Source organism: Ceratotherium simum, chromosome 9, assembly GCF_057802395.1.
Source record: "Ceratotherium simum simum isolate JZ-2026a chromosome 9, ASM5780239v1, whole genome shotgun sequence".
NCBI classification, from domain to species: Eukaryota; Metazoa; Chordata; class Mammalia; order Perissodactyla; family Rhinocerotidae; genus Ceratotherium; species Ceratotherium simum.
Genome location: NC_141908.1, coordinates 21,353,066 through 21,425,154, shown reverse-complemented (window position 1 = coordinate 21,425,154; position 72,089 = coordinate 21,353,066). Strand labels below are relative to the sequence as shown.

Here is a 72,089-nt window from a genome sequence, read left to right as displayed (position 1 = left end):
GCTTAATGGATGCCAGACTGAGAAAGTTGCCAACAAACGTTTATGCTTTACATATGGTACCTTATTTTGTTTTCACAATAAACTTTAAGTCACATATCCTTCTAACACACTTCTAGCATCTCCTTGGAGCCTGATTGCTCAGATCTGTATCCTGGTTCTACCCAGTGCCTCTGATGGTTGCCCATATGGCAAACTTGTGCAGATTTGAAAAAAGTGTACTTTTCTCAAAATGCTTTACTCCTATCTGTCAATACACAGATTTTGTTAGAATAAAACACTTTACTGCCATCTTCCGGAAAATTAACCTGTTCAATATACAAGTCTACCATGACTATAATGGAGGTGGTGGGTCTTAGATAGGACACCTTTTGTGATGTACAATATGCAAAACCACCTTAGTTCTGCTGCTTTTTAGCCATGTGAGCTTGTGCAGTTATTTAACTTCTCTCTGCTTCTGTAAAATGAAGCCAATAATAGAGTTCTGGGGATTAAATTAGTTAATACAGATAAAGTACTTAGGTACTTGACAAGTAGGAAACATTCAGTAAATAAGTTATAATCATCATTACTGATGAAGAAATAGACTTTGATTAAGCAGCTTCCCCAAGGATATCCAGGTGGTAAAGGAGAAGCTGGGATATGAATTGGCTCAGGTTTCTCTCACCCAATGTTCATCTTCTTGCCCCCTCTTAATGCCAACTCCTGTGTTGGAGATGTGGTCTGTGATCAAACATCAAAGCTTTGTTTCATCAACACTAAGTTTTAACTGAATGGAAAGTAGCTGTGTAATAATCGGTTACTAGAAGGAATGGTATAGACATACATTCTATTGTTTGCATTTAAGTTTTTAAAAAGTGAGCGGTTGCCTCCAGGAAATCATGTGGTTCTGCTCAGTTTGCAGTTCCTTTCTGTTATCTAACTTCTTGTAAAGAGAGTTTCCCATATCTACTACCAATTTGGGACCTACTGTAATTATCGTCTTTATAATATGATCTTTTAGAACTATGCTTAATAGCCCTTTTGAGAATTTATGGATTCTTGAAAATCAAAGCTCCAGTCATGGAAAGGAAGTTTGCAAACAGCTATGAACCCTGGGAGGGGATGGGAAACAGGTCCAGAGCAGAACTCTCGCCTGATGTGCCCCTGAGATGCAGAGGAGATGGCCCCTGTGGGACCTGAAGCAGCTTGAGAGCACCGGAGGCTCTTCTCCTCTCACTCCTCCTCCTCCTTACTGTCCTAAGTTCCTGCCAGCTGCCCCTCTGACAGAAGCCCCCTACCTCACCCCAACCTGTTAAGAGTAAGCTTGGCTGTACTATATGTCCTAAAAGTCCCCATATGCACCTTCAGATCTTCTGGGGCAATTAACTTCTGACAGCTAGAAATGAGCAAAATCCCATCTTGTGTGCCTTTTTTTGGAGCTGTTTTCCCTCAGATTTATTTTTCTGCTGTCCCCCTGCTATGCTCTGTATCACAAAGGGTGGGGAGGCAGTGAAGGGGAAAACCTGCAGGTGGTTTTCCAAGGTCCTGTGCTACATCCACTGGCACATGCTTATGGTTGGGTTTGGCCAAGGAAGGCACTGAGGGAAGATTGGAGGTCAGTGGGAAGAGGGAGATACTGCCACTTCTCTGTCAATGGCAGGATTTCCAACGGCAGCTGCTTTTCCTGTGTCTCCAGCAAACCCTGCAGTGACCTACCTTGGCTCCAGCTTACACCAGGTGACCCCCTCCCCAGGGCTCCAGTGACAATACTCCTCTCTTGTCCCCTCAAACCTGGGATTGTAGAGGCCTCCTGCTCTTGCTCATCTCTGGATTGCTTCCCTCTGTACTGGGTGGCTTTGCAGCATCCTCCCTTTACTCTGTATAACTTTGGAACCAATTCCCTGTGTTTGTTTTCAATACTCAGAGTGGTTCCTGTTTTCCTGGTTGGTCCCTGACTGATAGAGGCTGGCTTTAGAAAAGGTGGTTGTGGGGTAGGGGCAGGGGGTAGAGATGAGCATAAACTCATGAATATAGTTTGTAGAAAGAAAGAGTATGCTGTGAGGAATGGATGTGTTGTAGAAAATAATGCATATTAAAAATAAGATGTTGTTGGCTCCTAAATGCTGCATTTCAGGAAGGAAGGAGGGTAGTACTTATCAACCTAAAACTGGGCAACCATCACACCCAGGGCCTTACCACGTCAAAACCACAGACTTCTTTCACACAAGAATACAGTACTGGGCTCCCCTCTGAAAATTGCTTTGTGTTCAGCAAGGAAGGAATGGTATTCTGCACTAAGGTAGCAGGCAAGAGACCTTGTGATACTCAAGATGGGTGGTAGGGGGTGCAAACTTCAAGTTAGTTACGTGAAAGGGGTATTCCTAAAACGTATTTCAGAGGGCCACAGTGTATCCAGTAAAACATTAAGGATAAGCTATTTTGTTCAGTCATTCCATAACTATTAGTGAATGTCCCATGCTACTATGTCCCATGCTATTTTAGATACTGGAAATAGAGAAGTGAGCAAATAAAAAATACCCTATCTTCACAAAGTTTATAATGTAGGGGTGAGTGACAGAGGAGACAGACCACAAGCAAAATATATAAGTAATGTATATATTAAAATGGTGATATATATTATAGAGAAAAACAATGCGGGGAAGTGAATGGTAAGTGTTGGAAACAGAGGGTTACAATACCAGATAGGAAGGTCAGGGAAGGCCTCCCTTAGAGTGGTATTTAAAGACCGGAAGGAGATGAAAGAGAGAGTCCTGGGTCTTCTGAGTAAAGAGCATTTGGGCAAAGAGTTGGAAAGGGCTGACAGTGTCATATTGGGGTGGGGTATGGGAAAGAGAGAGGACTCAGGGAGGAGTACAAGCTTTCTGGCCAGAGTTTCTGGAAGAATGGCATTCTTATTAATTGAAATGGAGCAAAGGTGAGATGCAGGAAGTTTGCTTTGGGGTTGGGGAGATTAGGAGCTTAATATTTAAACATATTAAATTTGATAAGCCTATTAGACATTTAAGAAGAGATGTCACATGGACAGTTGCTTCTATGAATCTATAATTCAAAAAGAAGTCTTGGAGTTGTTAGTATACAAGAATACTTAAATAAATTAAAGCCCCAAGGGAATGAGAATAAACATAGAAAGGAAAATAAAAGGCCAAAGATTGAATGCTTGGAACTCCAAAATTAATAGGTCAGGAAGATGAGGAGGAACTTGAAAAGAAGCTGTATTAGTCAGGTTTATCCAGAGAAACAGAACCAATAGGATTTATATAGAGATATATAGAGAGATTTATTGTGAGTGATTGGTTCATGCAATTATGGAGGCTGAGACGTCCCGTGATATGCCATCTACAAGCTAGAGGCCCAGGAAAGCCAGTTGTATAGTTCTAGTCCAAACCCAGAGGCCTGAGAACCAGGGGAGCCAATGGTGTAAGTCTCAGTCTGAGTCTGAAGGCCCAAGAACCAAGGCAAGAGAAGATGGATGTCCTAGCTCAAGCAGAGAGCAAATTCGCCCTTCTTGTACCTTTTTGTTCTATTCAGGCCCTCCATGGATTGGATGATGCCCGTCGGCATTGGTGAAGGAGATCTTCTTTACTCAGCCTACCAATTCAAATGCTAATCTTTTCCAAAAACACACCTAGAAATAATATTTTACCATCTATCTATGCATCCCCTTAGGCCAACCAAGTTGACACACAAAATTAACCATCACAAAAGCCTTAGAAGTAGTGGCAAATGAGGTGTGGGGCAAAACATGAGGGAGAGGGTATCCTGAAAGTCAAGTGAAGAATGCGTTTCAAGATGGGATGTGTCAAATGCTGCTAATAGATGGAATAAGGTGAGGACTAAGGGCTTACCTTTGGATGTAGTCATCTGGAGGACACTGGTGTTGCTGAAAAGAGCGGTATCAGTGGAGTAGTATGGATAAAACACAGAATGGGCTTACAGGAAAATGAAATGACATGAAAATGAATGAGAGTGAGTGTAGAAAACTCTTTCCAGGAGAGTTTCTGTAAAGGGAAAGACACAAAAATAATGGTAGCTAGAGAAGGAAGTAGAATTAGTTTAGTAGAAATTTTTTAGGTAGGAGAATAAACAGTAAGTTATTATGCTAATATGAAAGATCTAACAGAGAAAAGAAAATCATGGTTCAAGAAAAAGAGGGGGTAATTGCTGCTGCAATGTCTTTGAGCAGACTGGAAGAGTTGGCACCTAGGACACAAGTAGAGGCATTGGCCTCTTAGCTAAGAGCTAAGAGCATGGACAGTGTATCCATGTATTGGGAGAGAAGGCAGAGTATACGGACACAGACGCAGGTAGGGGAATAGATGTGGAGGGAGTTTGCAGAAGTTCTCTTCTGGTTGCTTTTATTTTCTCAGGAAAATATGAAGCTGAGGAGGAGGAACCAAATCATCAACTAAGAAAGAAGGATGGAGGAAGAGGTATTGGAGATTTCAAGGATGAAATAGTTCACTGGTAAAGTCGGAGAGAAATGGATGTGGAGATATAATTTCCAGTTAGCATTAAGAGCTCACTTGAGATTAATGGTCATGAATTTAGAGTGAAGCCATTTATCATGGGGTTGTGCTTTTCTTTAGTCATGTTCGGTGGCATAGTTGCAGGCATGGAGTAGACAGAGAATTGGATTTAACTAGGGCTGTGTTTTTGCCTATGATGAAGCTAGAGAGGGTCAAAAAAGTCATGCATATATGCAAAGGAGGGATTATAATTATTGATTACAAAATAAAGGCTGGATAAGAAGGGGAGTGAATCCAAAATGGGTCAGGAAAAGTGAAACATTGATATCATTGATAGATTTTAGGTCCTGATGGGGTCAAAAGGAGGTTGGAGAGAGGATACCAGAAGGAGTGGGCTGGAAAGATAGCAGGTGGTAGTTAGAGTGTGATGCTGGAAATAGAGAATAGGGAAAGGATGTAGTTCAGGTAATGACAAAGTATATAGTATAGTCATGGGAGCAAATGACTGAGGAACATAGAGGAGAGGATCATAGGAAGAGAGGAACTCAGGGCCTGAGAAGCCAGGGTATTGGAAAGATCATATTATATTAGAAGGACATTGAAATCACCAAGAAGCAGGTGTGGTATAAGAGAAAGTAACAGTGAATCAGGATCAAAGTCTTCAAAAATTACCTAGTGGCCTCTTCTGCACAGTAAAAGAGACCATCAGTGAAATGAAAAGGCAACATACTGAATTGGAGAAAATATTTGCAAGTCATATATCTGATAAAAGATTAATATCCAAAATATATAAAGAACTTATACAGGTCAACAGTGAAAAAGCAAAAATGCGATTAAAAAATGGGCAGAGGATCTGAATAGACATTTTTCCAAAGAAGACATACAGATGGCCAATAGGTACATGAAGAGGTGCTCAACATCACTAAGCATCAGGGAAATGCAAATCAAAACCAAAAGGAGGTATCACCTCACACCTGTTAGAATGCTTATTGTCAAAAAGACGAGAGATAAATGTTGGCAAGGATGTGGAGAAAAAGGAACCCTTGTGCACTGTTGGTGAGAATGTAAATTGGTGCAGCCACTATGGAAAACAGTATGAAGATTCCTCAAAAAATTAAAACTAGAACTATCATATGATCCCACAATTCTATTTCTGGGTATTTATCTGAAGAAAATTGGAACAATAACTTGAAAAGATACCTGTACCCCCATGTTCATTGCAGCATTATTTACAATAGCCAAGATATGGAAACAACCTAAGTATCCATCAATGGATGAATGGGTAAAGAAAATGTCAGATATATATACAATGGAATATTATTCAGCCATAAAAAGAAGAAAATCTGCCATTTTCAACAACATGGATGGACCTTGTGGGCGTTATGCTAAGTGAAATAAGGGGGAAAAAAAATGAGCTCGTAGATACAGAGATCAGATTGGTGGTTGCCAGAGGCATGGGATGGGGGGAGGGCGAAATGAGTGAAGGTGGTCAAAAGGTACAAACTTCCAGTTATAGAATAAATGTCATGGGAATGTCATGTACAGCATTCTGACTGTAGTTAATAATACTGTATTGTATATTAGAAATTTGCTAGGCAAATGGATCTTAAAAGTTCTCATCACAAGAAAAATAATTCTATAACTATGTATGGTGATGGATGTTAACTAGACTTATTGTGGTGATCATTTTGCAATTTATACGAATATCGAATCATTATGCTGTATGCCTGAAACTAAATATAATGTTATATGTCAATAATGTCTCAATGAAAAAGAAGTGGCCTGAGCATGAGTTGATAAATACAGCAAGGAGGCCTGTTTGTGGAATAGCCTGGTCATTTGAGATTCAAAGCAGAGTGTTTTCATGGAGAAAGAAGAGTAAATAGGAAAGAAGGAGCAATGAAGGGGTAAGGGGACACTCATCCCTCTTGCATACCCAGTGTGTGAGACTGCAGAAGAGCTAACAGCTATCATTTGAAAGGGCCATGGGGGAAGAGGTATCCACAAGAGAGAGTCAAGGTCTAGAAGATAATGTATCTAATTACAATGGACCAGGAATTTTATAAGTCACAGAGGAAGAGTTTTAGGACTTGCATACAGTTAGAAGATGTGACCAGAAGAGGATTTCATGGGGTTTCAAGTATGGAGAATGAAGAATAGCCTGGAGATCAGGACTTTTTGTGTGGCTTTCTTTTGTTGAAACTCTGACTTTCTTTAACTACTGACTTATAGCTTTGTCTAATTATGGAGAGACAAATTTATTCTCATGGGGCAAGGTGCACAGGCACATATGTACTGGGTTGTATTTAAGAGATAGTCTTACCTGGGCTGTGATGCACTATACCTAAGAGATAATGTATGGAAATTGGGTGGAAAGCAGAGTTTGGCTCAAGATGGCGAGATCTCTACAGATTGAGAGAAATGTGCATGAGGTCGGAAGAAGGGGTTATTACAATGTAAAGTACCAGATGTGAAATCTAGCCTGTCTTACTGTTATGGGAATGCTCCTTGCACTGTCATGCCAAGGACAATATGTCATACCCTGGTGTGGGTAATATAGATTTCAAGGATGGGAGGAGAAAGAAACTGACTCATATAGATTTTGAGTCCTTACATGAGTGATAGATACATATTTTGAAAATCACAAAAGCAAAATTTTTATTTATTTTTTCACAAATTGGACTTCCTTTCTGTCACTTTTCAACCTCATTTCCACCTAAGCGTGGAAAATTTATGATCCAGTCACTTTTAGACAAGTTCAGATGATAGCGGATTACTTAGTCATTTCAAGTAAAAGCTCAAATTCAGAAACTTTTTCTCTATCCATCCTTCTCTCTAGTGTCAATACTATAAGTTTGGGGTAGGAGAGGATTCAACTTCATTCTGAGAGAAAGCCAGTGCTTACATTTGATCTGTGTAGTTAAAGTGATGTGAACAAACATGGTACCATAGTCTCTGTCAGCAATGCACTGTGCTCTCACTGGCTTCCAGTCCCCCTACCCAAGCAGCCCTGTATGGTTTCATCTCTTTATCATAAGTATGAGATCTGTTGAGGACTAGTGGCCATCTCTCAGCCCTTGCACCCATTTGGGTGGTAGTGAGCGGAGTGGATAGGGATCTTGGGAATGCCTGCCCATGCCACTCTTGAGCCTATGGGAACACATATTGGGGTGTGGTGTCCTCTGTTGCCTTCTCTTGCCCTTACAGACTTAGTCACTAGAAGTGACAGTTTTACTCTGCAGTAGCTGCCCGTGATTGCAGAAAGATTTCTCCATGATGTTTGCTGTCTCCCTGGGCTTGACTGAGAGTGGAAAACCCAGATACACTATATTATCAGATCCCCAATTTAAAATGGATTTTTTGTGTTACCTCACATATCTGACACACAGTTGGGCATATATGTTTCACCCCTAAACCCCAACAACAAGAATTCTCTCTTATATTTAACATTCTTAATTTTCTGATAACCGTACTCCCTATTCTGAGTTCAAATCATCTTTAGCTCATGAAGACGTGGGGACTTGGCCAGGGCAGGAGAGGAAATCATTACTTACTGAAGTCATATGCTTTATCCCTGGAGTAAGACATTTGATGTCCTTGTTCTTTGGTTCCCTATGAGGACAAACTTCTGGGGATAGTGTTGGATAAGACACATAGTAGGTTTTTATTTTCTCCTGAATTATCTATTTTATTTTAGTCAAAAGCTTGAGTTGATAAATCAAATAACAGACATGGCAATTGACAAACTCTTTGAAAGAAAGGTGCTATAGGAATGGAAATAATTGTTTTAAATTCTTGAGAATGAGAAAGAGAGAATGAGCAGATGGCTCGTCATGCTTTCATTGGCTTTCAGCTTGGTTCCAAATGGTGAACTATTGCCTGGGCAAATATTTGGAATCAAAATGACCCTACTCCATTTGTTCAGAATATTTTAGTACTCTGTGTACTATGCAAGTCATGTTTGCCATTATAAAAGGACATAAAACTTGCTAGGAAAAAAATCTGTGATTTATTAGAACACTAGGATGGAGTTTGAAAAAAAAAGCAAGTGAGGGAACAGATATCCATCACCAAATGGCAAAGAGGCTAACAGAGGAAGAAATGAGTCTGAGCACATTGTGGAATTTGAAGTTAAGGTGGCAGAACTTTTATCTAGGGAGGCTTCACTGCTTCATTGTTCTAGCGACTAGAACTATTTTCAAATGAAAGGTGGATCTTGAATTATGGATTTTGTTCTAAATAAGTCAAAGATAATATCACGTAATTTTGATAGAACCAATTATCTTTATGAGTAAATAATATTTACTTTTTTTTTTTTTTTGCTTTTAGTTAAACGTGAAATAACTGTATTTTGAATAGCTCTTGAGAATAAAAGTAAAGCAGAATGATACATAACTGAAAAGCATCAGTCATATTACTTGGACCTAAAAAGAAAGAAAGAAAAAAATTGAAGCATAGTTAATTAGTAATATGAACTAAATTTTGGAGAGTGGGAACTGGCTCTCTCAATGCTCCACTTTATTACTTGAGATTAATTTAAAAACAAAAATAGGGGTGTATAAAGGCTAGAGTGTGGCACAGCCTGTGCAATCCGATAGGCCTGAGTCTGAATTCCCACTGTACCACTTAGCAGCTGTTTGATATTAGGCAAATCTTAACTTGTCTTAGGTTCCACAACTTACCCCAGTATCAGTTTCTCCCTCTGTAAAATGGAAGTATTAAAACCTACTTCGTGATTTGTAGGAATGCAATGAAATACATATTATATTGCTTAGCATAGTGTCTGGGATGTAGATTTAGAGTTGTGCAGCTAGCCCCTCCCAGTAAATTTGCTATGCGAAGGATTGCACTGCTATCTCCTGAACTATGTGAATTTTCTTTCAAAGATGTTTGGGAATAAATTCACTAAAAGAACTCATTTGCTCTGCTTTTTCCCACTTAATCATTGGGTAAAACTGAAGGCCCAGTGTCCTGTTGGAAGAAGGCTAGAAAGACCTAGATATTAGAGTTTCCCTCAAAGAAAAAGCCGATTTATTCCTGGCTATGCTTTGGTTGCTCTCTCTCTCTAAGCAATTGGTACATTCTGGCTGTGATTTTGTATTTGTCATTGTTAGAAGTTGGGCAAATATAAATTAGTCCACCCCAATCCCCTACTGGTCATTCCTGAAATAGGAATCTATTATTCCCCTTATGTTGTGATGGACCCCAGAAAAGGGCATTGCACTGGGGAGTGAATGGGAGGAGGAGGAGTCGGTAAAGAAAACAAACAAAAAAAAGACAATGGAATTGCTTCCAGATCCTGCCCGAATATGTCCTGTCCATGAAATCTGTTTCTTTAATCCTCTACTAAGAATTAATTGCTTTACATTCCCTCAAGTAGTTTCTACAGCTTAATTTTGCATTTATGTCTCACTTTATCTTGTATTATGTTTGTTTTCTTACTTGTCAGTCTCCCTTAGCCATCAGTAACTGCTGTGAGAACCAGCCCAAGTCTTCTCCTTTGCTGCCTGCTTTCCCCTTGTCCCCAGCTGCTGTCAGTCAGTCCCTCTCTGCAGAACCCAAGACTTGAGAGTCTTGGTTACTATGATTGTGTCCGTGGAAATGCATGTTTTTAATTGGGGAATTGGGAAGATTTTTCACGTAACCGTAATTATCTAAAACCGCATTTTAAGGTAAGAAAGATCGAAGCTTGTGGAACCTGTCATGCAGAAAGCCCTTTCTGGTGCTGCTGCCTTCCAGCTCCTCAGTTGGGAAATGTCACAGACTGGTAAAGCTCGCCTCCAAGCCAAAGGCACATCTATTTACACAGTTGTGGCTATTTCTGTTGCAATATTACATTTGCTTCTCCAGTGCTCCTCTCCCTTCTCAGTAATGTTTTCTCAGTGCTCCATGTAAATTCTTCTATTTTTCAAATTATTGATCTGAAGGGGCAGAAGTGGGGGCTCTTTCATGAAAGGAAAAATCACTTGGCGTATGTAGTTGCCTTGAATGCCTGACATTTGAGTTTAGTTTTTACCCTCCTAAAAATAAAATAATGTCTTTTTAAGGCACAAAACTAGGACTGTTAGAAACTCTGATTTTACATAGCCATAGGTATCTGGGCAGGATCTAAACATATTTTTCTTGGTGGGAAATGATTATGTCTTACAGATTCCTTTAATACTGTTGTGCAGAAGCCAGCAGACCTCTGTTCTTTTTGATTGGAAAATGTAAATCATACTTAGGAATTTTTCCAAAAAGAGTCTTGAGGTTAGTCCTTGGATGCAAAGTTGCAGCTCACTGCAGATTCTGATAGTTGAGTTACAACTCACTGAAAATCAGGGGTTTAAAATGGAAGCGCTGACAAACCTTCAAGCCAGGGCAGCACAAATGGTGCCTTGATAATTTATAGTCTACAGGCAGCTCTTGGGTTTATTATCACAATGACAAATGCACTGTCATTGTTAATAGGATATTTCCCAGCAAGGACTTCTTGTTATGCAAGCCAGGTTCGGTATGTCATGCAGCATGATAGCAATAAAGTCTACAAGAATTTGTAATGAACTTCAATTACTAATAGATTATGGTTAATGGGAAATATGTGCAGTAAAGATATGGGTTTTTATATGCGCCTTCTGGTATTCTACAAGGCAATGATTTATGCTACAATTTATGTTAACATTTTCTACTATGAAAAGGCCCAACTTGGTAGAAAGCCACTTCATCTATAACAAATATTTAAGATAATTTTGCACGTAATATAAATGAAGGTATAAAATTAGATATTAATGTATTTGATTTTAGCATTTTTATTTTTATTAAAAATGGAGACTTCTGAGTAGTACTGTTGGTTAAAAATTCTTGCTATAAAACAAAAGCATGCAATATATTGATGTCTTTGAGTTAAATGTAACATTTTGTATGTTAATTTCTTTCTTTTTTTTTCTTTTTTTTTTTTTTTTTAGTGTGAGGAAGATCAGCCCTGAGCTAAGATCCATTCTAATTATCCTCTTTTTGCTGAGGAAGACCGGCTCTGAGCTAACATCTATTGCCAATCCTCCTCCTTTTTTTTTTCCTCCCCAAAGCACCAGTAGATAGTTGTATGTCATAGTTGCACATCCTTCTAGTTGCTGTATGTGGGACGCGACCTCAGCATGGCCGGAGAAGCGGTGCGTCGGTGCGCACCCGGGATCCGAACCCAGGCCGCCAGTAGCAGAGCGCGCACACTTAACCGCTAAGCTATAAGGCCGCCCCCTGTTAATTTCTTTGTTTAGCTTCCTCCTGTAATTAAGGACCCAGTTAAGATTTGACATATACTAGTGTCTTGCTTATTTATTATTTTAAATTAAGAAAACCCACAGCTATTCATGTTAAATTAACATGAATTTGTAATCCACATCACGATTCCTCTCACTATAGAGATTGACAGCTGTGATATAAATGTGGGAGTGCGTATATAAATGACTTAGATTTATATGGAGTGTGTGTGTGTGGCATATACTCAGACACACACACAGGTATGGTCTATATACATATATACACATTGATAAAAACTGACAAAATTGAAAAATGGTAACCACAGCTTAGCCAAGTATACACCCAAAAAAAAAAAAATTCAATAAAAGTAAACTACACAAAAATGAAACAATTCACCAAAAGATTTTGAGTTAAATGATAGTGAATTTTAAATTATGAAAATAGAGTAGGCACAATCTTGGGAACCCATTTGAAAGCATTTATCAAAGCATTTGTGTGTGTGTGTGTTTGTAACAGCTAAGATTTATAAAAAGCTTGGTCTTTAAACTCAGAAAACATATTTGTAATATTCTTCCTTTTCTTCTAATCCCTGAATTCATTTTTTTCATAAGTCCTATATGATATCTTGTAAAAGGCAGGTGTGGACCTGTGAACACCTATACATTCATTACTGTCCTTACTTGAATAACCTTTGAACCATGGTTTTTCTCTCTGATGGTGATGGGGCTAAGAATGAATGAGAGGCCTTAGCATCTAAGAGTAAGGCTCTTGGTCTTTGGAGAAAAAACTGAGCTCTGCCACTTCTTAGCTTAGACTGTGTACAAATCCATCAAAACCTATCAAAACTCAGAGTTTTCATCTGAAAAATGAGAATAATTAGTAAAGAATGCCTTTGTATTTTGAAAATTAAATGTAATTACATGTCAAAATTTTGTACAGCGCCTGACACATAAGTGCTCAGTTCATTTCAGATATTTTATTATTTTCAGCTTTTAGAGAAATACTGGTGTGGATATGTCAGTGAATGATTTAATATTTCTATAATTATTACTATTATTATTATCAATATTCCTTACAAGCTTCTATACCTTGTAGGTTTTGAGGCTCTGGTAAGCCAGAGAATCATCTGGTTGATTTAGAAAAAGATGGATTCCTGGGCCTCACACATGGTTCAGATCTAAGGTAGAGCCAAGAAATCTGCATATCTAATTAGCCTCCCAGGTGATTCTTCTACCTACTGAAATTTTAAAAGCAGTGTATGGCTATGATTTACAGAATTTGTTGATATTCATGTCTCTGTAACTTGTTGAAACAAAACTAAATACTGTGATGAATAACTAAGTCATCTGCTAGGTGAGTATTTGACATCATGCAGATTAAACATCTAGAATTCAGGTGATTGATGAAATAGGTATACTTCTTATCTTGATATTTTCGCCCTATTTGGGGAAAAAAAGTTTTTTCCTCAAAAATAGTCTCCTATGCTTCTAGACCCAATATAACATGTGTTGTATTTTTCAAAGTGTTTTTTCTTATTTTCTTAATGTTCCTTTTGGCCTGCTTTGTAGATTAGAAAAAAGATTCTGAAAAAGATGGGAAAGACTTGGGTCATTAACCTGCTTGTGGTAGTTAGGGCATTATCTTTCTCCAAATAAACTAACATTGTACATAAATGGTAGAATATTGTGTCTCTCTCATGTAACAGTATGAGGGTAGGCAGTCCACCTTGATGTGGCAACTGTGCTCTATCAAGTCTGGGGATCCACCTTCTTCTACCTGTTGATCTGCATTGCCTATGGCATTGCTCCTCTTTTCTGCATGGTCTGTGATAGCCCACTATCACATCCACATTCCAGTCATCTAGGAGGAGGAAAAGCAGAAGAGGAGAACATACCTCTTCTTTTGTCAGCATAATCCACAAATTGTCTTACTTCTTCTCACACCCCATTGGCCAGAAGTTAGTCATATGACTATATGTAGCTCAAAGGGAGTATGGGAAATGTAGTCTTCATCTGGGCAGCCATGTACCCAATTTAAAATTAGATATTATGTTATCAGAGAAGAAAGGGAGAATTGCTATTAGGAAACAGTCTCCTAACTGTCACCTTACAACTCTCTGGCCAGCTGGAGCTACACAGGCCTTATCATTTGCCATTATACAGTCTCTTTTGTTATGGATACTCAGTGACTGAGAATATGTTTACACAAGATCAAAATAATAGATCAGTTCACTGGGATTGTCCTCCCCTGCCCAAGAGGGCAGGTCACAGCCATATAGGAGCTGCCTTGTGAAGGTAACATATTGTTGGATCAAAGTTGATTAAGTTAAAGAGGTGCTCTCTTTGGACCAGAGTCCGCAGGTAAGATCAGTCCCCAGGAAGCAGAATGAAAATTCAGAATCTAGGAGGTTATTCCTATAATGAAGCTTGGAGAGTCAGGAGATGAAGGAGCAGAGAATCAACAAGGATCAATGTTAGAGGCAGCCAAGATGTGGTGGTTAAGAACATGGTCTCTGGGGTTCATCTGTGTGGGTTGGAATTCTGGTTCTTCTACCAGCTGTGAGAATGTGGGTGAAGTTATATAAACAACTTAAACCTTAGTTTCCTTCTTTGTGAAATTGGGATAAAAATAGTAAATCATAAGCTTATTATGAAGATTAGACTAAATAATGTAACGGTGCCTAACACATCATAAGCCCTCAATAAATATTAACTATTGTTAATGTGGAGTCCTTGAAATTCTTTACAGTCTGTTTTATTTCGCAAAGAACTTTCCTCCATGATCAACTGTTTTTCAAGCTGGAAATCTATAAATTAGAGAGACCAAAGCAAACAAAGGGAAGCAGCTAAGCCTGGGAGCCAATGTTTCCTCCAACATTCCTAGGACACACAGATGGGAAACCCATGGGTTGCCAACTTTGCCCAAACAAATCCATCCCTTGAGAGTTCTTCTGAAGCAGTAAGCCTTGGCTAATTTCCTTGTCCCATTTTCTGGATATCTTTTATAAAATGAGAAAGAAGTCCAAATTCTTCTCCCAATCAGACCTGGAGAAATTAAAAACCTAATAAAAATAATAATAAACAAAGCACAAAGACTGTAAAGGACCTCCCATTAAAAGCTATTGTGGAGTAGATTAAGCCTCTTGGAAAACGTGCAGAACAGTAGCAATATCTTCACAAATAAGCCAAGGCTGCAGTGTGCTGTGCTGATAATAAAGTAGCATAGAACAACTGCCTCTTCTATACAACCCTGGGATTTATGTCCAGTCTGCCTGCATCAGAAACTAGAGAATTAACTCATGAAGCCCATCCATCAACACATATAGAAAAAGAAATCACAGTATAGAAATGAAATTAGCATGAAACTAGTTAGCTGTAAGACATAAATAGAGATAGTGACATTTTCCTGCATCTTCTGTATCAAATGTCTTTGGAGAACTCACCAAGCTTGGACTGTAGTTGATGGCCCCTGTGATTTATTTCAACATTTTCTACCCTGGGCAGGTTGTTTGCAAAGTCCTTCAAGTATCATTAAGACAAATCAGGAAACATGGATAATTCTTCAAGAGAAGAATATGATCATGGGAAGATGCAGCTTATACAGAATAGCCACAGTGTGTCATTGCAGCCTCCAGAACAGCACATCACTGTATTTATTAATCCATTGCTACAGAGATTATGGCAATCTGACATGGAGCCCTAATGAATTTTTGGCACATTTGGAAATTGTGACTGTCATTGCCCAGGGAGCCTCCTAAATCAACTCCCCTTTTACTGCAGTTGCCTTTTCATGGTGTATATCACATTGAGAAATGGGTTACACTATCCGTAGCCTTAACTACCCTGCTTTAGTTGATCGCGTACTATGGATGTGTATTGCACAGTGTATGAATCATGGGGGAGCTAGGATATGGGTGACAGATAATTTAAACGTGAAATTGGTGATGCCTGAGACCTGGTAGGAATAGAGGTAGATAAATAAAGGCAAAAGTCAAGGCAAATGGTTGGGAGAACCCAGGTATTTGTGACCAAATTAAAACAAACATTAGTGAAGCATGGTGTTTAGAAAGAATGCTATTTCATCATTCAAGGAGGTGATTTTTTTATACTATCCTTTGACCCTCCAATTGCTTCATCTTCCCTTTTGTAATCAGATCCCCTTCCGTTTGCAGATGGACATTTGGGGGCAAAGGCAATTTAGTTCTATGAAGTCTCACTCTTTAAGACAAGATGATCTAAGATGAAAGAGGATGATAAACTTAATTTGCTCAATATATAGACACACAGTGTGAAGTCAGAAGGACTAGGGTCTAGCTTACCACTTGTTACAAACTTGCTCTGAGAGCTGGGCTAAGTCATTTAACTTATCAGAATCTCAGCTTTCTTACTTTCAAAATGGGATAATAATAATCAATCTTTCAAACTCATTAAGTAAGAATCAAATGAGATCTTATATGCTATTCTAACTAGGACATCTGAGAAGCCAGAAGCAGACACCCGTAAGGATACCTTGGGGAAAAGGGTACTTGTCTTCAGGTTAGACATAGACAGGAATTGGAAATGGCAAGGAACATTACTTGAGACAGCTAAAGCTCATCTCTCATTCAAAGGCCATGTGATCTTATAGTCCTGGCATCCTTCATTCTCTCTGCAAGTCTGCTCCTTTCCTCTCTTTCTAACTGTGGCATCCTAGTGAGGTACTCCCACATATATCCCACAGTGGCTACTCTGCACTTGAATCTATCTCGTGACCTTTCAACTCAGCTCCTGTAGAAAGCCACCTACCCTCCTGATTGTTCTTCAAATATGTGAAGCTCATTCCCACATCAGGGTCTTTGTACTTGCAGTTCCTTCTTCCTGAAATGTTCTTCTCCCAACTCTTCGCATGGCTTGCTCTTTCACTTCATTTAAATCTCTGTTCAAATCTCACCCTTTTAAAAAGGCCTTCCCTGACCACTCCAACTAATATTATACCCTCTAGTACTCTTTTCTTCTTATCTACTTTTATTTTCTTAATAGTGCTTGTAACTATCTGGCATATATTTATTTTTTGTCTGCCCTCCCACTAGAAATCAGGTCAGTGACATTGGGAAATTTGTTTTCTTTATTGCAGTGTCTTCCTTGCTTGGAACAATTCCTCACATAATAAGTATTGGTTGAATGTATATTTCATGAATGAGTGATAGAATGAATGCCTGATTTCCCTGGATTTGTAATTCCAAATTTCTAGGAGAAGAACTAAAAGGATCCATTTTATATTTTTCAAGAGAAACCACTCCAATTAATTTCTGGCCAGCCTATGAGTTGCCATCCTTGTGTCAGCTGCCAACCCTTTCATCTCCTTAGACAGGGATGAGACAGGGCCACGTCACATAGTACAGAGCACAGGCACCTACAGCATTAGGCAGGCAGATGCCCTAAGGTGAGGCTTGAGTGGCCCAGCCCTGATGGCATCTTGGGTTTCACGAAGCACCAGCTCAGCTCTGATAGACACAGAGAAGCCATATGGCTTTGGCTAGAAATGTCAAGGTCAGGAACTAGGTTGACTCCTATATCCTTAGTCATAATTTTCCTTAATTTTAATTTTTTATCTGCTCTCTACTTTATATTGAATTTTTATGAGCAATTAATAATAATCGTAGTTAATACTTTTGAAATTCCTCATGAGTCTGCCACTTTATGAGCATATTTATGTAGCTTAATTCCTGGAATCCTCATGACCATCCTCTGAGTTAAGTACTATGATTATCTTCATTTTGAAGATGAAGAAATGTGAGAATAGACAAAAAATAAGTTGCCTGAAATCGCTTAGCAAGTAATTAGCAGAACCAGGATTTGAACCCAAGAAGTCTGGCCACACCTCTCCATCTAACAAGACTATTTTATACATTCATTCCCCTGTGGGGCTTAGCAAGAAGTCCTTATTTTCTTAGAAATAATATTCTGATCATATAAATACATGCAAATATGCTTTTAATATGACAAAATAGTCTGTGTAAGCCATTCTTATTAAACAAACATTTTAAATACAGTAAATATACATTTGGGTCTGTGCAGTTTCACAGACTTAAGATCTAGTAGTCTCTATGACCTTTGCATCTGTTTATATGGATGCACACCAGAAATTTACTTTTTTTTTTGCTCAGATTGGCAGAGTTTTCAATCAAGAAAGTTGCCAATTTTTATAATAAGCAAATATCAAGGCCTTAAAATACTGTGCTCCACTTAATGTTTTCTCTTTGGATTTTGGCAATACTCCCTAACAACAAATTGAAAAAAGGGTCAGAAACACTTTAACTAAGTTAAGAGTTATGCTAATACTAAGGGCAACAAGCACTTTTGTTGGGTTTCTGGAGTTATGTTTACAAGAATATAAAAATGTAGGTACAAGATAGATACCTGAGAAAGAAAGAATTCACTGAACACTCGTTATTTAGCATCCTCCATTTGCATGGGACCATGTTAAACAATGGGATATGTACAATGATGCATAAAACAACATTCCGATTCATGTTGCGGGCTTTTTTCAGAACCACAAAAACAAACTTGAAAAGTCAATATGTGACTGCCCCAAATCCTTTGTAATATCATGCAGTGCAGGCAGAAGCCAATAGTTCCATCCCTTGCAGCTATATAGCTTGCCACCACTGACTGGTTTGTACTCATGAAGATTTTCTTTTAAAAAAGGCTTGAGTGTTCCCATTACATTAAATTGAAGTGAGTGAGAATTTAAGGGCCATATAGGGAGGAGAAGGCCATATTTACAAATAGCCATCTATGGACTGCTATTCTTTTCTATCTTTAAGCATGTGCTTTTTGGAAAAGGCCATAATTCTCCCTAGAGTCTTGATTTCCATCATTTTGGTGAAGTTGTTCAAGGTCATCATGGCCCATATCCATCAATCATGTGTGCCTCATGGATTTCCTTTGTCAATAGTACATATCAGTATGATTAATGGTCCAGGGTTCATATTCAGGAATCTGATTGGATAACTGTCATTTCATTTGTTGGAACTTACAATTCAAAAAACATTGATGAAGTTGTCCAAGAAAAGAGAGCAATGCAAGTCAGTTTTACTTATTATGAACAACAAACTTGGTAATTTGTTAGCATAAATAGGCTCTGTACTCCACTGTAGTCCCTGGGCCTTAGCTAGATCATCAAGGAGAAGCAATAACTCTTTTAAGTGATTATACTGCAGCATTAAGTGGTAGCTCTATAATGTGAAAGAGTGAATACCATGCTGTGTTGAAGGCTTCATCACTGGGAGAATCAGGGTTCATGAGTTCTTCAGTAACACACCTTTTGTTTTGTTTCTGACAAGAAGCTGTAAATATTTACTTACTTTAAAAATATATTTATTTATTAATTATCAAATTACTTATCTAAAGAGATATACTATTTTTATAAGAATGATATATGTTTATTATTAAAGATAAAATAAAAAATATCAAATAAGTTTTTAAATATCCCCTGAAATCCTCCTGTCCAAAGACGACTCTTGGTCTTAGAGGAGATCTTAGACAGAGGGACATAGGGATGATAGAGCATTGAAATGTATTTAAGTTTTTTTGGAAATATAGTAAATGATAAAATGTGTATTTTAAGTCAGTGGAGGTTTTTTTCTTTTCAAGTAAATTGTGTTGATACAGTTGGCTATCTTTCTGAAGGAAAACAGCTGTTCTCAATCTTACTCTTTACACTTACATATATTTCAAATATATCAAAGATTTATTTTTTTAAAGTGAAACTATAAAATTATTATGATAAAATATGTTAATATTTTAAAACTTTGGTTTTAGAGAGCCTTTTAAAATGTATCAGAAACTCAGAAATTAAGCAATTTAATTTTGACTAAATAAAATAGAAAAACTTCAGTATATCAAAAAACAAAATATTAAGAAATCATAGATAAAATTAAAAGAGAAAACAAAATAGGAGGAAATGGCAACACATGAGAAAGAGTTAATTTTGGAATATCCCAAAAGTGCTTAGTTTTTAGCAATCAATAGAAATATGATAGAAACTATAATAGAGGAATGTACAAAGACAAATACTTCTTTGCAAAAGGGGAAAAATCAGTAAACATATACTTTCTTAGTGTTCGAGGTATCAGTAAGTATATACTTTACTAGTATTTAAAGAATTCATAGCACATACTTCATTAGTATTCCACGAAATTCCAGTACAATCAACAAATGGAAAGGATTTTATTGTCAATAAGCCAGTGAAACTTAGTTGTCTCATTTTTCCAGCTTATGTGGTATTTAGCCTACATGTAGTCTCTTTATGTGGAGAAGAGATGGGATAAGACCAGCAATATCATATGTTTCTACATGGAAATCCAAGGCTGTCTTGGAATTTTCTAGATTTTACATATAAGAGACAATGCTCTATTTATGTTATGAGATGTATTTGTAATTTTAATACGGAAATAAGTGAATGATCAACATTGTTCAAAATATAATTTTTGAAGACACTCTCATGATTGATATTTATGCCTCAACCACTATGAAACTCAGACTATTATTAAAAAGAACCTTTCCTTCTTTCTTTACACTGAATTCAGGCTCTTGCAGATCTTTCATAATTTCTGCCTTGAGATCGGGTGGTGCTGTTGAATTAAAGTTGCAGGTTTCTGTCAAAAAATCCCAAAGAAGGTCTCCATTTTCACTGCCATCAATAAAACAGTCAGATATATCCATGGTGGACAGAAGGTCATAACATTCATACTTAATCCCCAGCTTGTCCAGCATCTGAGTGAGGTCCGATGATGTGACATACTGGCAGAGGTCATCCCGGGGTAAGCGAGATCCGTACTTTTTCCATAGTTTTTCCCAGCCACTGGTTCCTGTGCAATAGAACAAAGTTCGTGCTTTCATTTATTCTTCCTTTTATTTACCTACTCTGCCAGACAGTAAGTACACTAGGGGCTTGGAGTAGAGCAGTCAATAAAAAAAAAATCCTTGCTTTTGTGTAGCTCAATTCAAGGAGTGCAGCTGGGAGAGAAAAAGTTAAATAAATAAGTAAAGTAATAAAATAAAGTAAATAAAAAAGTAAATAAATCATATATCAGATGGTACTAAGTGCTAATGAAAAACAAATCAGAGCAAGGAATAAGGAGGGTCAAAGATTTAGATGGGTCGCTGTTTTATATAGGGGTGGTCACAGAGAGTCTCTCTAATAATGTAACATTTGAGCAGAGACATGACAGCAAGCCATGTAGATATCATGGGGAAGATTACTCCCGGATGAGAGAAGAGCAACTGCAAAGGACCTGAGACAGGAACATGCTTAGCATGTTAAGAATTAGCCAGGAAGCCAGCAAGACTAGAATTGAGTGAACAAAGAGTAGTGTGGAAGGAAATAAGGTTGGATCGGTGGAGATGGGAGTGAATATGGTGCCAAATCATGTGGGGTGAGTTGGGAAGCCATTGTAGTGCTGTCTAAATAGAACTTTCTGGACTGAAGGACATGTTCTATATCTGCATTGTCCAATATAGTAGCCACTAACCACTTGTGGCTATGGAGCATTTCAACTGCAGCTAGTGTGATTGAGAAAATGAATTTTAAGTTTTATTTCATTTTAATTCATTTAAATTTCAATTTCATTAGCCAAATGTGTCTTCCATATTGAACGATGCAACATCAGAGTTACTTAACCTGATTTAAATTGTAATAAGGTTACTCTGGCCACACAGATGTGAATAGACTATGGGGCATAAGGTCAGAAGCAGGGAGAACAGTAAGAAGGTTACTGCAATAATCTGGGTGATAAATCATGGTAAGTTGGACCAGTGAGCTTGGAGGTGATGAGATGTAGTTGGATTTTTTTATATATTACATTCCTAGATCCAATGTCATTTGCCAAAAATTTGGATATTGGGTGTGAGTGAAAGAAAAGAGTCAGTGATGACTTCAATGATTTTGGCCCAAGCACCTGAAAAGAGAGAATTGCTATTATTGGAAATGGGAAGAATGAGGGAGGAGCAGTTTTAAATGTATCATTGGGCATCTATTTTTGGAAATGTAAACCTGAGATACCTATTGGACATTCAGGAGATGACAGGAGAAAGGCAGTTGTTTATGTTAGTCTTGAGTTCAGTGGAGGGTCTAAAAGTGAAAACTGAAATGGAAAGAAAGAGCACAGTAAATACAACAATGATGATTTACTCAAACCAAAGATGGAGTAGTCTCTCATGTCTATCCACTTACAAGATGCTGCCTCGGACTGCCAGTAACTAGGTTGATTCCTACAAATTTTGTCCCCAACTTTAGAAGATGTTTTAGCAACATCTGTTGCATTTAACTGAAAACCCAGCCCAGCATAGAAGCTAAGAGATGCAGCGTCTGAGAGAGAGACATAGATTGGACTGTTCTTCTGACACTTCATGAATGAGATGAGGTTTGTTATTTAGAACGTCAGCTTTCTCATCTGTAAGATGGGGATAACCATACTTACCTCAAATGCAACTGCATGTATTAAATGAGGTAATTTAAATGAACCATTGCACAACGCTAAGCACATGGCTGATGGGTAATAAGTATTTACAAAATAAATGAACATTATATGGAATTAGTTTGATAATGTATTTCCACTGGTTGTAATCTTGACACTGTGAAAAAGCAAACTTGCTGTTCAGAAATCTATAATAATATTAAACAAAAAAATCAGCATCTATTTATGGACCTTCTAATACATGCATGTAATACTGGGCTGTTACAAACACAGTCAGTACACTGCGGTAATTGAGTGGTCTCTAAAGCTCAACTCCCTGAGTGTGAAGCCTGGCTTTTCCTGTTAGTAGCTTTCTGAGCCTTTGCCTCAGTTTTATGATCTGTGAAACAGGGATAATAATAGGATCTGCTCATAGAATTGCTGTAGGGATTAACTGAGTTAAGAAAGTGAGGCACTTAGAACCATGACTGGCCATAGTAAACACTGCTAAAGAGTTAGGAAATTAAGTTGGACTTGGCCAAAGCGATATAAGAGAGAACCTATATTTTCTATGAACTTCCAGTGACGATTTTAAAGGCTTGTGCCTTTTTGGTTCCAAAACTTCCTTTATGATCTAATAGGAGTAACTGACTGTCCAGGAAAGTACACAAACAATACATACCTACACGGTTCTGCATATAATTATAGGATGTTCAAAGGCCCCTGGCCCTCATCCATGGACTAGGCTGAAGTCCCCTGATTTAACTTAACAAAAGAGACTGTCCAAGGCAAGAAATAATAAATAATAAATAGCCTAGATAATTGATGTTCCACTAATATTTCAGAAGACGGAGAGATCATTGTAGGGTATGCTCTAGGAGAAGGTAGAATTGGAATGAAGTAGAAAAAAAATAAAACCTCAGTTCAATGGAAAAAAAAAAGAGGGTCATGAGTGTATATTAAAAAATCTTTCATTCCAAAGACAGTGATTGTTTGTACAAATAAGAATTTGCCCACAAACAAGACATAACAAGAAAATAAATATTTCAGAGGTTGAGGAGAGGCTCTATTATCATTATTATTACTATTTTTAACCTGGCAGAGAAAAAAGAACCAAACACTAATTGCAAAAAATTTGCTCGTGTCAGTGTTCTGTGACTCGGTGCCATTTCTGAGCTGAGCAATTATGCACTTTCTGACTGATGCATTATCATAATGGCTCTCGGTGGGCACAACATATGGTGTTAATTTTGTTTTCAGCATGATATAAACCAGATTCTTTTTTTCCCACTGTATTAAAAATAACACACTATGATGTGCCTCCTTCCTTAGGTAAGGAGAAGGAAAGACAGAAAACTTCAGTGTTCTCCTGGCTAATCTCCCTTAACCAGATAAATTGCACTTTAATTAGCAACTCTTTCCACTAATGCTTGCCTCCTACATTTGCAGAAAAACATGCCACTGACATCATTTTATTGTGGGATACTCCTCATTTTAAAAATCCACCTCTTTTGTTCTTATTTCACTTCTTTTTCACCACCAAATCAAATATTTTATCTTCATAATCTGGAACTTCTGCTTGTTATAATTAAATGAATATTTACTGAGCTGGGCTACTTCTGTAATGGATACTCAGAAACACAAGGAAAGCCTCTCTTCCCTCAAGCAACACATATTCTAATAGGCTGACCAGTAAACACTGTCATTAATTCTGATTTCAATTTCTCTTTCTTTTCCTAATTAGTTTCACTTGCCTACCTTTCATTGCTTTTGTCGGTGTGTGTGTGTGCATGTGTGTGAATAAGGGGTATCTTCTTTATTGAGTCTTTTCTTCCTGTTTATTAAACCCATCTTCGAATCTACAGAACTTTCTATATTCTCTGATTCCACGTCCATCATGTAGTCAGTTTTAGCTAAAATATGGTCTCTTTTTTGGATGGACATTCAGAACTAGTTGTAGTTTGGATATTATAAGGCAGACATAATAAACAATTATTCAGTTCAATTCAAACATATTACTGGGTGCCTTCTAAGTGCCAAAAGCTGTGCAAAGATCTGGGACTAGAGGTAAGAGGGACAGCCTCCTGCTCACAAGGAACTCTCCTTAAACCTTTTATAAGCCTCTGATAGGAAATTTAGCACATTGATGAAAGTGTTTATATTTCTGAATCCTCCATTAGATTAGGAGCCTTTCAAAGACAGAGGAAAAGTAATAGTCATCTTTGCAACCTTCAGAGCCTAGCAGTGAGTGACTGTAGGAGCACAATAAAAGCTGAAGGAACCAAATCTACACAACGACTATCCTATGCAGCCAATGTAGGACTAAGAGTACACACTGTGTTTTGAATATGGCTGAACACACATGGCAACGTAGCCAAGTTAGGTGCTCTATATAATTAAATCTAGAAACTGACTCCATATTTCATTATGTTACAATCTAATACATTTCAAAAACGAGTGTCCATATGGTGCTCAAATAACTGAGTAATTCAGCCTATTCAGAGAAATAACTTGTCAATTCAGTAATAGGTCAGTGTCTGACTGAGATGGACAGGCAAGAGCCTTAGCTGCGTGGCATATTTAAGATGACCCTTTAGAGCAAGATATTGATCTCTACACACCGTTATCTACCTAGATGAAGTATTGGCTAGATGAGTGCTCTTAGAAATTTAATTTAATGACTAGTTTTAGGCTTGTCTGAATTTTCTACAATGATTACTCAGTTGTCTGCATTGCAATGTAGCTATGGATGACAACTGTGCCCGGAAACAAAGGAAATAGACAAACAGCCTTCTTCACTTCTAGGTAATTATGAAGTTAATTCTATTTAGAAAGTGACTGCAAGAAACTTGATAAAAATAGAGCCTAGTATAAAACATTTTGGTGTAGATGTTCCAAGTTTTAGGGCACTATTTCAGTTTAAGGAATATTTTCATTGGGCAGGTATGGAGAATGGGGTTTCAAGAACTGCTAAGAAGGCAGTTTAGGGCAACAGTTTTTTTACAAGAGTGAAGAGGGAAGTTGATCAGGTACCTCAGATAACCGGGGGTACTTTCTCAAATGCGTTTGCTGTCCACAGCCTGATCTAGCAGATAGGGATTTGAAATGATATCATCAAATGACAAAATAACTAATAAAATAATGTGGATCAATCCTATACTTGTTGATTGACAATGATATGAAACAAATCTGATTGGAAATTTCTTGTGATTAAATTTGTTTTCAGTGTTGGAAATTGAGCTTGATCTTTTTTCTAAAAGCTGACCTGGTACACCTGAAATTTACATAATATTATAAACCAATGTTACTGCAATAAAAAAATAAAATAAAAGCTGACCTGTATACAGTAGTCCCCCATTATCTGAGGAGGATACATTCCAAGACCCTTAGTGGAAGCCTGAAACCACAGATAGTACCAAACCCTATATAGACTATGTTTTTTCCTATACATATATACCTATGACAAAGTTTAATTTATAAATTAGGTATAGTAAGATATTAACAACAATAATAATAAAATAGAAAAATTATAACAATATATTGTAATAAAAGTTACCATAGATCTTAGCAACCTCAGCATACAATTTTTTTTTTCCTTATTAAGTTGAGAACTTTTACCTTTTCACTTAAAGGAAGCACTTTATGGCTTCTCTTTGGCATATCTGAATTGCCAGCATCACTACTCTTGCGCTTTAGAGCCATTATTAAGTAAAATAAGGGTTACTTGAACCCAAGCACTACGATACTGTGACAGTCGATCTGACAACCAAGATGGCTACTAAGTGACTATGGGCGGGAGCGTATACAGCGTGGATACACTGGACAAAGGGATGATTCATGTCTGGGGCAGGACAGAGCAGGATGGTGTGAGGTTTCATCATACTACAGAACAGCATGCAATTTAAAACTTATGAATTGTTTATTTCTGGAATTTTCCATTTAATAATTTTGGAGCACAGTTGACCACGGGTAACTAAAACCGTTAAAGCAAAACCGGAAAGCAAAACCGCAGATAAAGGGGGACTACTGTATTTGTATTGGCTTTATTAATGCAACAAAGCCATTATTGCTATTTTTTAAAAAGGAAACTGCAGTCACTTCCATACACTGAGGGGTGCAAAATAATTTATCTTGGGGAAATGTATTGTTTTTAAGACAGTTTCATACGTGCACAAGTTTATCTAGGGGAGAGAGGTAGAGCAAAAGGGAGTTAAACTGCTCGATGTAACAAATAAGATAGATGGAATAGGGAATTGAGGAGCTGATGTCTTAGGAAAAGTACTTAGCTAAGAGAATATGGGTGAGGTCTGAGAAGTTCATGAGGAATTAGAGCAAGGGAGGTGGGCCGCAACCCAGCAAAAGAAAAGACAGAAAGAGAGTCGCTGTGGGACTTTGATGCTGAATTCTGTATCTGCTGTTCCTCCTCTCCATAGATCTCAATATCTCCCCAAATCAAAGACTGGTACTTTGGAGAATGAAGAAAGTAGGGCTACATCCATGTTTGGGGCAAAGCAGAACAGGATGGGAAAGGTAGATGCAGTACACGCAAGGTCCGGCGATAAATCAAAAGTTGAACTTGGAGCAGAAATTTGGAGCAAACAATGGCTGACAACTATCAGGAACATGTAAGCATGACCCCCAGGAATCTTTGAGAGTCAGGGGGAGGGGGATGGACCACCCAAGTTATTTGAGATGAGGGCTCTTCATTTACTTGGGATTTTTAAGAGTTAAGTATGAGCCCATAAGACTGGGGAATCTGGAGATATTCAGGTTACATTAAGTTGATGACAAGATCAACATATTTGACAATGTTATTTCCCTGTTCAGGTTGAATATTTTCTTTAACTGTAAAGGAAACTATATTGAACAAGATGGCTTATTTTTTTAAATTTTTACTTATATTTAATTAATTTATTTACTTAACAACTCTTCTGATAGAGGCAATAAAGCTATGACTTTTAGCCTTAGGAGAAAAGTGGAAAATCCAAAATAAAATTCCTAAATCTAATTTCTCCTTTTGCTAAGTGGTTCTTCTTTTTTTTTTTGTGAGGAAGATCAGCCCTGAGGTAACATCCATGCCAATCCTCCTCTTTTTGCTGAGGAAGACTGGCCCTGGGCTAACATCTATTGCCAATCCTCCTCCTTTTTTTCCCCTTTTCTCCCCAAAGCCCCAATAAATAGTTGTACGTCACAGTTGCACATCCCTCTAGTTGCTATATGTGGGATGCCGCCTCAGCATGTCCAACAAGCCGTGCATAGGTGCGCGCCTGGGATCCGAACCCGGGCCGCCAGTAGCGGAGTGCATGCACTTAACCGCTAAGCCACAGGGCCGGCCCCCAGAGTGGTTCTTCTTTTAAGAAGAAATGTGTATGATATTTCTTCTATAGCTCTATAAATCTCTTCTAAGAAAGAAGTACATATGGTAAAAGAAAGAAGTCGAGTCCTTTTAATAATTTGACAACTGTTATTTGTTGTATTCTTATGTCTAGGAACAGTATCTATTAACAATGTTTTCCTTTTTGGGACACCTGTCTCCTATGCTGTATGCAGTAATGAAGAATTGTGAACTGCATCCTGAAAAAGTGAATAAAAAATTTCCACCATCAAACTACATTGATTGAATAATTTTTGACTTAAAATACCTTTTTTAAAAAAAAGCTAACTGATTTTTGAGGCTTTACTCCTTTTCTTTTGAGTTTTCCCCATGAATGTATATGTACATAGTACATATGAACCACATATATGCATAGATGTAACATAATGTAGGTATGATTATCCAGAAATAGCACTTGAATAAACTAAGACTCATAGAGCAAATTCACACTGCTAGGAAATGCCTCAGCATTCTTGCTTCATGTATCATCATACATTCTACTGGGCCTAATTTGGTTTGCACATTTCTTGATGCCATGGATTATATTAACTTATTCATGATATACCTAGCAGAATACTGTATCCATAAGGGCACTTAATCAGTTCTCACTTGCTTGTAGACTACTTATGCCACTTTCTAAATCTTAGGCTGGCTTTTTCTTATTGGTAGTTATATACTCATAGAGCTGCCTTCTGACATTCAAATATTTAACTTCTGAAAATGTTTTAGAATAACCAAATACAAATAAGAGTGGATCTGCTGTTGATACGAAATATATTCTAAAATCAAACATATATGCCTTCTGGATGAATTGCTATTTCTGTCTGCAACACTTAAACTGTATAATTGATACAGATGATTAAGAATTGACTGCCCTCAATGTTGATAACTAAGTTTACTTTTGTATTCCTAAATGCAGTACAAAGTGCTTTACCCAAGTGTCCTAATTTAGAGGGTGGTTAGTAAGAAGCATCCAGTTTACATAAGCCTTTCTAAATGGGAAGACAGACATCTCCCACATAAATGAGTATTTTTAACTAACCAGAGATAAAAATAGTATATGAAAATATTCTCTTGGGGAAGAGGTTGTGTACAGGAGCTCTCTATTGCCAAATTCCCACGAGTTCAAACCCAAGATTACAGGCAACAACCGTGTTTTCCATCCTTAAGGCTATTCCTCATATTTAAGAACAAATGAATTTTGTGATATATAATTTTTGAGTATGGGGTCTGGTATAAGCTTAGGAAGATAGAGTCTGTTGTATATCTAGAGTCAACCTGCCTAGCACTGCGTGGACAATCCATAAAGGTTGCTGAATGAAAGAAGTAATGAATGAATGAATTCAACAATGTCACTGTTTCATTTGCTAATATGTTTACTCATTTCTATGTGTGGTACTTACTATTGCACTGGAAGCAACATGACATGATCAAATGCCTTCTTTGGAAAATAAAACAAACAAAGCGAATCATTTTTGATAGTTATTTGAGAAAACCTATAATGAACAATATTGATAATGTCTCTAGAAATGCAAATTAATCTAATATGATAGCATCTCAAATATTTAAACTTTTATTTATTAAGAAACATCATAGAGGGAAAAGAGACATTCAAGGGACAAAAAGGAGATAAATATATTTACTATTTTTAGTCTCATTTAAAAAATTCCTATCATTGTATTTGCTCTAAGTTATATAAGAAAGAATTTATATACAAAGACATATTTTATCAAGAGAAATAAGTAAATAGATGTCTAATTCCACTAGATTCCTTAAATTGAGAGCTGTTGTGAAGGACTTTCCTAATACTGTCTTAATTAATTGACTATGATCAGGAGCCAAGTCAAGAATTTCATAATGCAGATGAAATATACCAGCTGCCTACACACATGTGAATCCATGCATACATGCACTATTGCTGTTTTAAAATTCAGGCTGAATGAAAATAACTTACCTGACACAAGAATAATGAGAATCTTAGCATTGGTAGCTAAGAGACTATGGAAGAATTTCAGAGTAGCTGGAATATCTTTTACATAATATAGCATCTAGAAATGAAGGAAAAAAATGAGTCACTTTTCTATGTCAATGTCTTTGTTGCTTGGACTAGATACTCATTAGAATGTCTGATTTTCAAGCTGAGTGGATTTTTACTAAACAAAACAACTAAGAAATTTAAAGATTAAAGAAATTGTAAGGAGAGATAGAACAATAATGTGAGAAAATATTTGGGAAAAGGGAAAACTACGGTATTTGCTCAACTAGAGCCAAATAGTTTTAAATTTACTCTTTCTGGCTTCAATAACACAGTCATTTACAGCTGGAGACACTTAGTCTCCACTCCACATGGGAGCATTGATTCTATGCTTACTCTATATGTTGTGAATTGTAGTTCTTCTGGGAGAAAATGGTGCCAGCACCATAAAAACAGACCCCATTTCATGGAACGTTGCTTTAAAATTAAGCCCTTTGCACTATCTTCACCATATGCTCACAGATGCTTTCTTTAAATCACAGAATATATGACAGACTCTAATGTTGACAGATTCTCTAGGAAAATAGACTGGATAAAGCATGAGATTACATGCTTGGTCACAAGATGCTAGGGGTCAGCCCACCCATTTTTCATAACTCTGGACCATCTTTGGTGGTGTGTAGGGAGAAGTCTTTCCACCCAACACAGATAGAGCTTGGAATTATACATAGGCAGTGGAAAATTTTCCCTAAGGGCTTGCATTGCTGGAATCTACCCCTACAAATACTTACTACTTATATCTCATCTTCACCTCTCTTGGACAAGAATTCAATATTCTATGTAGATGTCTATGACCAAATTTATTGCATAAAGCAAGAGCAACTTAAGCTATGCCCCTCTCATATGAATGAATGAAAGGAAATGGACCTGCACAGGGCCTTTGCTGCCTCAGGGGCCATATTTAGTATCATGTCACGCCATGCTGTTCACCACAAGGACCATACATAGATAGGTACCCAGATACAGCTAATCCATAAGATGGCTAACCATCTATGACATGACCCAGCTAAAAAAGAGAATGTGGGCCATAGCAGATGCTCTGAAATTTGATGTCATAAACACTGAGATTCTCTGCAGTTGACTGTGAATATTAAGTTAAAAGAACATCATGAGAGTATTAGAACTATAAAGATCAATGAAGAGATAGAGACATAGCACAGAAAAATGCAGAGCAGACAGAGAGGAAGAGAGAGGAATTGAATAGTAATACAGAGGAAGCAGAGTTGCTGTAAGAAAGAGAAAACAAACATGGAAGTTTTGAGGGAAATGGAAGAATGATCTCTGAAGCTGCAACATTTTATAACAGGTAAAGAATGGGATCCAGAGCATAAGTGGAGGGATTCGCTTTTGATAAAAGGAGGCTTTTTTAATAAGATGGAAGAAAGAGATGGTGGGTATAGGTGTAGCTATGTTTGTAAATTTGGAGGGTGAAAGATGAGTTTCCATCTGACGGTTTCTGGTTTTGCTATACAGTATGAAGTGAGGTCATCAGCTGGGAATGAGTGGTGGGGGAGGGGTTACAGGAGGTATAAGGAGAGAGAGGGAGGCATGTAATAGTTATCTAGGAGGTGGGAAAGCAAGTCTAATCAAGAAACACCATAGGCTTGCTAGGCAATGTTAAGCACTCCCTTATAGGTAAATGGTTTTGCCAGCTAAGAGGGCAGACATATAAGATTGCCTGGATATGTCAATCTTGGGAGTCATTTCATCCTTTGATTTCTTTTAAGTTTAATCCTTTGGGGTGACTGTATTTGTGGACTATAGGAAGAAAGAAGCATCTTGTTGTTAATCAAGTGATATTTCTAAAATATACACATCTTCTAGTGGTAGCCAACATCCAAAGCCTATACACCCATCTGCTATCCAGAAATGTCAGTGATCTCTGGAAATATGTCCCCATACCATCTACTGAATCATCACCCCGTTTCCAAGAAATACACTATCAGTGCTGGAGCATGGAAATAAATTCATACTGAATCACTGTCTGATATAAGTAAAACTTTACTGACCTCAGAAATCATGTAATCTGCCCCTTCTGTCACATGTTCACTAGCCAGGTCAACAGAAAGCAAAAGCAAGAGGATTCATAAAACTCTGGGACACTGGTCGATCCGGACAATTAAAGCCACTGGAGAACTGTGCTAGGATATGCCACATATGTCCTCAAATCTATCTATGAACTTTCAATCCTACAAAAATTCATTAAGCCAACATTCAAAAAATATCAATAACTCTGGAGGTATTTTGAGTAGAGAAAACTGGCTTTTTGAATGTTACAAAGAATATCTTAGTATTATCGACATCTTTATCCTCAATTGAACAGATAATGCTTACTTTTAAAATCAGAAATCAGATTTTCATTTTTCTCTTTCAAATTAGAATATTAGGCACTCTTCTTACATATTTCTGAAAAATCTCCTTTCTGAGAGAATATAACAATAAATATTTCTTACCTGAATCATATGAATAAAGTCCCACTCCTGAAGTTCTTTTTTCTCCATCATTCTATTTTGATATTCAGATGATGTCTCCTTATGCCAAGAAAACTTTATGTTCTTGAGGTTTGATGTCTTGGCTACAAGCTCTAAAATACAGAGAAGAGGTGGCACACCATCAATTTTAATTGCAAATGTGGAACCCATTTCCATTTAGAATTTTAATGCAATCAATGTTATATACATAACAGATATAAAACACATTTTTCTTTTTTATGTAGCTCTGGAAGACCAGAGAGTTCATCCTGATTTTTTTCTAGTATTAAATGAAATTAGAGATGAAAGAGTCAATAAGAAATAATTGTGAGAACACTGATCAGACATAGGTTACATTATCTCAGTATTAATTGGGAATGAACTGGTGAATTTTATCAATGGAAATTGATGTAAAACAGGTGATATGATTCTGTAACCCAGGAGTCAGCAAACCACGGCCCATGGGCCATATCTGGCCCACCACCTATTTTTAAGTGGACTGCAAGCTAAAAACATATGCTATTCCACTTCCTGACTTCATGCCTCTTCTTTCAGATCTCATGCCATTACACTTTTAAATGGTTGAACAAAATCAAAAGAATAATATTTTGTAATATGTGAAAATGATATAAAATTCAAATTTTAGTGTTTATAAATAAAAGTTTATTGGAACATACCCATGCTCATTAGTTTATGTATTGTCTACAGCTGCCTTTGTGCTACAATGGCAGAACTGATTTGGTTGTGACCTAGTTTGTGTGGCCTTCTAAGTCTAAAATATTTACCTTTTGGCCTTTTTCAGGAAAAAGTTTGCCTACTCCTGCTATAACCCATCAAACATAAGCTCTTTATAAGCAGGGATTCCCTTTAAATATTTCTGAATGAATTAATGACTCTGTCTCTAAGAATAAACATCAAAAATAATAGTTGATGACCAGGGAATGGATGGAAAGTCAGTAAAAAAAGGAGTCTAATTATTCACTGTTCATATTGTGAGGTGTTTATTCATGCCTGCCAAGAAAACAAATTAATTAGGTTATCCTCCCAATAAGCTTTCAAAGAACATATGGCAGTAACTATGTTGTAAATAATTGAAGGAACACATCTGAGATGATATGCCTTTCGGGATAGGATGTGACATACAGCACCAAGGGTTACAGGTACCTTTGTACTTGGCAATTTGTTCAGCACTTGGTTCAACAACTTCATTGTTGATATGAACCCCTGGATATTGAGCCTGCACTTTGGAGAGAATTTGAAGATCAATTTCACCTAGAACACAAGCATATGGAACAGTCACATCTGCCCAGAATGAAGTGATGAAGAATAATTTGAGCTAGTTTATTATCTGTCTTACTTTTACTTGGAAAGCCCATCATAAATAATGAATAATGCTCAACTGTTGCCCCGCCACAATGCTGTGATGTGGAATAGCTAGGTTGTAAGAAGGAATAGTAATGTGATTTGAGGGGGGCTGTGGTTGCCATTCATTCATTCATTCATTCATTCACTCATATAACCTCTTTACATTAAATCTAATATGCCATTGATTATAGGATTCAACCAACCCTTCTTTTCATATGACTAAGTCAGAAAAAAACTGTCAATTATAATTTTAAGATTTCATCAACTGAAAGATGTATCCCAATTTCAGATATGTCAAAATATGAAAAAATGCTCCTTAGAATTTATAAACTAGGCTAGGCCAGAAACATACAAAAAATGTCAGGTACACAATATGTCAGGTACCAAAAAGGATATAAAATATGTTAGACAGCTGCCCTCCAAAACACTGTGATCTAGTGGAAGAGACAGACATGGAGAGAACCCTGGCTGGGTTTGGCTGAGATGCGAAGAGGAAAAGAGACAGTGAGGGATAGGATAGCAGAGAGGCCAGACAGATGGAAAGCTTCAATGGAGGGAGCTTCAATGGAGTCGTGAGCTCTGTGTTACAGGGTAAGTGGAAGTTAGCCAAGAGCCATCTGGGGAAATGAGTAATTGCAGGAAGAAAGGACTAGAAGACAGAGACATGAAGTCAGGAAGCAGAACAGTATATGTGGAACTACTGGCAGTTGAGAGTTTTGGCATACAGGGCCTCTAAGCAACAGGTGATCCCAGACAGAGAGAGGAGGTTATGGCAGAATAGATATTTATGCATTAACTCATGCACCAAATATTAACTGATTGTTTACTATGTGCCAGCCACTGCACTAGGCTCTAAGAAATGATGATAAGAAGAACACATAGATACTTGACTTGAGGAAAATTTAGCCTATAAGTGATTGCACGAGAAAGTAAGTTGGATGAACTTGAGTTCGAAACCTGTCTTCTCCACTCACTAGGTGTATATGACCTGTGGCAATTTGCTTTATCTCTCTAAGCTATATTTTCCTCATCAGAAAAATAGCAATAATAATAGTACTTAATTTATTGGTTGTGAGAGTTAAATGAGGCAATGCATATAAAGCAAAGTGCAAAACAGACTTGGCACCCAATAAATATTAGTTGTTTATTATTTTTATTATTATCATTGAGTCCCTCTCTTTAAAAATCTCTCTTCTCTTCCTATTGCTGATGTCTCCACCTCAGGTTTTGCACTTTATTCTCTTAGGTTATGATGTTAACCTTCACTAAAATGGAACCATCTGCTGGCAAGACTAGCATATGAAAATGATGTTGGTCTTGAAAGTTTTGGCATGAACGACAATAACAAAACCTTTCCAAGGTTAGATATGGCAGACAACAAAAGCATAGGTCTTAAGACTGGGAGGTCTGGAGGGAAGGAGATAAGGAAGATAAATCAGGAACAAAAGATGCTACACTAGGAAAAAAGGGCAGTCTAATGGTATAATGAGAGCCCCAAGTACTGCTAGTAGGAGATGGGGGGAGGGGGGAGGAATAGGAAGGAAGCTGAAATGGAGGATGAAGGAGCCTATGTGACAGTTTTCTCCAAAGCTGGCCCTACCAACATGAAACATTTTATTCCTTCCTTAATAACTCTAGCTGCCATTTATTGGCCACCTACTATTTGTCAAATACTGTGTTAGGCACTTTACCTGGAATATCTCACTTGATCTTGACCACAATCCTATCACAAACTCCATGAAATTTTTCCCAACCAGATAAGGTAATTTGAGTAATTTTAAGGTACATCTGTCTGACTCTAAAGTACTTGTTCTTCTAACCACTTCATACTAAGAAATAGGAGGATACCAAATACTAAAAGGACATAAGAATTCTTTTTTTCTTCTCTACAGTAACATTTTTGAAGAGAAGAGAAAAAATAACTAAGGCAAAAGGCTGATAAGAGAAGCTGTGAGAAATAGAGAGATTCCAGCTTGCCCCAAAGGACCAATGACCAAATCCTGTTTTTGACTCTATCAGCTTAGCCATATATTTTAAATAAAAAATCCTAAATTCTGAGAACCTCAAATCCAACATTTTGAAACTCAGTAATCTGAAATGCAATAATTTTCCTCCTGGGGCTTGATGAGCTCTTCTCCTAAGATGGACCAACATTTTGGATCTACCCAGATGGCAGAATGGATTTAGCACATCCCCAGAGTATGTTCCTATCTTGTCACTTCCCCAAGCAGCAGAATGTTCTACCACAGTCAAAGCCAGCCAATCCCTCCTCTTGGGGCAGTGATAGAGGACAGAATGCTAGAATTGCAACTGAGACATGGAAACCACGGGTTCACATAACAACTTTTAGAGTGTGAGCCTACATGTGGACATGAACTATTGAGCCTACGTGTGGACATGAACTATCTGTGCATTCACTGCTGGATCCCTAGCAGAAATGAATGAACAACCAGAGGAGATGATGAAACTGTTTCCTCCAGAGTTAGCATATAAAATTCATTTCTGGAGGCCAGCCCCATGGCATAGTAGTTAAGTGCGCATGCTCCACTGCTGCGTCCTGAGGTTTGGATCACGGGTGCACTGATGCACAGCGTTTCAAGCCATACTGTGGTGGCGTCCCATATAAAGTGGAGGAAGATGGGCACGGATGTTAGCCCAGGGTCAGTCTTCCTCAACAAAACAGGAGGATTGGCGACAGATGTTAGCTCAGGGCTGATCTTCCTCACGAAAAAAAAAAAAATTCATTTCTGACTTCATAAGGTGGATGACCATACTTCTTGTTTGCCAGGCACAGTTCCACTTTATGCTCGTTGTGCTGGGGTCCCATGTGGTTTTGTTTCTTATCCCAAGTTTTTTACTTTTAATTTTTGTGAGGAAGATCAGCCCTGAGCTAACATCTGATGCCAATCCTCCTCTTTTTTTCTGAGGAAGACTGGCCCTGAGCTAATATCCATGCCCATCTTCCTCTACTTTATATGGAATGCCGCCACAGCATGGCTCGACAAGCTGTGCGTCAGTGCAGGCCGGGATCCGAACTGGCGAACCCTGGGCCACCGCAGCGGAGCGCGCACACTTAACCGCTTGCGCCACTGGGCCGCCAAGTTTTTTACTTTTAACAAAATATTATTATTACACATTTACTTTTGAAAATAGTTTTTTAAAAGAATGATCTTGTAAATTGACCAATACAGTAATAACAATTTGTTCAATAAATATTTCAAAAAATTATAATAATTTTAATTCTTTTACCCACTCCCTCCAAATCTCACTCCTAAAAGTATCCTGAGTTTGACAATAAATAATGCCACCATGCTCATAAGGCACTCATTTTCTGGGCTACATTTGTTATTTATAATGGACTGTATTATTTCTTATTGTGAGATATAGATATAGATAGGTAGATAGATAGATAGGTAGATAGATAGATAGATGTCCTTCATAAAACAATCTATTTCTTGGTCTCATATCCTACCTAGTTTGCTTTCTAGTATCCCTCAGAAATAGGAGACATGCATTTTTAAAAATGATTTATATGTTGGGCCGGCCCAGTGGTGTAGTGGTAAGTTCAGCAGGCTCTGCTTCAGCGGCCTGGGTTCGTGCCAGGCATGGACTTACACCACTCATCAAGCCATGCTGTGGCGGCAACCCACTTACAAAATTTTCCTAATGCAAAAAGAGGAAGATTGACAACAGATGTTAGCTCATGGCTAACCTTCCTCAACAACAACAACAACAAAGATTTATATGAACTTCTTCTCTAACAAAAAGAGAGTCAACAGAGCAATAGAGAGGTTGTTCAGATGTTCTATGGTATTACAGTCTAATCTAAACATTGAGCATTTAGTTATAAATATTTTCTTGATAAATATTTTCTTGACCTATACTGTTCACTATCCATCCAGTCACCCAAGCTTTGATCCTTCCTTCAGCCTCCTTCCATGGCCATCAGCAAGCTTTCCTGCTAAGTGTTTCTTTACTTTCTCTTTTCTGCCCCTACTAGCAACACCCTTGTTCAGGCCCAAATTATCTATCTCTTGGAATACTGCAATAATATCCCCAAAATTCAGCCTCTCTCTGCTGAACCTTATCTCCTTCAAAGCCATCACTACAACAACCATTTAAAACCCTAAGCCCATCACTTCTCTGCTTAAAACCTTCTAGTAACTAATCAACTGGATAAAGCCCAAGCTCCTTAACTGAGCATAGACCACCCTGCCTGCTTCCTTATTCTCATCTCCCATAATTTCATATTTTGAATCCTTTGGCTCCAGGAAGACTGAATTTCTTGCATTTCTATGCTTTTCCACCTCCCTGCCCCCGTATACACCATACTCTTCCATGCTTTTTGTCTTTTGCCAATGGCGTCTCCTCTACCAGGAATACTCTCCCCTCACCTCCTCATTTCATCTGACCAACTCCTACGCGTCTTCAACTCTTCCACACATGACTAATTACCTTGGTAGTCTTTCCCATAGAGCCTAGAAGCAGCATCAGAATCCTTTAGACAGGAACTACCCATCAATTGACTGGAGCTGGGAACACAAATAAAACCCTCTGTGTTCTCTGATGTATTATTGCTTTACTTCACTTATTTTATTCACTAGCAAAAGCTTTATTCCAGTGAGCTTGTTAAAAAATATCAAGGACTCTAAAATGCTAGTTGAACAACTGAGCAGGTTTGATCATCAATCACTGAAAAGCGTGTGAGGGGTTATCAGACCTTAAACTACCATGAGCCAGCAGTAAAGAGATTCAAACAAAAAAAAATGGAAGATCATTTGTTCTTTCTCAACTGGATCCTTCTGAGCAGGAGCCATAACATTATGAATGTGTTCCAGTTATCAGACATTAAGCACCCTATAAATGCTTTTGGAGAGCACACAAGCCAAACTAATGTGCCAAAACAATGGGGGAAGGTAAACTAGAAATGAATCAGTCAAATAATTCGGAAATTCTCAGCAAATTCAGGGGTAAAGAAAAGAAATGTGGAAGCCAGCAGCTACTTTTATTGTGCATTGCAAAGCCTTCTGGGAATCTTAACTTTGAGTTCCAGAAAATAGCATTTAAGGGGAATAAGGCAATACATGTGCATTTTATAGTCTGTCTCCTTTCGCATGTGATCTCTCATTAGGCATTGCTTGATCATAATTCTGACAATTGTAGACTAGTTAATTTTTGACATCCTAAGCCTTTTGATGCATAAATGCCAGTGGTTGTTCGGGTTAACTAAAGCCTTATTATGCGTTACCCCCTAAAGTTTTGAAACAAAATCTGCAAAGTTTCCTGTGGCAAATGGAAAAATTATAATGCTTAAACAACTCTACTCCAATATACTTCCCTTCCCTTCCCCTCTCCTCCACTCTCCTCCCCTCTGCACCCCTCCTTCCCTTCCCCGCCCCTCCCACTTTTGTGACTACCAAAGCAAATTAATGATTGTGGAATCTGTGCATTTTATGATGATGCAACTGATTTTCTCAGTTGATCAATATGTGGAACTTGAGCAAAGTTAGGAAAATCCAAATGTGTCAGCATGAATCAATGGGTTACAGAATACTTCATTTCAATATACAGTGTTTAGAAAGATATGCGTCAAATTACAATCAGTGGTTATCTCAGGGTGGTGGAATTACAGGTTATTTTTCATTCCCCTCTTTTTGCTTATCTATAATTTAAAATGTTCTACAGGAGTTTATTTGAATTAACTATTATTATTTTTTTTGTGTGTGAGGAAGATCAGCCCTGAGCTAACATCCGTGCTAATCCTCCTCTTTTTGCTGAGGAAGAACGGCTCTGAGCTAATATCTATTGCCAATTCTCCTCCTTTTTTTTCCCCAAAGCCCCAGTAGATAGTTGTATGTCATAGTTGCACATCCTTCTAGTTGCTGTATGTGGGACGCGGCCTCAGCGTTGGTGCGCACCCGGGATCCAAACCCAGGCCGCCAGTAGCGGAGCGCATGCACTTAACCGCTAAGCCACTGGGCTGGCCCATGAATTAATTATTTTTGAAATGTTCATTTCCAAATTACAAAACCCTTTCCTTTACCATCCAACCAAAAAAAAAAAAAATCCTCTCTGCTATAAAATAGATGTAAGTCTGAACTGATTCTGGCTATTATCTTTTATGCAAATGACTATCCTGACACATTCATGGCCAAATATGGAACAACTCACATTATCAACAATTTGGCATTTACCTTATTGTAATCATTTAAACTCTCCACAATAATTACCTTTTAAGGTTAGAACCATCTTTACCACTAAGTTTCTAATTAAATATCTTTATAGTATCCTTTATAGTACAGAAATTGTTCTCTCACATATTGGATGCATGTATTTTATTTTATAAAATCATATATATTTGATTTTATAAGGTACAGCTATATTATAGTAAATGTTAATACATTGAAGATGTGACCGTAACTTAGATCATACATATCTTTATCTGGTGACTTAAAGGAATGATCTTCTGAGTTGGAGATTTTCTCTTTTGGGTGAATGCACTAGTAAAGGAGGCTAAAATGAAACTTTTATAACTTAAAAAAAGATAGATAATTGGTTAGATGGGTGCATAAATGTATGGACAGACTGACAGACCAACAGACTGACAGCTACTGGTAAAATAGCTACTTGGATGACTAGAAGAAAAAAGTATGTAGTAAAGAAGGGAGGCATAACATGGAAAAATAGGTTTTCTAGGTGGTCTGCTGTGATACAAAAGTATGTTTAAAGGGCAGGACATGAAGATGGGCCAGAAGGAAATCCCTAGCAAAAGGCCTGCCAAGCCCTGCTCTTAGCCAGCACACTGTGTGAAAACCTATTTGGAGGCCATGTCTTTAGGATGAACATACATTTCCACTTGCATTATTGATGGACATATGTGTCTGCCCCCCGAGATCCCAAGACAGTTAAGGGACGGAGTTTGAGGGGTTTCATAAATTCTTCCTCCCTGGTTTTTGGGTCGCTCTGGCACACACCCATTTTGTGTACATTTTAGGCAGACAGTGAGAAACTGAGAGTCTTACATGTTAGGTGTCTTCTATCTTAAACTGTTCTGGTTGTTATTTTAAAATGGTAACCCTTGTTTGCTACTATTCAGAGACAGAAAATAGAACCTCATGGCATGATTGTTGGGCTATCAAATCTTTTATTAATCTCATAATGATTATAATTAACTCACACCAGCCCTATCCAAATGGCCCAGTTCTTTTCATTTTTCCTTATAGGACTACCAGATTTCCAAATAACTTGAATAGGATACTTAAACATCTCCTGACTTCATTTCCTCATCTATAAAATGGGAAAATATAACTCACATTCACTCTTTATACCATAGTGTAACATTTTTTTTCAAGTTTGATTGAGATCTAACTGACATATAACATTATGTAAGTTTAAGGTATACAATGTGATGATTTTATACACATATATATTGTGAAATGATTACCACAATAAAGTTAGTTAACATATCCATTACCTCACATAATTACCATTTTTTTGTTGTGGTGGTGGTGGTGAGAACATTTAAGATCTACTTTCTCAGCAACTTTCAAATATACAATATAGTATTATTAACTATGGTCACTATATTATACAATAGATCCCAAGAACTTATTCATCTAATAACTGGGAGTTTGTACTCTTTGACCAACATCTCCTCCTTTCCCCAAACCCTCACCCCCTGGTAATCACCAATCTACTGTATCTGTGAGTTTGGCTTTTTTAGATTCCGCAAAGAAGTGAGGTCATATAGTATTTCTATTTCTCTGACTGACTTATTGCACTTACCCTCAAGGTTCATCCATCTAGTGGCAAATGTCAGGATTTCCTTCTTTTTTATGTCTGAATAATATTCTGTGTGTGTATGGGTATGTGTCTGTGCATTTTTATCCACTCACCCATTCACAGACACTTAGGTTGTTTCCATGTCTTGGCTATTGTAAATCATGCTGCAATGAACACGAGGGTGCAGATATCTCTTTGAGATAGTGATTTCATTTCCTCCAGATAAATACCCAGAAGTGGGATTGTTGGATCATGTGGTAGTTTTATTTTTAATTTTTTGAGGAACCTCCATACTGTTTTCCATAGTGGCTGTACCAATAACTTATTTTCTTAAATTAATTTTTGTAGATTTCTTTATTTTAATTTTTCTACATCAAACTTATAAACAATCTTTAATCATAAAATCAGACAACTGGTTAATATAGTTATTTTGCTCAAAAACTTAGTTGCAATAGTTACTTGTTGTTCAGATTCGGGGATAATATAAAGACAGCATCAAAAATTAATTGATTAGGTCAGAGACTAGTTTGAGAATTTTGCATGCTATAATGCTTTTCTTTCAATCATGCATTTACTAAGGATCTGTTATATGCCAGGAAATGTTCAAAGCATTGGGTTTATAGAGATATATTTTTAAAAAGTTAATAGGAGCATTAAAAATTGCTCAAACATTAATACTCAGAGAAATGAAAATTAAAATGGCAATAAGATATCACTTTCTGCTTATTGGACTAGCAAAAAGTCAGAAAGCTGGAGAATGCCAAGTGCTGCCACCGATATTCAGATACAGAAAATTTCCTCGAGACTGGTCAGAATGTAGGCTGTGTAGCCATTATGGAGAATAATTTGGTGTTACTTAATTCAAATGAAATATATCCATGACCCAGGAGGTCTGGATTTGGAAAGATCAATAATCCAGAAAAATTCTCACACAGCTTTATAGGAGATTTTGTACCGTGAAATTCACTACAGCTTTACTTGTGATGAAAGGGGGTTGGAGACAAACCATAGGACACAAAAATTGTGGTGGATGCACAGCACTCTGTATTCTGTACCAGCCAGAATCCATAGATTAGATGTATACCTAGCAATATAGGTGAATCTTCAGAGTATAGTAGTGAAAAAAGCATGAAAATGAGTAATATATATCAAACAAAATATACAATAGAGAGAAGAAAAAATGTACAGATTGGTAGAGGGAGACATGTAACACATTTAGTGTGATAAATCATCACAATATCATGATGGAATCCTTTACAGAAACAGTGAAGGTACAGAGTTATTGGCTATAGTGAAAGAAGGAGAGAGAGTGAGCCCAGGACAGAGAGCAGAGAACACTTTGTGGGGGAGATAACCCTTGTGCTAGTCTATGTATCCTTCTGTTAGCTCTCTTCCAGGTTTTGGGCCGCTTACTTTAGACTTTCAAGCTTTCTGTAATTATAAGCAATTGGGCATGATATTTATGGTTGAGGTTTCATGATATGAGGGAAAGTCTGTGGGCTTTAGGGAAAACTAGACCTGGGCTTAGATCTTAGCTCCACCATCTATTACCTTATGATATATATTTTAAACCATCTGAGCTTCAAAATATCTAAATTTCAGCATCTTCATTTTTAAATGAAGCCCCATAAACTTGTTATGAGAATAAAATGTGATAACATATATGATGTGCCTAGTAACGTGCCTGCAAAATAACAGGCCTTCAACAAAGCTTAGTTTGTCTGTGATTCCTCTTTCATAACATATAGTACATAGGTGGTTTAAAGGAGAAAACAACTTTTATTGGAAAATGTTGATCAGTGAATTTTTGGAAGTTATCTGGCCATAAATTACTTCAAAAGTTAATAAATTTTATTTTAACTAAAAATTGTTTTCTATTAGGCTGGATTGTGAGTTTTTTTCTACTTTGTTCACTCCTGTGTTATTTTCTATCAAACAAGATATACTGACTTTGATTTGCAAAGTTAAATGAAAATTAAATTTAAAAAATCTCCTTCCTTGCAAATCGCTTTCCTTTTTACCAGCTTGTCCCTCAAATCAGCCACAACTATAGAATGACTTCTCATGTCTCCTTTCTGGGCTATGTTGAGTGTTTTACTTAATTTTACAGTCAGATGTTTTTGTGGTTATAGTATCCTTGCTTTCATACAAGCCATATTTTAAACACATCATGCCTATATTTAAAGAGGGACATATAATTGAAACCTCTGACAGTGGAATTTATAAAAAGTTCAAAAACAAAGAAAAGGGAGGGATCTCATCTTTTGGACAACTTTTCTCCACTCCCTGAACTTCAAGAATATATTTAATGAGATAGCAGAGGAATGTTGCATTTTTGCTTGAAATCTTAAGGTCATTTGATTAAAAATGGAAAAAATATAAAAAGGAAAAGTTAGAGGCTATAGAGAGACAAAACTGAACTCAAATTTAGTATTCACCAGAATTATCTTATGGAAATTTGTTAATATCTCTGCCCTTTAAATTGCATATCTATAAATTAAGGATAATATGGTATATGCTACAGGGTCATTGTAAAGGTTAGAGGCATTATATGGAGATAATTTACTGAAGTTCATGATATATAATAATTATTCAATAAATTGAAGCTATTATAAATTAATTCAACAAATAGTTCTGAACACCTACTAAATGCCAGGTTCTAATCACTGGAAACACAGCAATGAATAAAACAGACAAAAATATCCCACCTTTACGGATGGAAATAAGTTCCTGGAGAAAACCAAGGCAAAAAAGAAGGAGGGGAAGCCACTGAGGGGGGCTTTTCGATTTTCAATTGGGTGGTCAAGTTCACTTCATGGAAGAGGAGACATTTAAGGGAAGTTTGAAGGAGACTGGGAATGAGGGAAATGAAGATTTCCCTTCCTAAATGAGCAGCTCCATAATAAAATGACGACTTGGAAAAGCATTCCTCATGTATTCGTGATGGTTTGTCCTTCTGACATCAAATGAAACACAATTCCCAGCTTGAGAACCCTGGGGCTTCCTCAAATGAGAAAAACTGCAGGTCAAGAAAATGGAGGATTAAAGACTGTGGCGATATCTCCTGCCATTTGATTTCCATCTGTTCTTGCTTCATTTCTCATGTCAAAATATATGTGAATTCTTTAGATTATCAGCAGGAAAAATTTTATTCTATTACATGTTGCATTAAGATTATTATCTTTCCTGTTGCCTCTACTAGAATATTGGGCACAAAAAAAATGTTTCTAGGTAGAAAAATTGCCCCGATAACTCTGTGCTTAGTGATGAAAAATAATTTCAGCTATGGTTTGCAACCAGAGCACGAACGATATGATTTTGAGCTGCAGTGAGAAAGATAGAAGATTCTTGACAAGATCACTTCTCTTCTCTTTGTCTGTCTTTTTTTCCTGGGTACCTCAGTATTGAGGCAGTTCTGTCAGTATGGAAAGATGAGAGTAGAATATTAAAAAAGCTGTCGGGTCTTAGGAAGGGGATTATAAATATAAATTCTGAGTCAAAAGGGCATTGCCATTTGCTTTCGTGTGTCTTCTGGCTGTTGGCCCAGGAACAATACGACCTGAGTGCTTTGCAACTGCAGGAGACCTAAGAAAAGCCATGCTACCAAAATGTTCTATGCAATACAAACTTAGGGAAAATGCCCCAAAGGGTGCTGAACACTGAAGTGTAGAGATATTTGATAGACAACTCAGAAAACACTGAATTTTGCCTTAATTTAATTTTAACTTTTAATTTTTAACTTAACTAATTTTAACTTTTAATTTAATTAATTTAACTTTTAATTTATAAATCTTAAACAAATACATACTTGACTGTTACTTCAGCACATTCATAGAAAGATAGGTAAATTCTACACATACAATATTGTAATGGTTAAAACTTATATTGAGTTACCCTTAATGAAGTGCTTTCTCCTACCCTCTTCATGCCCAAAGACAGGATTCATAAGATGAAACTGCTTGAACTGGCAAGGATAGTCCAAGATAATCATGTGGTTGGTGTGAGTGTATCAATATCAGTGTGCACACGCTCACTCGTGTGCTCTCGTGCTCTGATGTGCGTGCTCTCAAATAACCTTCACGACTCTCATCTGGGCTTCACGCCATTTACCTGCCGCATTAATAGTGGTTAAAACACAAATGTTGCTGGGGAAAATTATCAGTCATTCATACTTTAGTGTGAGTAGTGTCTGAGAACCTGGTGTCCTTGTGGAATAAGAAGCAAGACATCATCAACAGAAAACATCAATTACCTCAAGGAAGAGACAGCAGACAAGCACCATCCTCTTAATCAACATCACCTTCACCCTCAGCATCATGGCTAACGTGTACCCGGAGTAGGCATGTGAGAATCTATGGGCTCTGAAGAAAAGCTCTGCTAAGCTACAACACAGGTGAGATTGTTATTAAAGTATCTGTACAGGTATAAATATTATTACCAGTGAGTCAAAAATGGCCAAAGGAGAATTATCATGAAAATGTGTGTGGGAACAGTGCTTTGGGTGTTGGCCAAACAGCTGGAGGAGCCGTCAGAAGGCACTGAGTCTACTCTCTACCATTGTCTCTCATTAACTATAAAATTATAGTTTTAACTGGGTGTGTTTTTCCTGTCCCTAGCTATAAGATAAATACTGTAGAAAACTTGAAACAGACAAAAGTATAAAGTAGAAAATAAATATCTCACTACTAGAGAAAACGAAAGTAACATTTTGGTTTATTTCCTCCTAAGCTCTTCTTTTTATTCTTTGAAGCAAATAATTTTCTTTAGTCTACCCAGGTGAGATCATTATGTATATAGATTATTTTGATTTTCTCACTTGAGAGTTAAACCATGAATATATCAAAATTTGTTTGAATGTGTTATTTGTAGTGGCAACACTAATTCTTTAAAATGGAGATAATTATATATTATAAATATAATGTAAATAAAATATATTCTTTATCTCAATGTATACATTTATATGTGGAAATATGTATGAATATGTATTTATATGTGGAAATATATTTTTATATATAGTTCATTTTAAATTTTTTGCTATTAAGAAGATCCTGACAACAAATCATGTATTTTTGTGCAAAATCTTAATTTTTTCAGGTTATTCCAAGAACCAGATTTAACGGTTAGAATGAAACCCTTGATCTAAAAACAAAAAACAAAACAACACACAAAAAAACCAGGCCTAAGGACAAGGGTGCGGGTGCTGAGAAAAGACGCAGGCTGAAGAACTATAGCACATCCTTAGAGGCCCCCTGAGGGGCAAGACCAATCCAGCTGCTGGAGCTCTTGGAGGTGGGGCAGGGCTCAGGGTGGGGGACAGAGATGTCCAGGAGTTCAGGGAGAGGGGGTGAAGCAGCAGCTGGGGCTGTGGTGAGACAGCAGGAGAGTGGCTATTGACCGAGCATGTCAGTATTTTTACAACCAGCATGACCAGGCTTTAGTGTATTGGATGAATATCAGAACTGTTCTTCATACCTAATGCCACATTACTTTCAGGAAAATTTTGTTTCATTTCACACCCTTACCTTTTGTAAGTGAAAGCTTCCATATTACTATAACCTCATCATTATTGCCTACTGGCATTTTAAATCTTCTTGAACTGTTCTCAGTAAAAATTTGAACTTTTCTTATATTTTGTGTTAAATATATTATTAACTAACTAATCAAATATTTTTTCATCATTTCTAACAATTTGTTATTGTTAACAGAGAAAACACAACAGAAGACTCTGGGCATTGACCCCAATCTTTATAACACCCAAACCCCTTGTGGTATATATTACTAGGTTCACCATTTAGAAAATGATGACGGCAGACCCCCTACATCAGGGTTGCATGCGTGTGTATATTAAATCACAAAGTTTTATTCAATAGTGTATGTCAAGTGGAAGCCTATTCACTAATTAAGAGACTGCATCCCAAACTAGCACAAGAACTAGCAAGATACAAATTCATCTTTCAGCAAAATTACAGATAACCACATGCCAAGGACTTTCAAGTACATTGTAAATAATCAAAACTGTGAATGAAAAACACTCAATGTTAACCAAAAAAAGAATGTGGATCTACCATATTGCTTTTTACCTATTTTACTTGTATCAGGCCATTACTGCATTCTTATTAATTCTAAAGCTGTACAACTGAGTTTATTTGCTTTTCTAAGTATACAGTCATTTAATCTGCAAATAATGGTAGTGTTGTCTTCACTCCGCTCATTATCTCCTGTTTTCTTCTTTCAAGCCTTATTGAATTAGCTAAAACAATCTTGTTTACTCTGGTTTTAATGACAATGGCTCCAATGTTGTAGCATTGTGTTAGTTCTCTCAAATCAGTAATGTATTTGTCTTTAAAAATACTTCCATGTTCACTGAAAGTTTTAAGTACAGTACAATGGGGTAAACTATTTTGATGAAATTATATATGGAGAATAGTTTATTTTTTTAATAATATAGTTATGAATGCCTTTAACAGTACTTTATACCTGAGGCCCCAAACTATGGTTACCTGAAGTAGACGGTCCTAAATCCTATAGATTAGTGAATCACTAGAGTCCATATTCTTCTAATAATGAAGTAACTGCTAGCATGCTGCACATGAGTAAAATAGTTCTTACTCATTTCAAGTTATAGGCAATTAGAATACAGATTAAAAATTGTCTGTATATCTAGAAGTCCCATTTAAATTCACTTCCTCAATATAGTGAACATGGTGTTAGCCACACCACTCTGGAGAAATGCCTACTTCTTTCTAGAAGGTTACTCATAAAACCATAGATTTTCTGGACTGAAAGCACTTTCAATGGCCCAAACACCCAAGAAATCAGTGCCTGAGTCCCTCCATAGCATGTATGAAAAATATTTTTCCAGCCTATGCGGGCACTCCTAGAGTGACAGCACTACCTCCCAAGATGTGTGCTTTCATTTCTGAACAGATTTGATCATTAGTAAATTCTAATACTGAACCAAGAAATGTCTTTCAACCATTGGCCCTTTAGGGGCAAATATTCTGTAGTTTGTTCAACAGAAAATATCTGAAGAAGGCTATAAACTCACTCAAATTCTTTTTTTCTGGGCAAAAAATCCACCAATTCCCAATATTTCCTCAATCATTCCTAATTTGCTGATATAGACTTTTATCTTACTCTAGACCATTGGAAAACATTAACTTTTGTTTCCTACTACCTCCTGGCTTCTAACCCTGACACACTGGCTCTTCCAGTTCTTGCCCTAATTACGTTTGTTCTGTTTCTATCCAACCAGCTTAGAAAATTAAACTTCAGTGTCACCTTAACATGTCATTTATGAAAGAAGATAAGATTAATAATCTGATAAAATGAGATTTTCAAATAGCTGGTCATTGCTAAGTACCTAATCTCTCTTTTGCCAGGTCAATAATTAACTTTTATATTTGCTTAGTACAATTTGTTGTACTGACTAAAGTCAAGAGACCTAGGTTTTGTTCTGCCTTTATGGTTCTCAAGTTTCTTACTTGTAAAATGAGGGTGTTGATAATCTCTAAACTCTTGTCTGCTTTTTAGTCTCTGTCAGAATGCTGGTGTCTGTATGTTACAGAACAAGAAAACAATCTAACGGTTCTCAACAAATGCCAGCAAAATTATTAGCAAAAAAAGTTATAAGAGGGTTCATACCACCTGTATTTCATATGTGAGTTGCTGCAGTGGATTAAAAAATTATCTATAAACATATACACTATTATATTACATATGGTATGGCAATTGAGTTGGTACACAATAGGTTAATAAAAATAGTAGGATGCTGGATAAGATGAGATTATTTGAGTTATAGTCCTGTCTAACCCTTATAAAACTTTCTGGCATTTGAACATAAGAACGATGCAGCAGATAAAATGATTCTCCTTTAAGCAAAGCCCAGAGCAAGGAGAACACATTGCCCGTTACTGCCTTCTGGAATGTTTTTCCAGGCATCAGTGTATGCACTGTAAATTAATAGCATTCTCCCTTACCAAAAAGAATATGGGTTTCTTTTTCTCCATGTACCATCTAGCATAAAGACAACACTCATTAAAAGTTGAATAATAATGAAGCTCCATTGGGTGGTTTAATTTTAGGAGTATCATTGTTGAAGATGGACAAAAAAGCATATTCTATGAGATTTAGAATACAAATGCAATTGCTCTCAATATCTAAAAATAATTGCTGAAATGAACATGATATGAATACCTTGAATAAAGCAATCTTGGCTGCTCATTGTGTTTCCTTAAAGCATACAAACTCATACACATACACACACGACTTTACACTTCCCAGTTTGGGCTCTGTAAAAGCTATGTGGTCTATATTTCCATTCATGATTTGTTTTTCTCCTGATTTCCTCTCTTTCATTTTTGGGGTTCACATAACATTTATTTCATACATTTTCCTAACATTAAACATATAATCTGTGGGTAACAGTGCTGCTTACCAATTATATTTTATTGATGTGGCAGAATGCTTAAAGACAACATAAAAAAGTTTGCCATCAATTTCCTTTCTTTTGAACTGCTCAGAGCCCTAACACTTGCTTGGCTTCCAAACTGAATTGCCAAACACCTTTCTCCAAAACCTTACATTCTCTCTTAAACTGTGGAACCTCTCTCCACACAAACACCAACCTCTATAGAAAAAAGACAGAAGACAGAAAGGACGCATATCCACCCCCTGCTCATGTTTCTGAAAAGAAAAATCAAATAGGCCCTCAAAGAACATGAGCATTAAGTGATAAAAAAGCAACAATTTCATTTAGCGAGGTTTTTAGTTTGTTTGCTTTTGGTATGTTTTCCCATTGTGGTGGGGAGAAGTGGTAGCACCATTATGAATGCAGAGAGAATATTTGCACCAAAGATGTGCAGAATCTGTTGTGTAAGTGTCTGGGCAACCAAGAAAGAAGAGAACATCTGGGAAGTGAAACCAGAGAGGCCTGTAAGCTAAGGCTGAAGTAGAGCCCTGTAAGATGCATGATGGAAGCTGCGCACGAGGTACCAGACAGGGCCAGTGGCCTTGTTTGCCAGCGACTGGAATTCAGTGACTGATTTAGAAGGATACTCAAGCCACAGGATAATGCAAAAAAGTCTCAGGCACACTGTAGATTGTGGACCATATGGGGAGACCATTGCTCTAAGGTAAGGAGAGGAAGTTCCTCACTGTATGGTAATATATTGTTCTTCTGTGCAGTGTTAGGCAATGAGAGGTTATCAGGTAAGCATCTCCCAGTTGGTATATGAGCACTCAAACTAACTGAGTGTGATGCCCTCTCTCCCAAAACACTGCTCTTTCATGCCAGGGAAATCCAGACCTAGGGATTTTAAATGTATTGCTCTTGATTTTACATAGCTTACTTGAGCGGTGAAAGCGAAATATCTATAGCTTGAATTTCTCTTGGAGTTCTTATATTTCTGATCAATTTCTTATGAAGAGTGACCTTAAAGGGCACCCATATTCACCCCAAGGCAGAGCCTGTTATTAATACAATGTTAGGGCTCATTCAGAAGAATTCCAAGTGTTGCTTCCTGTGTTTTGATAAGTTCTCTGTATTAGCTCCTACGTGCACCTTTATGTAAGGAATCAATGTGTGGGCCACATGTGCCTTTCTCTAGATAGTTTATAAGCATCTGGATAAATTTACATTAGAAATTCAATTAACTTTATATTAAAAGGTCAATTAACTAGGCCATGATAAGGATTGTTTTTAATTACTTTTCCTTGTAGGGCTTCGCTTCTTGTCCAAGCACAAGTGACACTATCAAATGGGAGTCTCATTGCCTGTTGCTTGCCTGAAACTCATGCAAAACACACTGGAAATGACTGTCTTGGTTAACTGAATTAATAGGACACTCTTTGTACAATTCATCACTCTTGTAGTCCTTAGAACTTAAAATATCAGTAAGTAATAATAGAGTATTTTAGCTTAAACACTCTCTATAAGATCCTTCATGCGATATCCTTTATTATTTGTTCTTATTGGTTTCTAAGTTCTTGGTGAAAGATGATAATAAAGTAAAATGATTTTAAGGGTTAGTCCTTATTACATTATATCACAGTGTATTTTATAAAAAAATGAACAAATAATAACAGCAAAAACTAGCCATCCCATTCTATTAGAGGGCTCTTGGTTATCTTTTTTCAGCATGGGCCACAATTCACTCATTCATGTGGCACTAGAACACTTAAGAGACTCAAGAAGTTACCACTTGGCACTATGTAACAAGTGGTAATGGAGTGTCCACTTGTCACCAAGTGGTAACCAATACTAAGCCATCACTCAGTGATTGTTTCAAAAGAAAACAATAAATAAATATACATATAAATATATACATACATAATATATATGACCATATTTTATATATTAATATATTAACTCAGACCTCCAAATGACTAGCAACTTAAAAATAAAGCAAACACTACTCAGAAGTTTGATATGAGGCAAAGTCTGGACATGAAATTTTTTGTTTCATTTTTGCAGAAGGGACCAGCTTGCACCTTATAGGAGCAGTAACAATGTGCTAAGCACTTTATAAAGGTTGTCCACATAATTCTCACTACAGCCCTATGAGACAGAATTCATTGTTCCCAGTTTACTGATGAGCAAACTGAAGCTTATGTTGCAGCCAAGGTCACACAGTTCATTAGTGGCAGAGGCAGAAACTACACCCACATCAGTCTGCCTTTCCAGACTTCTCATTTTCCCCGGGATAAAAGCACTGGCTCTAAGAGTAGTGAGGCCATGAAATGCTTATAAAAGGGGGTTGGGGAGTGTGCTGAATGCTTAGAGGGCAGTATTGGAACTGAATTAGAGGAAGGGGATGGTTTAGGCCAATGCAACTCAAAGAGTGGGGTCACAAGAGTGTATGTCACTAAGCGTATTTTCCTCATAGCAATACTTTCTCAATGAAGGGAGCTGTGTATTGATTTACAGTCCAGGGCATGCTTCTTATCTCCTGGTGGACCAGTAACAGTTTGCACACCAGCAACCAGTCCATGGACCACACTTTAAGTGGAGCAAGCTTAAGGAATATGCAATATCCTTATGAAATTTTCCTCTTCTGTGAACAGTTAAATCATTTTGGATAAAAGTTATCCAAACATATCCTATAAGTTTCTCCATTTATAAAAAAGAAATCCACATCTTATCCACATTATAGATAGTAATGATAGCTTATGTCCTAAACCCTATAAATCTATGGGAGCATTAATCTTAGTTGAAGTGGTATTGCTCTTACTAGTTTTAATAAGTTATCTTTTCCAAAAGCAAAGAAAAATAGCTTTCCTAAAGAATGAACAATATTGCCATCAAACAGCATGATGTTTGGAGTGAAATACAAATTTTAAAAATGTGTTATTCATACCTGCACCTCCGCCAACGCTTAGAATCTTAATTTCTGATTTTGTGTCTCCAATCCTGAAAAAAAAATTTATGTAGTTTAAGAAAAATGTGCTGAGTGCTTTGTAAAATTTCATTATCAGGCTTAGTTGAAGAGAACAGACTGAAATTACAGTGAACAAAAACTAGGCCAACGTGAAAGGTCCCAATCATTTCAGTGGTTATATTGTTGCCTTTAGAAACCTGTAGACATATAGGTTCTGTTCATTAACAGTCTTGAACTGGGAGACTTTTACAAACAGCACTATAAACATCTCAGAGGTAGGAAAATCCATTTGTTTAGAGATTGTTTGGAGAACAAGAATAGAAAAAGTAGTAGGCTAAGAGAAATAAGTCAGATGGAGAAAGTCAAATACCGTATGATTTCACTTATAAGTGGAAGATATAAACAATAACAAGAACAAACAAACACATGGATACAGAGATTAGACTGGTGGTTACCGGAGGGGAAGGGGGTGGGGAAGGGGTGACTGCACACATGTGTATGGTGATGGATGCTAATTAGTCTTTGGGTGGTGAGCATGATGTAGTCTATACAGAAATCGAAATATAATGATATACACCTGAAATTTACATAATGTTATAAACTAATGTTATCTCAATTAAAAATAAAAGAAAATATTAAATATGAAAAAAGAGAAAAATTAGGCCTTTGAGTCTGGTGATATAATCAGACATTCATTGTAGATGGGGGAAGAGCTAAGGTGATTCACACTATCTCCATGATATCTGCCTTCCATCCTTCCTTCTTGCTAACTTCCTTTCAATAAACAAATGTTTATTGAACATTTATTTTGTGCCTATCCTAGGAATTGAGGATATAAAAATGAATAAGACACTACTTAGCTCTCAACTTGAAATGTGAGATAATAAAGCCTGCTTTCTGGCTCTAGTACTAGAAATAGAGTGGAACTGATGGACTGGGAAGCAACAGTAGGACTTGCTTTAGATGATGTAAAGGGGTCAGAAAAAAGGAGTGTACAATGACTGTTTTCCAGCTTGGATGACTTGATGAAGCGTGGTGCCCAAAAGGAAGCTGGAGAATACAGTTTGATGGCAAGTTTATGTTGTGTCAGGGTTTTTTTTTCTTTTTTCTGTTTTTTGTTTTTGAGAAATCTGAATTCAACTGACATTTGGATAGGCAAGATTTAAGCTGGGTGGAGAGAGATCAGGATCAATGATGTATTCTGGAGAATTATTTTCATCAAGTTAATGGTCAAAACTAGGAAAATAGATTCCCTCACCCAAGGATATTGCAAATTGTTAGAAGAGCAGTAGAATGATGGTGTAATGCCAACTTTTAAAAGTCACTGGATTATGGGGAATACACAGAGGAGAGGAAAACAGTAAAACTCAGAGAGATGATAGGACAATTAGATGACAGGACAATATCAGAAGGAGAAAGCCATCAGTAATGTCAAAGGTGGCAGAGTGTACTACTAAAAAATAAAACAGGAAAAATCTCCATCAAATTTGGCAATATGAATTTTTTTTTATAATAGCTGTTTTAAAACAAGGTTGAGAGCAGAAGTCAGATGGCAATAGGATTAAAGGTGACTTGATAAAGAGGAAGACGATCTAGAGATCATTGAAATAGGATGAAAGAGTGAGAAGGGAAAGGAATGATGGCTAGAGGGGGAAGATGAACTGAAAGAATGGTGTTTGTTTGCGCTTTAGGGTGGTCAGTGAGCCTGTTTTTTGGCTGAAGTGAGAGCTTCTATAGACTAATACGGTGAAGACAGAGGTTGAAGCAAGGTTCTTAAGGAAACTGGACAAGATAGAGTCAAGGACACCTATGAATGAGTTGCCTTCCTTGGTTCTACTTATCTTCCAATTCATGCATCTTAATACACTCATCCTTATCTATGCTCTTGGTTAATTCTTTAAAATGCTTATATCTGTGGGTAGCACAAATGAGGCTATAGAGCAGGGGACCCAAATTGAAATCTCAGCTTACTTATATGTTACCGTGAGCAAGTAATTTAACTTCTCTGCATCTTTATTACACTATGAAATAGGATAATAATACCACCTACCTTATAGGATTGTAATAGGTGTAAGTCATGGAGGAGTTGTGAGGATTAAATGGTTTAATTCATGTAAATCTCTTAGAAATGTGTCTGCACATGACAAGCACTCAACATACATTAGCAATTATTATTATTCAGGCACTGCTATGTGATTTACATGAATTAACTCTGAATCCTCACAACTCCTATAACAGATACTATTATTATCCCATTTCATATATTATAATGATAACTAATAATTATTGAAAACTTACTATTTTCGAGGCAAGGATCTAAATGTATTACATGTAACAACAACAAAGTTTACTATTTACAGCTATTTACTGTAACTCATACCACCCACCTCCACCTCCAGATAGGGTACTAGAGGATTCCTCCCTGGGGAAACAGGGAATCTGAGAAATCTGAGACTCTCCCAGCAAACAGCTGAGTCCACATCCAATTATGACCATGAGCTACCCACTCAACAAACTCTTCTCTTACATACACAAAGGGGCTCTGAACCACTTTTGAGTGCTTCCTTATTTGATTGGATGGACAACCAAGACTCATCAGGTAGTTGGGGAGCCCCCCTAACATGAGAGACAGAGACCAAAAGAAACAGAAAAAAGGGGGCCAGCCCCGTGGCTTAGCGGTTAAGTGTGCACTCTCCACTGCTGGCGGCCCGGGTTCGGATCCTGGGTACACACTGACGCACTGCTTCTCCGGCCACGCTGAGGCCGCGTCCCACGTACAGCAACTAGAAGGATGTGAAACTATGATGTACAACTATCTACTGGGGCTTTGGGGGAAAATAAATAAATAAATAAATAAATAAATAAATAAATAAAATTATAAAAAAAGGAAATAGGGAACTCAGTGAAACATGCAGAGAGCAGAGGAAAATTTTACAATAGATAAGAGAAGGTATAGATAAGAGAATAACATGTTATTTCACATCTGTGAAAGATGAACAGGATGCTATAAGAAAAGAACATTCTTGTAAATTAAAAATATAATAGCAAAAAATTAAAAAGGGCTGAAAGATAAAATTGTAGAAAACTGGAAATACAAGAAAATTAGAGAATAAATTCAAGAGGTCTGGTGTTTGAGGAATAGAAATTCCAGAAAGAGAAAAACCGAGGGGAGGAATGATTAAATAATACCAAAGTTTCCCTCAACTGAAGGATCTGAATCTCGATTGAAATGGCCCAGGGAGTACACACAAAACTGAGTGAAAAAGACCCACACCACAACTCATTATCTTAAAACTTCAGAGTACTAGCTATAAGAGAAGATCCTAAAAGCTTCTAAGTAAGGAAAACAAAAACAAAACAACAACAACAAAAGGGTCACAAGCTGAAGATGAGAAATTTAAATAGCATTGGATTTCTCTACAGTAATTCTAGTAGCTAAATAAAAGGCAATGGAATATTACCTTTGAATTTCTGATACAAAATCATTTCAGCATAGAGTTTTATACCCAAACTATCTAACAAAGAGGAGCATAGAGTTAAGGCATTTTTAAAACACACACAAAGTCTCCAAAAGTTTACCTCTTAAAGGATTAGCTAAAGGAAAAAAAAAAAACAAAAGACTGAGGAATCCAAGAAAAGAATGCCATGAGATCCAGAATCAGAGAATCCACTACTGAGAGAGAAGAGAATTTCTACAAGGTGAAATAAATTCCCTCATCAGTAGTTGTATAGCAGGCCAAGAGCCAATCACCCCAGGTTGGAAGAAAAGAACAGAGAGCTCCAGAAAAGATGTTCTCATGGGGAAAAAAAATTACAGATTACTTGATCTGTTGGAATACAGTGAGAAGAGATTAATACTTCTGTTTGGGGTATAAGTAGTGATAAGTATATAGAAAACTAAGAAAAGAAACTAAAATCAAAAAAGTAGTTAACTCTAGGAAAAGCAAAACGTTGTACATGAAAGAAAATGTAATTGAGGTATAATGCGTTGTTCAGTTATGAATAATATGTACATAGGAAAAATATGAACACAAATTATTTAACAAAAAATTTGACATAAATATATTGATATGATAGGGGAAGAAATGTGCATGTTTATTTAGCTCTTTTAATACAGTAAAATTAAGAAAGAGAAGAATAACATGTTATTTAGAATTAGGAGAGAAAATTCCATAAGAAACAACTAAAAAATTTTAGTGTTGACAGTGGTTGCTTCTGGAGATTGAGAGTCGGGGATGCGAGTGGTTAGGGCAAGGAATCAGTATTTTTGTTGTTATTGTTATAAGCTTTTAAAAACCATTTGACTTTTTAAAAAAAATTTTTTTAATGAAAAATGAAGCAGGCATGTTGCCTACTTAAAACATTATTAATAACTTCAAGCAGCAATTTTAAAGGTCCTTCAGCTAAATCTCTTTCCAAACATCACCTTCAGAAAAAAATTACTTTTTTAATAAATGATACTTTGACTTAGATTATTCCTAATTATATATCACCACTATAAGGCAAACTTAGTTATGCCTTTGCAAGTTCTTCAGTCTTTCATAAATTCTACATTCAGTATTTCCAATTAGATTGTAAACACTTTGAAGACAGGGGTCATCATTCATTATGTTACATCCACCTATGGTGCTTCTTCAAACCAAACTGATGGCTGAAGGAAACCAAGGATCTGGATAAGCAACAGACATGAACACAGATGTTTAGTACTGCAGAAGAACTCAGAAATGAACTCATTGCCGTTAATTTTAGAAATGAGCAAAAAGACCCAAAGAAGTAAACTATAATTAGTTCCTAGATAAGAAGTTGTCTGTATTTGCTGTCCACTTTGATTTTGCATTATTATCCTATTACTTGTTATTAATATATAATACTCTATTTAAAAAAAATATTTAAAAACTGAACCATGAAAAATAGAAAGGGAAACAGAATTCCATATACATCGAACAATGCCTGCTCTGGTCAGGTAGAGGTACTGTCCTGGTGAAAGAATTTCAGGCCTACAATAGAGAAATCCAGCAAAAGATAAAAATATCAGTTTCCTTTGCTGTTGCAAATTGGATCCACAGTCATTTCTTCCCAGTTTTCCATCATTATTTCCTGAAGCAGAGTAAATTACAGTAATCCACCCCCAGATAGATTATTTGATTATCTTTAGCATGTGGAATCTGTTACTCTTATAATGCTTATCAGCTCTGGCACAAATTGAACACATTAATCACCAAAAAAAGAAGTCTTTGAGAAGGGTAGGAACTAGTAAGTTTCTCTGATAATAGGAAAATGCCTTTTTTTTAGGGCCACACTGCTAATATTAAGTTAAAAGGAAATGACATTTTTTTTTGAGAGTGATACTATAATAATTGATAAGGAAAATGAATTTAAATGGATATTAGGAGAACTGAGAGGCACCCGCTCAATCCTCAGGGGCAAACAGTATTTGACAATTATTTATATTTGATTCTAATGAAAAGAATACTAAACTCCGTTTGGGACTTGTTTGAAATCTAAAATTTGGAGGAGGGCTAAAAAATCTGAGCTCAAAGATTGGTATCTTATCTTCTCCCAAAGGAACATGGATTTGTGCCTTCAAATGGTTAACGCTTATCTCCGTGCAGCTGGAAATACAGCACAAGTCAGAGCCTTTGAATGTTTAAAGCAAACGTCTAACTAAAGCACCGCAGGAGAAGGGGCGCAGGGGAGCGAGGAGGGCAGAGAGGAGCCACTACCAAGTAGCTTGTTCTTATCCCGGTGCCCAGCCTGCCTGGCTGGGCTCGACCCATCTATCACTGCACGGAACGAGCCCGAGGCTTGTCCCTTTGAGAAAAATGTCCTTTTCTGTTACCTTGCTATTATGCCTGGCAGCTTCTTGTCCATGAATTCCTGCATGCACTGGTGTTCCGTGGAATTGTCGAGAAACCTCCGAAAAGAATCAACGTATCTGCTGCGGTCAGAAAACAAGCTCCTCATGGAAGATGCCATATTTGGTTTTCTGAGGAAGACAGGGAACGAAAGAGGTTTAACTTCCTTCTCTTCCCAGTTCCTTCTTTCTCTCCCCACCCCCACCAATTTCTATCCAAAATAAAAAGCTTGCTTTGAATTTAATATGCAGGAAAGGCTGGTCACTTTACTAAGTAACAAAGGTCATTACTAAGTCAGTATTTGTGGAGGACTTTGCGCTGAATCTTTAACCCCTACACAGTTGTTTTATAAGAAAGAGAGAGAGTAAAGCAAGGCAGTAAATCCACTGCCAAACCTTGTTTCAGAAGTCCTGAAGTTCAGAGAGTTGTAAAAACAGACTACCTTCTAATCACTTCCTGTTATGTCAGCAGCTGCCATGAGTAATTTCCAAGTGAGAAAGTGGCTGCTTTAAGGGTCAAAGGCAACAGACACAGGAATAAACATGCAGGCTACAAGGCTAGATACCAGTTTCAAAAATCTACAGCTGCTGAAATCTTCCACATAGTCTGTCATCTGCCTCCGTGCTGTCTGTAGGAGAGCTTCATGCCTTCACATCCCTCAGCACTTGGACTTTAAACTGATTTGCTGCATTTCTTCAAATGCTGATGATTTGTTGTGATTCAGTGGTCCCTTTAGAATAAACCATCAGGGAGGAACCAGAGAGCTATTAGCTAGAAAGTCTCCAGAGCCTATGGGGGGTGGGAAATGAGAGGAATTTAGGAGGAGTCTTAGAGCAGGAATGCAGGACACAGGGTAAAAGGATTGCATAGGAATCCTTCCCTAAGTGCTTCTGAACATGGAATCATAGGTCACGAGGGTTGGATGAGCCTTTGGAGGCCCAGAGGTATCACCCATCAAAAGACCCAAAGTGTTCAAGTATTCACAGGCTGGGCCTTTTACCTGGGAAGTGGACTTGAAGAAGGCAACCCCTTATCCAATATAGGATTTTTAATAATAGTATCCAATTCGTGGAAGAGTTATGAGAATTAAATGAATTAATTCATATACATCCCTTAGAAATGCATCACCTAAACCATCCCCTTCCTCTGATTCAGTTACAATATTGCCCTCTAAGCATTCAGCACACTCCCAAACCCTCTTTTAAGCATTTCATGGCCTCACTACTGGTAGAGTCAGTGCTTTTATCCTAGGGGAAAATGGGAAATCTGGAAAGGCAGATTAATGTGGGTATAGTTTCTGTCTCTGCCACTAATGAACTATGTGACCTTGGCTGCAACATAAGCTTCAGTTTGCTCATCAGTAAAATGGGAACAATGAGTTACATGTCATAGGGCTGTAGTGAGAATTATATGGGTAATGTTTACAAAGTGCTTAGCACATTGTTACTGCTCCTGTAAGGTGCAAGCTGGTCCCTTCTGCAAAAATGAAACAACAAACAAGTTGTTTTATTTATGGACACAGAATTCAGTTTTATATCATTTTCACGTGTCGTGAAATATTACTCTTTGAATATTTTTCAATTATTTAAAAATGTAAAAGTTATTCTTAGCTCATGGACTGCGCAAAAACAAGTTGTGGGCTGGATTTTGCCCACAGGCCCAAGTTGACTGACTCCTAATTTGGCTCCTAGGCACCCCTCTACTACTTCTTAACTCCCATTGCTGTCCAACCAGCCTCGCCTTCCTCAAGCTCTCACAAGCTTTCGGTTCTTCTCTTACCATCTTCCACTTTTCTCTTTAGAACTTAATCCACATCGTTCATTCATGTATTTGTCTACAGAACAAGTATTTAGTAAGGGTCTACTGTGTGCTATTCTACTGTGAAGAAATATCCTTGATCTTATCTTGAAAAGTTCCTACTAAAACCTACCTTTAAGTGAAACATAATCTCCTGAGGAGAAGACTGGCTCAGTCATCACATCTTCACCAACAGAGTCTGCTCTTCATGTGTGTCTCATTAAGGATTTCCTCTCCATTCCCATTGCTTCCACCCTACTTGAGATTTTCTTTTTTTTTCACCTACCATGCTATTTTTCTTACTTGCTCTCCTGAGTTAAGAGTCACTCAGATCCTAGTTGATTTTATTGTCACTGGCAAGTTCAGTTTTTTTAAAGCACAGCTTTGATAAAGTCACTCTTCTTCCCCAAAATGTTTACTGTCTCCCCACTGTGCCCCAAGTCAAGCCCAAGTCTCATTCTGTGGCGCCTCCAAGTCATCCAGACTTAATGTTCCATTTTACTTTATAGTCTTACCACTGTAACCCTTCAAAGTACTGCTTTTCTGGATATATCCCTATGCCTTCCTGCCTGTGGTCTCCCCTCATAATAGTCCCTCCTTCTATAATGTCCTGCTTCCCCTCTTATCCCACTCACCGAAAATTTCCCCATTCTTCATGTGCTACCACTTTCGTGAAGCTTTCTATATTTGCCTTAAAAGGATTAGCACTCGTGCTCTGAATTTCTGAGCCTCATACAATTTTGACAGCGTTTGTCCTTATGTTATGGGTCTATTAATATATTTGCCTTATCTCCCCTCCTAGTCCCATGTGATTCTTTATTGTTATGTTGTTATGTGCTGTCAAGTCAGCTACAACTCCTGGCAATCCTGTGACTGAGAGATGTCCACAATGTCCTGTCCTCAACAGCCCCACTCAGCTTCACGTGATTCCTAGCTCATAAAGACAGGAACTGAGTCACGACTACTCTCTCTGATATGTGTTGTCCACAGGAGGCTTTTAATTATTTTAAATGATTAAAATTGTGCTTGATCATTTCCACTTTTGAGATGTTCTCCACTATCAGATGTTCTTCATCCATTTCATTATTGGGTAACTCTAATTGTTATTAGTACCACTAATAATTCCATTTATTGAGCATTTACTATGTGCCAAGAACTGTGTGGATCTTTTCAAATTTAGTATAGGATTTTTACTTTGCACTACCTGTGTAAGCTTCCCTATATTACAGACGGAAAACTGGTATTCTGAGAGGTTGGGTCCTTTGCTCAAGGATGCCTAGCTAGGAAGTGGCAGGACTAGGGATGTAATTCTAGTCTGTCAAATCCCAGGACTAGTGCTCTCACAGAAGTCTTTACATTCAGCCAAAATCTGCCTCCCTGTAACTCCTACGTAATGCTCTTATCTCTGGTTGCTTAAACTAAACAGAATGATTCTAATTCCTTCTCCACGTAACACCCATTGAAAAATTTGAAATTCGCTGTTAGGACAGCCTTACTTCTAAAGGTGTCTCTTCCATAGTTCCATAGTTCTTACTCCATTCAGGCTGCTATAACAAAAATATCATAGACTGGATGGCTTAAACAACAAGCATTTATTTCTCACAATTCTAGAGGCTGGGAAGTCCAAGATCAAGACTCTGGCCGATCTGGTATGTGGTGAGAGCCTATTTCCTGGCTCTTAGCCATCTTCTCACTGTGTCCTCACATATCAGAAGGCGCAAAAAAACTCTCTGGGATCCATTTTACAAGAGCACTAGTCTCTTTCAAGAGGGCTCTACCCTCATGACCTAATTGCTTCCCAAAGGCCTCACCTCCTAAAACCATCACATTTGGGTTTAGATTTCAGCATATGATTTTGGGAGTATACAAACATTCAGTCCATAACAGTTCTTAATTATTTCCTTTACAATATAGCTTTGTATAATCCATTATGCTGCTCTCCTTTGGACAAATTCTAGTTGGTCAGCGTTTCTTTAAAAAATTGTGTCTGGAAACAAACGCAATATCCCAAAGGCTGCCTAACCAGTGCAAACTCTTATTGTCTAGACTTAGACTAGACTAGTGCTTCCCAACAATGTTCTGCCCAACCCAAGTTATTTCACGTGTTACTAGGTGCTCTACAAAAAAATGGGTTCCATGGTCAAATAATTTAGAAAGTACCTTATTTAGTTGCTTCCTCTGAATATTTATAATGCACATTAACATATTAAAGATTCGTAAAACATTTGTCACATGCCCTGTTGAAATGCAGATACACAATGTCTATGGCATTTCTCTGATTAGTCTTTCAGCCCCTCCAAAAATAAAAGAGGAAATTTTGTTGCTTGCAGCATGACTTGCATTTGGGTAAATGTTGGTTTCAGCAATCACAACTTCCTTTTAAAATTGCATATAGAATATCTGTTTGATAATCCTTAATGTATCTGGAATGTCCCTAGGGATTAAAACATCTAGCTGGCTGTTCGGAATTACTAAATTTTGAGGATCCTCCTTTTCTGCTTTTTTTGAAAATGGGGGCAACAGTCTGGCTTATCTGCCATTTGCCATGACTTCTCAAAGGTTACTGACAATAACATCATTATTACTTTTACAAATCATTTTAGTATATTGGGATGTGATTCTTCTAGGCCTTGAAAGATTGTCTAATTTAGAATTCTTAGATATTTTATTACCTACTTTGGACCTCTGTCCCCTGTTACCTACCATTTATTAAGCTGTTACTGTGTCAAAGTGCCTTCCAGACATTATTTAATTTAATACTCCTAACCCTCTGGGGATGTAACTATTGATATCATCAAGTGAGACTCAGAGCAAAGAAGTTGTACAAGATCATGTAACGCATGAGAGAAGGGTCTGGATCCAAATTCATGTTGTTTAACTCCACAGACAATTTTTTTTTTTAAATTACATCTTACTACCTCTCACCACTCTGTACCTTTCCAAATGAAGATTATTTGCCATATTAGAGAAGACCGGAACAAAGAAAAAGTGGAGTAATTCTGTATTCTTCCTATCACCTATTTATATAATACTATCCGTGTGGGGTTACAAAGCAAAGGGTTTCCCTTGTTTATTCTTATTTCTCTGTATGTGCTATACCAAAAAACAAACAGATGAACAAAAGAGTAGAATAACAACAGCAAAATCCTAAGGACCCATTTTATTGTACATAGCATTCTTCGGCTATATCCATTCACACTGGTCTGTTGTCTTCTGAACAGTGTTCTTACTGGCCTGGCTTCTTATCCTTAGTTAAATGCCCCATAGCATAACATATATGTATGTGATAATGGCAATATTATTAAATTATCTTAATCAAATAGTTAGAAGAGTCCCATTTTATTTTCCCTTGATAAGAAAGAGGAGGAAAGTATTTTATGCAAATTGGTTGGCTCACACGATGTGCTGGTTTATTTGAAATTGAGCAGGCAGGTTGACCCGACTGTGGTCTTAAAGGAAGGTTTGAAATCACAGTACATAAAATTTTAGAGCTTGATTAGACTGGTAATTTCAGGCAAATATGACAGATATCGAGAACCTTACTTTCAACAGGACATTTGGCTAAGTTTCTCATAAGTGTAGAAACAAGCTGAGAAGTAAGAGACCTGAGTGTGATACAGGCTTAGCCTCTTACCAGTTAAATGACATTGGGTAAATGATGTAACTGCTCTAAACTAACCCCCCTCCCTGCTATATATAAATATGGGGAAAGATATTAGGCTAGATGATCTTTAACGTTCCTTGAAGTTCTAATTAGCCTTCATCTTTTAAAAAACATAAATTACTGTGAACTTGTGAAACTAAAAATAGACATATTCATAGCCAGTAGAGCCACTCTATCCAAAGACTGTCAATAAATCATAAATGATAACCTGATGCTGGTTTCTGGGTAAGCAGCCCCTTGACTTTATATAAAATGTCATTAGCCACATTTTATTATTGTAAAGTGCTTAAGCTCACACAGCTGGTAATAATGCCATATGTCTCATAGTTGTTTCAATTGCACTTTATTAACATGGAGTTTATAATGGTTTTGTTTTAATTAACTTAGAACAGAACAAAAGGCCCAAAATACCCAGTCAGAGAGGAGAAAACCCAAATGAAATAATGCAGAAGCAATATTTGGGGACTAATTAGTTGAGAGGGAAGAGGGTGAATGGGTAGGCAATGTTAAAAGCTATAGAAGAGTAACCAGTGATATTTAGAGACATAAAGCTTAGGTGAAATGTTTAAGAGTAGGAACAAGTAGTGAGACAAGACAAAGAAGAAATAGTCTCCAAACTTAGTTCTGTGGAAATTAATAAACAGAAACCTCATTAAAATGGAGTCATGAGGCCGGAAGGAGGAGTGCTCATGCCCTGCATCTAGAAAAGAGGCCAACAGGAAGGAGAAAGGCTTCCTCTTCTTAGGTGACAAAAAGCTCAGCCAATGAGAGAGTGTCACAACTCAGCCAATGAAAAGCCACCACATTTGGAACTTTCAATTCCTCCGATGGACTCTTAGTTTATAATAGCCCTCCCAACTTCCTTTTCCACTTTAGGAAAGAGTTTCTCCTGACCTTGCAGTTCTGGGGCTTACACGTGGCTCGCCATGGTTGCAGACCGCAAATTGCAATTCTTTACTGATTCTGAATAAGCTCATTTTTGCTGAAGAAGTAACTGGCTGTCTGTCTAAGGTCAACACTTCCTATTTAATAGTCCAAAAATTTAAAAAGTCACCTGGAAAGGACTAGATCCTTTTCCAAAGATAGAGGCTGATAAATATTTAGAGCCTGGTAAATTATCAGGAACTGGACAGTTATCAAAAACAAAAACAAAATAAACACGTAAAATAATACAATTCATCAAACAAGCTTTGCCTGAGTCCGATCATCTCAGTTACTGACTTCAGTGACACTAAGAAGTAGCTCTGAGGTTGAATTAGGTTTCTGGTGAAGGTTATGGGTTCATGTCAGAGAAATTTTTGTAGAAAGAGTGGTAATGGTAAACAAACTTCTCTGGCATTTGGTGAAGAGGCATGTGCTGAAGTAAACGCTGGGCTAGAACATTTTCCCATCTGGGAAGCCTTGCCTATGCATGATCCAGAGACTTAAAAGGGTACACATGTCCATGGTGCCCAAAGATTACTTTTTAAAAAATCATCAGGGGCTGTCCCGGTGACCCAATGGTTAAGTGCGCGCGCTCCCCTGCGGTGGTCCAGGGTTCACAGGTTCGGATCCCGGGTGCACACCGTCGCACTGCTTGTTAAGCCATGCTGTGGTGGCATCCCATATAAAGTAGAGGAAGACAGGCACGGATAGAGGAAGACGGGCATGGATGCTAGCCCAGGGCCAATCTTCCTCAAGAAAAAAAAAGGGGGGGGAGGATTGGCATCGGATGTTAGCTCAGGGCTAGTCCTCTTTGCCAAAAAAAAAAAAATCATCAAAGCATAATTTACATACAATAAAGTACACAAGTCTCAAGTGTACAGGTTGAGGAAGCTTTACATATGTGTACATCCTAGCAGATTAACTCTTGTCTGCAGTCGATAATACTGACCCACACTCCAGGTAGCCACCATTCTGACTTTTATCCCCATAGATTTGTTTTTCCTGTTCTTTAACTTCATTTAAAAGAACCATACATGATATATTCTTTTGTGTCTAGCTTCTTTTGCTCATCATCATATTTTTGAAATTTGCCTATATTCTGGGGGGGCATCCATTTATTCTTTTTTATTGCTGGACATAATTGTATTGTATAACTATTTTGTAATTTTTAAACCATTTTTTCTCTTAATGGACATTTGGGCTATTCCAGTTTTTGGCTATTATGAATAAAGCTGGAAGCATTCTTGTACATATCTTTTGATGGATATATGCACTCATTTTTGTCACCATGAGTGAAATTATGTCATAAGATAAGCAAATGTTTAGCTTTAGAATATATTGCAAAAAAGTTTGCAAATGTCCACAATCACAAAGTATAAGGGTATTAGTTGCTTCACATCCTCACCAATTCTTGGTTTCCCAGTCACTTTCGCTTTATCCCTTTTGGGGGTATATAGCAGTATCTCTTTGTGGTGTTAATTTGTATTTTCCTCAGAGTAATGATTTTGAGTGTGTTTTCAAATACTTGTGGGCCATAAAAGGTGTATATTCTTTTATGAAGGGCCTGTTGAAGTCTTTTGTCCATTTTTTAAACTGTATGGTTTGCCTCTTATTAATTTATAAGATTTCTTTATATATTCTAGGTGAGTTTTGTCATATATATGTATATGTATGTGTGTGTTTGTGTGTGTGTGTATATATATCTTCTCCTAGTCTGTAGCATGCTGTTCATTTTTTGATGATGTCTTTTGAAGAACAGAAATTCATCAACTTATATTTTTTAAATCCAAACTTAGTTTGAAAATATACTCATTTAATATAATCAACTCAACAAAAACTAACCTTGTGCTTTATGTACCTTTAGCCAGTGGTGTGGTGGAGCCGTTTGTTAAAGTTTCAGGAATTCTGTGAGCTAGTTGACATCACATAAGTAGCTTGAAATCAGCCATGATGGGAATATTTACACTATGGAAATTGGCAAACACCATGAATCAGGACTTTATTTTTTCCTGGAGGGCAGATTTTTAAACAATTAGCAGCACACAGCCGCCTTGTAGCCTTGTAATTATTTGCAAAGCAGCTGTGGTGGCCTTGAGCCTTCTAGTAAACCAGCTAAGTTGTGGTAATGCAGCAGAGGCCTCCTTGCTCTAGTCTCTAGCATGAACTTCCTGAAGAGTTTGACCAATCAAACTCTGGAAGAGGTGGTACCATCTTCCAGCATCTCTTAATTAATTGGTTATGGGCTTACTATGATCTAGAGACTGATCTCAGCATAGCTCCTAGGTCTGCCACTAAGTAGTATGACATTGGGCAGATTATTTATGTTCCCTGAGCCTCATTTTCTTTCTTTTTTTTTTTTTTGTGAGGAAGATCAGCCCTGAGCTAACATCCATGCTAATCCTCCTCTTTTTGCTGAGGAAGACCAGCTCTGAGCTAACATCTATTGCCAATCCTTCTCCTTTTTTTTCCCCCAAAGCCCCAGTAGATAGTTTTATGTCGTAGTTGCACGTCCTTCTAGTTGCTGTATGTGGGACGCGGCCTCAGCATGGCTGGAGAAGTGGTGCATCGGTGCACACCCGGGATCTGAACCTGGGCTGCCGTTAGCAGAGCGCGCACACTTAACCCCTAAGCCACGGGGCCGGCCCCCTGAGCCTCATTTTCTTATCTGTGAGATAGGGATAATAGTATATATAATATTTTTGTGAGGATTAAATGAAATAATGTGTATAAAGTGTTCAGCGTAGTTTCTAGTGCATAGTAATCTCTCTGATGTGAGACAGACTTCTCTAACCTTCAGTTCCTTCATTTGTATGATGAGGACAATAATGATATATTACCCAGGTTCCAATCCAAATGGCAGAACCATGACAAATGGTCCAGAGGAAATTTGTTTTTAATTGAGGTAACATTGATTTATAACACTGTAGAAATTTCAGGTGTGCATCATTATACTTTGCCTTCTGTATAGACTACATCATGTTCCCCACCAAAAGTCTAGTTGCCATTCATCACCATACGCATGTGCCCTTTTACCCCTTTTCCCCTCCCCCAACCCCAATTCCCTGCCCCAGGTAACCACAATCTGTTCTCTGAATCTATGTATTTGTTTATCTTCCACTTATGAGTAAAATTATATGATGTTTGGCTTTCTTTGGATGACTTATTTTGCTTAGCATAATACCCTCAAGGTCCATCCATGTTGTTGGAAATGGCAAGATTTCATCTTTTTTTATGGCTGAATGGTATTCCATATATATATATATGTATAAAACACACTTCCTTTTTATCCATAAATCCTTTGATGGGCACTTAGGTTCTTTCCAAGTCTTGGAATGCTGCAGTGAGCATAGGGGTGCATATATCTTTTCAAATTAGTGTTTTTGCATTCTTTGGATAAATACCCAGTAGTGGAATAATCAGATCATATAGTATTTGTACTTTTTAATTTTTTGAGGAATCTCCATACTGTTTTCCTTAGTGGCTGCACCAGTTTACATTCCCACCAGCAGTGTACGAGGGTCCCTTTCCTCTACAACCTCTCCAATACTTGTTATTTCTTGTCTTTTTAATAATAGCCATTCTGATGGGCATGAGGTGATATCTCATTGTGGTTTTAATTCACATTTCCCTAATAATTAGTGATGTTGAACATCTTTTCATGTGCCTGTTGTCCATCTGTATATCTTCTTTGGAAAAATGTCTATTCAGATCCTCTGGCTATTTTTTGATCGGGTTGTTTTTTTTTATTATTGTTGAGTTGTATGTGTTCTTTATATATTTTGGATATTAACCACTTATCGGGTATATGATTTATAAATATCTTCTCCAAGTTGGTAGGTCGTCTGTTCATTTTGTCAATGGTTTCCTTTTCTGTGCAGAAGCTTTTTAGTCTGATGTAGTCCCATTTGTTTATTTTTTCATTTCTTTCCTTTGCCTGAGGAAATATATTTAAAAAACTGCTGCTAAGACCAGTGTCAAAGAGCATATTGCCTATGTTTTCTTCTAGGAGTTTCAAGATTTCAGGTGTTCAAGTCAAGTCTTTAACCCATTTTGAGTTAATTTTGTGTATGGTGTAAGATAGTGATCTAGTTTCATTCTTTTGCATATGGCTGCCCAGTTTTCCCAACACCATTTATTGAAGAGACTTGCCTTTCTTCATGGTATGTTCTTGGCTCCCTTTTTGAAAATTAGCTGTCCATAGATGTGTGGGTTTATTTCTGGGCACTCAAGTCTGTTCCATTGATCTGTGTGTCTATTTTTCTGTTAGTACCATGCCGTTTTGATTACTGTGGCGTTGTAGTATATTTTGAATTCAAGGGTGTGATACCTCCAGCTTTGTTCTTTTTTTCTCAGGATTGCTTTGGATATTCTGGGGCTTTTATTCTTCCATATAAATTTTAGAATTCTTTGTTCTAGTTCCATGAAAAATGTCATTGGGATTTTGATAAGGATTGCATTGAATTTAGGTAATATGAACATTTTAACTATGGTAATTCTTCCAATTCATGAGCATGGAATATCTTTCCATTTCTTTGTGTCTTCTTTGATTTCTTTCAGCAGTGTTTTATAATTCAGTGTACAGGTCTTTCACCTCCTTGGTTAAGTTTATTGCTGGGTATTTTATTCTTTTTATTGCAGTTGTAAGTGGGATTGTATTCTTGATTTCTCTTTCTGCTAGTTTGTTGTTAGTGTATAGAAATGCAACTGATTTTTGTATGTTGATTTTGTACCCTGCAACTTTACTGTATTTGTTTATTATTTCTAATAGTTTTTTGATGGATTCTTTAGGGTTTTCTATATATAAAATGACATGATCCACAAATGGTGACAGTTTTACATTTTTTTTCCAATTTGCATGGCTTTTATTTCTTTTTCTTGCCTAATTTCTCTGGCTAGGACTTCCAGTTGTTGGAATTGAGTGGCAAGAGTGGGCATCCTTGTTTTGTTCCTGTTCTTAGGGGGATAGCTTTCAGTTTTTCACCATTAAGTATGATGTTAGCTGTGGGTTTGTCATATATGGCCTTTGGTAAGTTGAGGTATTTTCCTTCTATACCCATTTTATTGAGCATTTTTATCATAAATGCATGCTGAATATTGTCAAATGTTTTCTCTTTATTGAGAGGATCATGTGATTTTTATTCCTCATTCTGTTAACGTGGTGTATGACATTGATTGATTTGCGGATGTTGAACCATCTTTGCATCCCTAGAATAAATCTCACTTGATAGTGGTGTATAATCCTTTTAACATATTATTGTATTTGATTTGCTGATATTTCAGATCTTTGCATTTATGTTCATCAGTGATATTGGCCTATAATTTTCTTGTTTTGAATCATCCTTGTCTGGTGTTGGTATCAGGGTAATTTGGCCAGGTAAAATGAGTTAGGAAGTGTCCCATACTCCTCAGATTTTTGAAGGAGTTTGAGAAGGATATGTATTAAATATTCCTTGAATGTTTGGTCAAATTTACCAGAGAAGCTGTCTGATCCTGAACTTTTGATTCTTGGGAGGTTTTTTATTACTGTTTCAATCTCCTTACTAGTGAGTGGTCTATTCAGATTCTCTATTTTTTCTTAATTAAGTTTTGGAAGATGTGGTATGATTCTAGGAATTTATCGATTTCTTCTAGATTGTCCAATTTGTTGGCGTATAGCTTTTCATAGTATTCTCATACAATCCTTTATATTTATGTGATACTCATTGTAATTTCTCCTCTTTCACTTCTGATTTTATTTATTTGAGCCTTCTCTCTTTTTTTCCTGGTGAGTCTAGCTAAAAGTCTGTCAATTTTGTTTATCTTTTCAAAGAACCAGCTCTTCATTTCATTGATTGTTTCTATGGTTTTTTTAGTCTCTATGTCATTTATTTCTGCTCTGATTTTTATTATTGCCTTCCTTCTACTGATTTGGGGCTTTGTTCTTTTTCTGGCTCCTTTAGGTTCACTGTTAAGATTGTTTATATGAGATTTTTCTTGTTTCTTGAGATAGGCCTATATTGATATAAACTTCCTTCTTAGAACTGCTTTTGCTGCATCCTGTAGATTTTGGCATGCTGTATTTTCATTATCATTTGTCTCTAGGTATTTTTTTATTTCTTCTTTGATTTGTTCGTTGATCCAATAGTTGTTCAGTAACTTGTTGTTTAGTCTCCACATATTTGTGACTTTTCCAGCTTTCTTCTTATAGTTGATTTCTAGTTTCACACCACTGTGGTCATAAAAGATGCTTCATATTTCAGTCTTCTTAAATTTATTGAGACTTGGTTTGTTTCCCAATATGGTCTCTCTTTGAGAATGTTCCATGAGCACTTGAGGTAGACTTAATACTGCCATTTTTATCTTTTGTTTTCTGGTTGCTCCATATTTCACTAGTTTCTTTTTCCTTGTGTTTCTGTTTGCCATTTCAGCTTGGTGGGTTTCTGTGATGTGTTTGTCAATTTTCTCTTTTTTTGTTTTGTGACTCTGCTCTGAGTTTTTGTTTTGTGGTCACCATGTGGTTTATATAAAATGTCTCATAGATGCGATAGTTATTTTTCTGCTGATGGCCCCAGAGGAAATTTTTAATCCTGAGATCTAATTGTAAAGGTACTGGAAGAGCTGAAAGGGCAAACAGAGATGGTGAGGCAACTCACCAGGAAGCTCCTACTACCTGTAGGGCTGGAGGGATAAAGGAGGAACCTGGTGTTACCAAAGCTCTGGAGCCTGGGCTACCTAGGAAGAGCTAGAAAAATGGAAGGGACACAGCAAGTCTTGGAGATGCTGCCTGAAACCAAAGGAATTGAGCAGAAATACCCAGCATCTCCCCTCTGTCTATTCTTTCATCTTTGCCAGTTTCCCCCTTTACTGAAACTAACTAAAAACCAGTTGGCAAGAAAGCTTGGGCAATGTAACTTGCAAGATTTAGCCTCCTGCAATATTGAACAGAACAGAAGAAGGACTAGAAATGGATCTGACAGCACACAGGCAATGACCAGCACAAGTGCCTGCTATATTAATTTGTTATGAGAGTTAAGTTTAAAAAAAAAAAAGTATGAAAGAAAACACCTAGAACATATTAAATGCTCAATGAATGCCAGATAATCATAGTAAAATAGTGGAAATAAAAGCAATTTTCACTGTATTATGCTATTATTATAGCTATTATGATATTATTATATGTTATGTGACATTTTTACAGTTATTATGATAGGTACAGAGTCAAAGGAAGGCTGGTATTCATGAAGTCTTAAAGATAAAGAGCTGAGGTGATTGACTCTGATCATTAACTCCCTCAGGTCATCAGGAAGATTGGCTTTGTTTTATGA

At 37.2% G+C, this 72,089-nt stretch overlaps 1 protein-coding gene across 2 annotated transcripts; it reads right to left on the bottom strand.

Moving 5' to 3' along the window:
- Positions 1 to 19,805: 19,805 nt before the first annotated feature.
- Positions 19,806 to 59,082, bottom strand: HNMT (histamine N-methyltransferase). Of its 2 annotated transcripts, none has more exons than XM_004423859.3 (7): positions 58,966 to 59,082; positions 58,385 to 58,531; positions 52,525 to 52,577; positions 33,185 to 33,292; positions 32,003 to 32,133; positions 29,469 to 29,562; positions 19,806 to 20,553 (listed from the first exon to the last, which is right to left on the bottom strand). In XM_004423859.3, the coding sequence occupies exons 2-7, from the start codon at positions 58,519 to 58,521 to the stop codon at positions 20,198 to 20,200; spliced, it is 879 nt and encodes a 292-aa protein (XP_004423916.1). In that variant the 5' UTR covers positions 58,522 to 58,531; positions 58,966 to 59,082; the 3' UTR covers positions 19,806 to 20,197. The 2 variants fall into 2 exon arrangements, with proteins under 2 accessions (XP_004423916.1, XP_087291065.1); XM_087434939.1 differs by lacking the exon at positions 58,966 to 59,082 and adding an exon at positions 58,843 to 58,959.
- Positions 59,083 to 72,089: the final 13,007 nt, after the last annotated feature.

Bases quoted from the DNA above. Each gene is read 5' to 3' on its own strand.
- HNMT (XM_004423859.3), bottom strand. From the start codon at position 58,521: ATGGCATCTTCCATGAGGAGCTTGTTTTCTGACCGCAGCAGATACGTT. The intron at 52,578-58,384 runs GTAACAGAAAAG...TTTTTTTTTCAG, and splicing joins CTGCCAGGCATAATAGCAAG to GATTGGAGACACAAAATCAG. The intron at 33,293-52,524 runs GTATGAATAACA...CTTGTGTTCTAG, and splicing joins AAGCGTTGGCGGAGGTGCAG to GTGAAATTGATCTTCAAATT.